The sequence below is a fragment of the Pelobates fuscus genome, chromosome 3 (assembly GCF_036172605.1).
Source record: "Pelobates fuscus isolate aPelFus1 chromosome 3, aPelFus1.pri, whole genome shotgun sequence".
Taxonomy (NCBI): domain Eukaryota; kingdom Metazoa; phylum Chordata; class Amphibia; order Anura; family Pelobatidae; genus Pelobates; species Pelobates fuscus.
The window spans coordinates 364084864-364156952 of NC_086319.1; the positions used below are offsets into that span (position 1 = coordinate 364084864).

The window sequence follows — 72089 nt, forward strand, 5'->3', positions numbered from 1 at the left end:
GTTAGCCAGTCTATGGGAAAGGCTTTGTCTCAGGAGCAAAGAAACATCATTTCAGTCTGAAAATTGTCACTTTGGACTAAAAATGTGACTGTTTCAGGGAGAATGTTTGTGTAACTGCCTGGGAACATCCAGCTGTTCTGCTAATACCTGGCGTATTTTACCCAATCAGCAGGTGCCTGGTCTGCCCCTTCTTATCTCTTACTCCGAGTGTCCCTCATAGAGTTTCAGTGTCCCATTTCAGAGAGACGCCATTCCCCACTAACACCTGCAAATGGCTTTCCCAAGCTGGCTACTTTTCTCCTTCGTCCTTCCCTCCTTTCTCCAGGCACAGGATCAGCCTGCTCACCGCAGGTTTGAGTACAAGTACAGCTTCAAGGGACCTCATGTCACTCTCCCCGATGGAACCGTGCCCTTCTGGGACTTATATGGAGGTAACGAACCCCCTGGTTCTCTTTAAATACCATATTGTAATATCCAAGTATCATGCTCCCTGCTTTACAACATATAGTGCCTGGATTACAACTCGCTTGTCTAAACAGCCTGGGATTCAGAGTCGTAGAAGGACGGCGGGCTGGAAAGTTCTTAATATATCATTTTCTTATCATGCTTTGTTTTAAAAGGGTTAATAGAAAATCAAGTGTTAAAAAAATGAAGATGTTGCTTTGCAATCGCCGTCATTTCTTTTAGCTTTGACTTTTCTTAAAAAACTGAAAATCCTAAATAAAAAGACATTCTTGTAATTACTATAAATCTTAAATTGTATACAGTTTGATCTATAAGTTGGAACATACATTTAAAAAAATAAGGAAGCTTTCAATGTCCAAAATCCTGAAATTCCGCTACAATATTTAGTTGTGATTTTTAAACCGATTACCAAAATTGGAGTGCGATGGGAATATTATATTTGTGGAATTTCCTACGTAATTTCGATGCTCTGGTTAGAAATGAACCCGAGCCTGTGACCTATACTTCATTTTACGGAAGAGAGAGTCTCGCAGAAACCTGCCTGCTTTGAATTGGTTCGTTTGTGGGGACATGTTTACAGCCGCTTCTTGCCAAACTGTGGAATGTGTAACAGCTGAATATCAAGCTGCAAATCTGAAAAAAATCAGCGATACGAGCAAAATGGGAATTCATAACTGCTGGGCGTAAAATTAAGGTCTATCAAAAATTTAACACAGACACCGTGATAGATTGCTGTCGGTGCCTTTTAACTTAACAAATACTAGCTCGATATTTCGATATTCTTCTGCTAAAACACCCTTTTAATATTTGAAAATTCCTAAATAAAATCTCAGAGGCCGCGTGGTGTGGTGTGGTGTGGTGTTGGACAAACTTTTATTTTCTTTATATTTTTCAAAAAACTTTATTTATAACCAAAAAGAAAGAGCAGGGAAAAAAAAAGGCATCTTCAAAAAATGCATAACGTAAAAAGGGAAACCAGCGAAGAATAAATCCAAAACATTCAGTAGTACATGAAAGAGAAAGTGTCACTCTCCCTTGTGCACATAATACATGATTAAATGAAAAAGAAATATTTAAGAACAATAAATCAGAATCAAATAAATTGTCAAGTAGGCCGGGAAGCAAAAACATATAATGAATTGAGCTAGTATAAATGGAAAAGATATACAGAAAACATATTTTTCTGACAAAAATCAAAACATAGAAACATAGAATGTGACGGCAGATAAGAACCATTCGGCCCATCTAGTCTGCCCAGTTTTCTAAATACTTTCATTAGTCCCTGGCCTTATCTTATAGTTAGGATAGCCTTATGCCTATCCCACGCATGCTTAAACTCCTTTACTGTGTTAACCTCTACCACTTCAGCTGGAAGGCTATTCCATGCATCCACTACCCTCTCAGTAAAGTAATACTTCCTGATATTATTTTTAAACCTTTTCCCCTCTAATTTAAGACTATGTCCTCTTGTTGTGGTAGTTTTTCTTCTTTTAAATATAGTCTCCTCCTTTACTGTGTTGATTCCCTTTATGTATTTAAATGTTTCTATCATATCCCCCCTGTCTCGTCTTTCCTCCAAGCTATACATGTTAAGATCCTTTAACCTTTCCTGGTAAGTTTTATCCTGCAATCCATGAACCAGTTTAGTAGCCCTTCTTTGAACTCTCTCTAAGGTATCAATATCCTTCTGAAGATAGGGTCTCCAGTACTGTGTACAGTACTCCAAGTGAGGTCTCACCAGTGTTCTGTACAATGGCATGAGCACTTCCCTCTTTCTACTGCTAATACCTCTCCCTATACAACCAAGCATTCTGCTAGCATTTCCTGCTGCTCTAATACACTGTCTGCCTACTTTTAGGTCATCTGAAATTATTAGACATGTACACCATTGAAATTTTTGTTTCATACGAATGATTTCGTACTAAATAAAAATCTTGTACGTCAATCCAGAACTTCGTCCGCAAAGAAAAAAATAATTATTTGTTTTCGTCCATTATGACGAAAACAGCACTGCGCATGCGCCCCCCCAAAAAAGGAGGGAGCAGGCACCGCGAGTAGGGGCATGTCCCCTAAACAAAGTTAAAACTACTAGTGACTGGGCAGCTAGTGTACATGTAACCAAAATTATAGTAAAAACGATAATGTTGCAATATGAAAACTTAGCTATTTAGATCTAAATAGCTACTTTTTACACATACTCTTACCGTACTCATTACACTTTCTACATTTATATCCACTTTTAAATGACAGCGAGCAGCCAGTGGCTGCTTGCTGTCGTAAAACTAAATATAAATCAGTATGGGGTTCACTATTACCCCAATATTGATAAAAGGGAGGTTAAATCCTCCAGCATGCTGTGAGTAGGGGCCGGTCTCCAAAACAGCGAGCAGCCAGTGGCTGCTTGCTGTCATTTAAAACTACTAGTGACTGGGCAGCTATTGCAAAATGTCATTTATCATGAAAAATTTATTTTATTGACGGATAGTGAATGCTTTATCATATGAAGCCATTTATTATCAGATAGTTGTTTGGCTCCTTTTTAAATAATAATTATAACAGAAATCACCCAAATTGCCTTAATCAAAAGTTTACATGTTTGGCCTTGTTACAGACACAGAAGGTGACATACAGGTTAAAATGACAATTAAATGTTAATTTCCCACACCTGTGGCTTTCTAAATTGCAATTGGTGTCTGTTAGTGATGTCCCGAACGGTTCGCCGGCGAATAGTTCCTGGCGAACATAGCTTGTTCGCGTTCGCCACGGACGGCGAACATATGCGATGTTCGGTCCGCCCCTATTCGTCATCATTGAGTAAACTTTGACCCTGTACCTCACAGTCAGCAGACACATTCCAGCCAATCAGCAGCAGACCCTCCCACCTCCTAGACAGCATACAATTTAGATTAATTCTAAAGCTGCATTCTTTTTTTTTTTTTTTTAGACAGAAGTGTGTTATATTTGAGCATGCTAGGCTAAACGTGCGTATATCATGGCTAGTTGCACTGAGGGTATGAGTATATAGCAGTACATTGTTGTGAAAGATGGCTGTCATGTTTAGGGTGTAGCTTGCACAATGCACGTTATCAACTGTGTATTTATATCAGCAGCTCCACCACTAGTTATAAATCAAGTGTGAGTCGCCCCATGAGATGAGACTAGTGAATAACATAATACATGAACAGTTAAGGTAAAGGTATGTAAGGAAGTACGACAATAAACTCTTTAGGAGGTGAAATAATGACATGTTTAAACGCTTGCTACTTTACGATTAGTTAATGTGCAGAGAGCAGTTCATGTGATCAAAGGCATGGTGTGGAAGATCGGCTATAGTGGGACATGCTTGGCAGGCTGCTGTTTACTGCTTGTGCTCATCCAATCCCTTCTGGGCGCCAGGTGCAGACCCTGGGAGTCCCTGATACCTGGAACAACAAAGGCAAGTCTCTGGCTGAGTGCCGGGTTCGCGGCTTGAGGTGGTGTAAGCTTGTTTTGTCAGGTGGTCGGATCTGTCCCGGTGGTGCTTCACGTCCGGTGCGGGATTGTGGTGGCTTAAGGTGGAGGCGAGTGCTTGACGTGGGGCAGGCTCTGCATTTCTGTTTGTGCCTCCGGTCCCGTCTTCGACGCCTTTTGCGTTGGTGGATTTTAATGGGGACTGCTTCGCTTAGCTGTGGTGGAGCTTGTTGGGGCTGTGGTGGAGCTTGTTGGGGCTTCCTGCTTGTTATTTGCTTCCAAAATTGATTAAAGAGTCTGTCCAGCTTAGACTCAATATCCTGTCATGCTTTGCTGGTACCAGGAGGACACACGGCTGCTGCCATATTGGGAGAGTCGCAGATGAGTATGTCAGCCTGGGCGGCTGTGCTCTGTGCGTCCATTAGCTCCAGACAGCCTCTCAGGGGTGGACCGGGATAACCCCCACTGGTTTGAGGGGGGGGGGGGGGGGTAACGGAGCTCCTGCCGGGAAGTCGCTGCTCCTGGGCATCCCAGGATCGGCTGCCTCTCCCGCCCGGTGAGCACCAGGCCACACTTGCCACGCGGAGGTAAGTAAGACTCTGTCGAGTTGCTGACCGCTATTAAGCATGTCGGGTCGGTCAGGTAGGAGCAACATTGCTGGGTCATCCCCTTCTGGGGTGAAATTTGCTTGTTGATAGCTGCTTAAAGTGAGATATTGAGGGAGCTCACACAAAGTGCGTCTTTCCCCCATGACAGCTAGGCCCCGCCCCCCGGAAGCTGCATTCTTAGTGAGAGGAGGGACACTGTAGCTGCTGCTGATTTAATAGGGAAATCGATAGCTAGGCTAGTGTATTCAGTGTCCACTACAGTCCTGAAGGACTCATTTGGTCTCTGCTGTAAGGACAGCACCCCAAAAAGCCCTTTCTAGGGCTAGAACATCAGTCTGCTTTTTTTTTTTTCCCCTGTGTAATCTAATTTCAGTTGCCTGCCTGCCAGCGTGTGTGTCAGGCTCACAGCATATACTGTGCCCACTTTCCCAGTGCCACCACTCATATCTGGTGTCACAATAGCTTGCATTTAAAAAAAAAACAAACCTTTTTTGACTGTAATATAATAGCAGTCAGTTTCCTTCACACGTGTGCGTTTCAGGGCCTGCCAGGGCACAGTCACACCAGTGCAACTCATATCTGGTGTAACAGTAGTGTACATAAAAAAAAAAAAATACAGGGGGCTTGTTGTCACCTTTAGGGGACCCTTAGTGTTGTATGTGGCTGGGTGGAGGAAGAGACCTTCACTGACATCAGTGAGGACAAGGAACGGGACATGGCTAGCTTGGTATCCAACCTTGTGCAAATGGAGTGTTTGCGGTTGTTTGCGGTGCGTTAAACGGGGAGTTTGGTCTGTCACTGTGAAGCGGGCCTAACCCTTACACTACCTGATCGATACAACATCATACCTGATGTTTTAAAGCACGTTATTCCAAACAATTTAGGAATGTTAGGTGATTTATGCCCTTTATGGATTAAAACCAGACTCTGCATCAACTATGTAATTTTCCATGGGAGTTTTGCCATGGATCCCCCTCCGGCATGCCACAGTCCAGGTGTTAGTCCCCTTGAAACAACTTTTCCATCACTATTGTGGCCAGAAAGAGTCCCTGTGGGTTTTAAAATTCGCCTGCCTATTGAAGTTTATGGCGGTTCGCCCGGTTCGCCCGTTCGCGAACATTTGCGGAAGTGGAGGCATTTTGCCAAGACCAATGGGCCGCTGTACCACCTGCAGGAATAAGGGGACTCACAGACAACTATTACAAATAGCTGCATGCTGTCATTGATTCTAAAGGGGACAATACACAGCATTAGGAACTAAGGGTATGCAGAATTTTGAACAGGGGTCATTTCATTTTTTTCTTTATTGCCATGTTTTGTTTTTTGATTGTTCCATTTTGTTATAGCCTACAGTTTCATATGAATCCCATAAGAAAAAAAAAGAAATGTGTTTTGCCTGCTCACTTATGTTTTCTTTAAAAATGGTACATATATTACAAATTCTCCAAGGGTATCCAAACTTTTGAGCACAGCTATATATATACAGCTATATATATATATATATATATATATATATGTTTACATACCTAACCCACTACTTTATTCTGTTGAAGTGAGGGGTAAAAGCTATAGTAATTCCCAAATGGAGCTTAGGAAACCAATAATTCCTTAAACAGATCATGGAATATTACTTTTGGAAATCCACACAAGTCCTTATCATGTAATATTTACCTGCAGATGCCATTCCTGGTCCAGATGAGGTCCGTCTTGTCCCATCTCTGAAACATCACAAAGGATCAATGTGGACCCAACTTAATGCGTCTTTTCCACACTGGGAGGTGGATGTGTCATTAAATATTGTGGGACGTACACGAGAGGGTGCAGACGGACTGGTGAGATATGAGGATATATCATTTTGGGTCATTAAATAAATCTTGTTAGTTTCATTTACCTGGACCTTTCTACATTTTTGCTTTTCCGCTGGAGTATAGTGGCTTCTTCCTCTTTGTCACATAATCTTTACTGTCCCTTATTACTTACATGGGTACACATTTAATTCTAAAACACTGCCCCTTTTTTAGACAACTTAAAGGAACACTCTGAGCACCATAATTACTTCATCTAAATTACGTTGTTATGGTGCCAGAAGGTCCCTGGCACTTCCTCACCGTAGGGGTTAAGCCATTCACATAAAGTAATTTTTTTATGAATGAACTAGTAATTGGCTATTGGCTTAGAGCAAATCAGCAGTGCCCCTGGCCAGCGGAAGTCTGTGATTCTTCTAGCAGAATTTCTAAAAAGTGGATGTGGAACAGAGCCAGAATGATAACTTTGAGGTCAAACTGTTCATTAAGGGACCTCCTGGCACCATAACAGTTTCATTATAATTAAGTTCCTATAATGATATGCAAGCTTTTAGGCAGATGAATTTATGATGTAAATTAAAATGTATCTTATTAAAAATTATGTCTAAATAGAATATATTTTTCAACATCTTAAACTTTCATCGTAAAATAATATGTTCCATAAAATGTATTTATTTAAAGAGCTGCAATTATTTTATTGATATTGTCATATTCTGCCTCCCCTAGGCCATTTGGTACACGAGGGAACCAGGACAGACAGGTACGGTTTATGGCTCCGCTGACCAATGGGATGGAGTAGGAGTTATATTTGATACCTTCGACAATGATTTTAAGGTGAGACTATGGATCTGTGACTACAAAGTCAGTTAAAGATAAAAAAAAAATGTCAAAATTTTGCTTCACACCCTAGCAAATATCAGAGAGCTGCATACCTGTACTTAACTCCTTGAGTACACCTAAAGGTATGTATACAAAATGACCAGATATATTACTAATTTCATGACGTAAAGTCATGATTTTATTCAGGGCCGTTTGAAGGAATTTGGGGGCCCCAAGCAAAATGGACATGGAGGCCCACCCCCAACTCCCCACCCCCCACACGCACGCAAAGCCTACAGGAACCACAGCATAGCCCTGACAGACATACTGACACGTACACAGACATACTGACACACAGACATAGTGACACACACAAACACCCTGACAGACATACTGACACACATACTAAGACACATATACTGACACACACAGATATACTGATACACACAGACATACATACTAAGACACACACACACAGACACCCTGTCACACGCACACAGACAACTTGACAGACATACTGACACCCTGACAGACATACTCACACACAGACAGACATACTCACACACAGACAGACAGAAATAGTGACACACACACAGACACCTTGACAGACATACTCACACACAGACACACTGACAGACATACTGACACACTGACAGACATACACACAGAAATAGTGACATACACACACAGAAACCCTGACAGACAGTCCAGCTGTGTAAAATGAGGAATAGATATAATGGGGCACAGGGCAGTGCTGAAATATAGCTGGAGGTTTTAATGACAGTAATTTCACCCATAACATAAAAATACATAATGTCATTGGAAGGCAATGCAAAATAATTACATCATGAAGCTATTGGATCATCTATAAAACCTTATGCAAACATAAAATGGACATTGGACATTTGTAAACGATCTATAAATATGTATAACAATTGGTCATTAAAGCCATATGTAAAGCCATCATCACATGCATATGCAATGCACTGTATATAACAAACACACAGAAAAGCAGATCACTGTATAAAAAAACAAAAAAAACCAATATCAATACATTGCAATATGAATTTTGTAGCCCAAGTCTTCACACCCTCCAAACTACTTAGCATTTACACTTTATAACTTTAACCAGGATGGGTAAAAATCTGTGCTCTAACCCTCCAGCCTACCTTATGGGTTCCCTGGGGTCCAGTGGCAGGCTGAGGAAGTTGGGAGTGTGAGGCTCCTGCACTCCATCTCCCTCCTGACGGCCTCCTCCTCCTCCATCCCACGCGGCTTCATTCCATCTGGGAGGAAGTGACTCACGGCAGTCACTTCCTCCCAGCCTGCTGCAGTAAAACAAGGGGGCCCGGTCGTGCTGTTAAAGGGCCACAGCGCCCGACCGGGCCCTCTTAGTATGTGGGCTCCCAATGCAGCTGCTGCACCGGCGGGCCCATGGGGAAAATAATTATTTTTATGGACAGCGGGCATCCCTCCTCCCCCCCACCCCCATCTTCTTCTCACCTCCCCTTCTCTGGCTGTGGCCGAGCTCCTCTTCCTCCTGTCAGTCCGGCCGGGTACCGCGCGGTACAGGAGATTCAGTTTCCTGTTCCTGGCCGGACTGAAAGGAAGTGAGCACTCAGTGTGCACTTCCTGTCAGTCCGGCCGGGAACAGGAAACTGAATCTCCTGTACCGCGCGGTACCCGGCCGGACTGACAGTGAGGAGGAAGAGGAGCTGAAGGGGAGGTGATGGCGAGGAGTGCTGCAGCTGCCTGAGGCTCTCTATAGAGCGCTCAGGCGGCTGCAGCCTTATAGGAAGCACCAGCTCTGCTTGGGGCCCCGGGCCAGCTCGGGGCCCCAAGCAGTTGCTTGGTTTGCTTGTCGGGTAGCGACGGGCCTGATTTTATTAAGGACACGGAGGCGAGTATTGTGCTTATCACTTTCTTTATTCCTCAGCAGCAAAGAAAGGATACTTAAACATTCAAAGAAAAATTATATAACATGTACTCCAAAGGGTTAACTACAGTAAAACATGGTATCCAATGAGATTGTTCCTAGCCCCATAATGTCCCATGTGACCTTAAGCCACTCCTCTTTCTTTGCTGCTGCCTCCTCAGCTAAGTACAATTTTACATGCCCTCTGTATAACTGTATTGCCATGGATGTAAAAAACAGATAAAATGTGAATCTTGTAATAGAATTGTAGAATTTTTTAATGACAAGTTTCGGGAGAACCTCCCTTTCTCAAGTCTCAAGCATTTCTGAGCAATACGACACATAGAATTCAAAGTTGAGTTTGATACAGAGGTTAAAGCGTCAAGAGTGCAGATAAGACACAGGTTTGACAGAGAATAGACACCATTCTTGCAGAGGGTCGTAAATATCTTGTGTGAAGATCACAGAGTGAGGGGGGAGAGAGAGAAAAAATACAACAAGCAAACAGTGCAAAAGATTGTGCTAGAAGGGGAGAGTTAAAAAACTAGGCTAGGAACAATCTCATTGGATACCATGTTTTACTGTAGTTAACCCTTTGGGGTACATGTTATATATTTTCTTTATAATATGAGCATCCATGTCCTTTAATAAAATCAGCACATTTCTGGGATAGTACACTCTAGTCTAAAAGATGACCATAGATCACTTTTTCCCGAGTTACTAATTGAAATTGTATACACCTAGTGTGCATCTTCTAAAAGTGCCCATTACGGAACTCTATTGTGTTAGGAATACAAAGCTGTATTCCTAACACTATAGTGTGCCTCTGGCCCCACAGCGCCCTCTCCCCCTCTCCCGTCCCCATGCCGCAGTCATCGATGGGGGAAAAGATGTTCTAATGAAGAGCCTTACAATAGCTTATTATACACAATCATACACAGTCATATTTTACCAGATATCAATGAAATCACGATATAAAAGAAATTACTGATGACTGTGATACTTACATCCGCCAGGAATGCAACCATCTCCTTACTGTTATGTGGCTCTGTAGAGGCTGCCTGTAAGCTGGTCAGTTTACATTAACACTAGCAGACCCTATATAAAGTTTTAAAACATGTATTTTTTTTACTTATATCAAAGAAGCTAATATGTATTTCATGTTGTTTTGTTTTTCAGGGGAATAACCCAGCAATATTAATTATAGGGAACAATGGAAAACTCAATTATGACTATTCACAGTATGTACCCAATACTTATGTAACTTGTTTGTATAGTATCTATGAAATAATTGATAGCTCTTTGCATACATACCGTATATACTCGAGTATAAGCCGACCCGAATATAAACCGAGGCCCCTAATTTTACCCCAAAAAACTGGGAAAACTTATTGACTTGAGTATAAGACTAGGGTGGGAAATGCAGCAGCTACTGGTAAATTTCTAAATAAAATTAGATCCTAAAAAAATTATATTAATTGAATATTTATTTACAGTGTGTGTATATAATGAATGCAGTGTGTGCGTATGAATGCAGTGTGTGCGTATGAGTGCAGTGTATGAGTGCAGTGTGTGTATGAATGCAGTACGTGTATGAATGCAGTGTATGTATATGAGTGCAGTGTGTGTGTATGAGTGCAGTGTGTGTGTATGAGTGCAGTGTGAGTGCAGTGTGTGTGTGTATATATTAATTGAATATTTATTTCCAGTGTGTGTATATAATGAATGCAGTGTGTGTGTATGAGTGCGTGTGCGTGTATGAGTGCAATGTGCGTGTATGAGTGCAGTGTGCGTGTATGAGTGCAGTGTGCGTGTATGAGTGCAGTGTGTGTGTGAGTGCAGTGTGTGTGAGTGCAGTGTGTGTTTATGAATGAAGTGTGAGTGTGTGTGATGCAGTGTGTGTTTGTGTATGTGTTGGTGGGGGTGGGCATTTTGATATATTATTAATTATTTTATTAATTATTTAATTTTTAATTTTTTAATATTATATATTTTTTATTATTATTATTATTTATTATTTAATGGAATGATTATTAATTTTTTTGTTTTATTATATTTTTTTTTTGACCCCCCTCCCTGGTTGATACAAAGCAGGGAGGGGGGCTCCTTCCCTGGTGGTCCAGTGTCATTGGCAGTTCAGTGGGGGGAGAGGGGGGCTGGCAGAGCTGTACTTACCTGTCCTGCAGCTCCTGTCAGCTCTCTCCTCCTCTGCGCGGTCTGTGCAGCTCACTCTGTCAGCTCCCAGTGTAAGTCTCGCGAGAGCCGTGGCTCTCGCGAGACTTACACTGGGAGCTGACCGAGGTGCTGAACGGACGGCTTGGAGGAGGAGAGAGCTGACAGGAGCTGCAGGACAGGTAAGTACAGCTCTGCCAGCACCCCTCTCCCCCGGTCTGTATTATGGCAATGTAAATTGCCATAATACAGACTCTGACTCGAGTATAAGCCGAGTTGTGGTTTTTCAGCACAAAAAATGTGCTGAAAAACTCGGCTTATACTCGAGTATATACGGTACTTGTCATCATACACTGATCAGCCACAACATTAAAACAATCTGCTAATATTATCTAGGTCCCCCCTGTGCTGCCCAAACAGCTCTGATGCGTCGAGGCATGGATTCCACAAGACCTCTGACCGTGTCCTGTGCTATCTGGCACCAAGACATTAGTAGCAGATCCTTTAAGTCCTGCAAGTTGCGAGGTGGGGCCTTCTTGGCTCAGATTTGTTTTTCCAGTAAATCCCACAAATGCTCAATCGGATTGAGATCTAGGAAATCTGAAGGCCAAGGCAACACCTTGAACTCTTTGTCTAGTTCAGGGGTAGGCAACCTTCGGCTCTACAGATGTTGTGGACTACATCTCCCTTGATGCTTTGCCAGCAATATGGCTGTAAAAGCATTATGGGAGATGTAGTCCAAAACATCTGTAGAGCCGAAGGTTGCCTACCCCTGGTCTAGTTCATCAAACCATCCCTGAGCATTATCTTGCTCAAATGCCATGAAGGGTTGTAGGTGATCTGCAACAATCTCTAGGTAGGTGGTACATGTTAAAGGGTCATCCACATGAATGCCAGGACCCAAGGTTTCCCAGCAGAACATTGCCCAGAGCACAACACTGCTTTGCTGGCCTACCTTCTTCTTATAGTGCATCCTGCTGTCATCTCTACCCCAGGTAAACAACTCTCACGCACTGGCCATCCACCTGATCTAAAAGAAAATGTGGTTCATCAGACCAGGCAACCTTCTTCCATTGCTCCATGGTCCAGTTCTGACAGTCTCATCCCAATTGAACGCAATTTCATGGGTGATATGGGTCATCATTGGCACTCTGGCCAGTGTGCGGCTATGCAGCAAACAGCGTTGCATTGTGTGTTATGACACCTTTCTACCATAACCAGCATTAAGTTTGTCAGCAATTTGAGACACAGTAGCTCTTCTGTATGATTGGACAAGACAGGCTAGCCTTCACTCCCCACCTTCATCCATGAGCCTTGGGTGCCCATGACCCTGACGCTGGCTCACCGGTTGTCCTTATTTGAACCACTTTAGTAGGATCAATACCCATAAGGTGGGTAGTGAGTAGAGGTCATTTATAAGTGCAATAACCTGGAAATCAAGCACACACAATTTGACACACGTTGTATGTCGGATTGTGTGTGTGATTTCGGGGATATTACACATGGTGTGTGGGTGTCTGGGAACCTTATTAAACATGCAGGAGTCTCCCGGGAGATCTACTGGGAGACTTGGGATGTCTCACTAACCACTGCATACCAGGAACATCCCACAAAACTTGTCGTGTTGGAGATGCTCTGACCCAGTGGTCTAGAATCACTATTTAACCTTGGCAAAGCCACTCAGACCTTTTGCTTGCCCATTTTCCCTGCTTCCAACACACGGAATTCAAGAACTGACTGTTCACTTGCTGCCTATATCCCACCCCTTGATATGTGCCACTGTAACAATATATTCAATGTTCTTTACTTCACCTGTCAGTGATTTTAATGTTGTTGCTAATCAGTGTAGAGCTGCACATTAATTTTATTTTTTCAGTTTGTGGGATGGGTGTTTTATTTATTGATCTCATTACCCTGTTGGCATGTATTAAAGGAATATGTTTATCCAGTGTAAACATTCCGCTCCCAAATGACATGACTAACTTACCTCGCTCCTGTAGGCCCTTGCTTTTGGATCTCCTTGCAGAAGAACCTAGTTAGTTTAGCTTTGTTAAGAAGGACCATGCCGGGCTGCTCTCATTGGCTGAGAGCATCACTTGAACGATCTCAGCCAATGAGTCCTGTATAGATATTGCTTAGCTTGCAGAGAGACATCCGGCTTTTTCTGCAGGAGAAGAATGAATGCAGCATGGGTACCTGATGGTGGCTAGCCACCATAACCATTAGGCTTATGGTTCTCAAAAATCTGTTTTTTTTTCAGATTTTAGTGTCCACTGAATTACAGGATTTTCCCTCCACATTTGGCAAGCTATTGTAGTAAGTTAGCAATGGTTTCTATACTAGTATACTACAGGACATGTGTTTATGGTGTATGATGGACTCTCTCATAGAATCCAATAGAATACTGTCCGGCATCTGTGCTCTACTGATCCATCCACTTATCTGACACCACAATGGGTTGCTTTAAGGTCTACTGCCAAGTGTAGGGCCCTGACCAATTGCAGATCACTTGAGACTGTGGTAGAGCTGAGATCAGCTGACAATATAGTGACCATTTATATCTCACTAAAGTCCATTCTCCTCCCTCCAAGGTCCATTCTCGTCCCTCCACCAACCTAGTCACTTTACATTCCGTCAGCATTCTAGAAAAAAAAAATTCTAGATAATCTACACTCACGGTCTACAAACTTTGTGCTAAATAGCGTCAATGTTTCAGTCCCCGGTCGGGACTCAAAGCAAAGCAATATATAAAGAAATGGGGGGTGTGGAGCCGAGCAAGCAAGCTGGCTGGTCACACTTCACATGGGCTCCAGCTATATGGACTCAAATACATTGAAAAAGCGAACCACAGCGACAAGAGTGGTGAATAACCAAGACCTTCAGACTGACATAATGCTGGTGCACACCCCGATACCGGTATCGACACCCGGCTTGCCTGGGAACCGCTGTGGCTGGCTTGGGCCTACCGGAGGAGGTGAGGGGGAAGGACGGCCGCCTTCTCACCCGACTCAAGGGCCCTCAAATGCATGAAAACCGCTTCCCCCCCCCCCCCTGTGGACCGGTGGGGGTTATCCCGGTCCCCACCAGAAGGGAGACCCCACACGCCGCACCAATCGTCGGTTCCCGCCAGCCTTTCAAGCAACGCGGTGGTGAGGGCCTCCAAGATGGCGGCACTGATAGAACCAGACACTCGAGACCAACAATGACCAAATCCCACCCCAAGCACCTATGACTCTACTGATGACCCCATCAATGCGCTGTTCGATCGCTTCTGGGCCAAGTGGATGAAGCGACTGCAAGCAGCGACAATCCATCCCACGCCGCCCTCACAGGCAAAAGTCCATGGCGGGAGGAGACCGGGGCCTCCACCTCAGGGCACAAAGAAAACAAAAAAAGCGACCTCCCACAAAAGAGGCCCTCCCGGGCTGGGAGCACCCAGGGGCATGCCCCACAAGCGTCGACCACACCGGCAGACAGATGCCACACGAAGACCCGTGCAACATTACGCAACTCACCGCCACCTCCTGACAGGGACGACCATGGGACACAGTGGATCCCAGGTCAGTGGTAAGAGGGCGCTAGCTCCAACACAGTCCCGGGGCAGAGGGGACCACCCACCACCACAACGCCACACGACCCCCAGCAAGTACCAACACCTGCACCAGATAAGAGGACCGGGGGTCCACTGCGACCAACGAGTGTACACAAGCAAGACGCCTGGGCCACAACGGGAGGGGAGCAACATGGCTGCTTCAAATCGCCCTACTGATCACGCCCACCTACCAGGCCTGTATCCAAGTGGTGGAAAAGCGGCAGAAGCTTCTAAACTGGACTGTAACATGCCACAGGCAGGAGTTGGCTGAATGGGACACTTGCCACCACAGATAAGAAATCCGCCCAATCCTTCATTCCTCCCATTGCCTCTGAGACTGCTTACAACCCACTGCTAATTATACCGCCATGCTATACCCCTAGTCAAAACACACCTAATTTTTGGCGATGAGACACACTTGCATACACCAGGGGTAGATAGCGAAACACATGTTGGCCTCAACCATATTGTAGTAATGTTTTAGCAGCTAAGCTACAGAAATATAATTCAAGTCCACACATATCCAGCCTGCGCATACCACACTTGTTTATGCCTAACACAGAGTGCACACTCACGACAATGCTTTTCCTAACCCAAGCTTAAATATTATTGCAAGTTGCATATACACTTCTCCTAATAGGCTTAGCATAACTGTTACACTCATGTTTATCCCTAATAACATAAAATTGTGCGTGTCTAACTTGATACCCCAAGTGTACGATATGATGCTTGTTTCGAGGATTACCGTTGGGGTACCTCGAAATTGTATGTTTTGATTTTTTATGCACGGCAAAAATATAAAATTAAAAAAATAAAAAAAATAAAATATATAAAGGAATGGGATGAGGTTGATTATCCAGCGCCAGCAAAAATGGTTTAACCCATCCATATGAGCGGCATTGCAATATATAAAGTTACTAACAAATCATTACATATTCGGACTGACCGGAACATGTAGACATGCTATGTAGTTGTATTATGGTAACAGTATGACTTCATGAGGTTTATAGAGTCAGGTAGATGGGCGCTGGGTGTTAATACAATGATTTTCAGGAATACATGGGGTAAAAAGTAACAGTTCTGAGCAGTAATCTGCAATAAGGCGACACAATTTAAGCAGGAAGCCTGCAGACTAGATAGACCAGGTGGTTCAATGTCCCATTAATTCTATCTTTTTATGTTTCCTATTCTCTCCCTAGAGAGAAACATGCGCCATATGGCTGGCCCCTCCCCTCTCCCCTCCACTCCTACTCACAATATCCCCACGCACATATGTGCAGAACAGACTCCCCGCTACTGGCTGCTATTAATGCTCGCTTAAAATCCCTGCATTAACCCTTGCACAGTATGTGAAAAGCAAGGATTATTCTGAAATTAAATCGTGAATCTGTCTCTCTCATAACTTCCTCACTGAAAACTGATATATACAAACCTAAATATGTGCATATATTAAATATATATATATAGAGAGAATTGATAAAGCCCTAATAACTCTTCCCTACTGGGGAATAACCCACGATAATAAATGGAAAAAGACAGAAAGTATGGAACCTAAGGTTCCTATGCGGAAGAGTTATAAATGTAAAGGGAGTCCCTACCTTTAATAATCCTAAGAGTATAGGTAAATAAAAAGACAGGAGGGAAAGATAAGGTAAGGGGACTAGCTGTGTAAAAACACATACAAATCCAAACAACCACTAAACAGAGAGATTCCAAACCTAATATGGTGAGGTCAAACACCTCTAAACTGAAGGGTTGTAAGAAGGGGTAGGAGGAAAATTGAGGAGGAGGAGGCAACAACACCTCCTTAGAGGGGAGAAAAGAAAATCCCCCAAAACCCAATAACAAAAGAGTAACCTCCTTAAAGGGGACGAAAGAAAATCCCCAGAACCAATTTACAAAAAAGTAACCCCCAATCTCTGAAAAAAGAGGGTACTAATACTGTTACCTCGGCACTGTGAAAAAACCACAGAGAAACACGGAGAAACTTTAGAGACACCCTGGTACAGAGTCATCTGGCACCCAGAAAAAGGAACCGTAATAACTATCTACCGAAGGGGTCGTACAAATGTGGGCATTGCAGCGCATGTGAATTCATGGAAAGGAATTCCAAAGAATTCAGTGACAGCAATAACACAGAGGTGTTCCCTGTTCGGTCTTTTTTCAACTGCAGAACAGAAGGGGTGATTTATTTACTCACCTGTTCGTGCGGCATTAAGTATGTGGGTAAAACATTTAGACCTTTTAAACTACGGATCAGGGAACACGTTAACTCAGTTAGGAGACCCTTAGAAACTCCTATATCCCGTCACCTAAGAATACATCACTCAAATTCCTCTAAAAAACTGAGGTTTATGGGAATTGAGCACATCCCTCAGACTCAAAGGAAAGGTGATTGGGACACAAAATTGCGACAACGTGAGTCCTACTGGATCTACAGACTGAAGACTCTCTCTCCCGCTGTATTGAATGAGGGTTTTTCATTCACTGCTTTTTTGTGATTACTCTCTTTTTTCAGATGCAATATATAATTAGGGACACTCCTTACAAGTCCTTTGTACATAGTAGGTTGAACACTTGTATATAGTCACTGTTTATTTAAATGTATGTTTTATCACTGTGGACTTTGGTGTGGGATTGTGTATGGGGAACCAGTAAATCTGACAGCCTCAGGATTTTATAGGGTTGCTACCCATCAGCCTGTAAGGCAAGGAGACTGATAAGCTGAGCCCTTACTATCAATATCTCCATCACCAAGTCTCTTTTTCTCTCTTTTTTTTCCCCTTCTTTATGCTAGGGTGCAATCTAATACTGCTTCGTGTCATACCAAAAGTGCATATTTTAGGATCTTCTGTATAATACCCTAGTTACCTGGGATACAGTAAGATTAATAATAAACTACTATAATAATCAGACCGGGCACAGGAAGGGGGTGTCGGGTTACTGACTGCCAAAATCCCCGGTAGAGGATTACGATAGATTAATCCAGCCGCAAAATGGGAAGACTTAAAATGATTGACAGCGGCGTCATTATATGACGCGATTAAACCACTCCCCCTGTATGCGACCGTCTGCCCCCCCCCCCCACGTATGCACTAATGGGAGGGTATGTGGGAGGTCTTATCGTGATGGATAAGCGTGTCACTACTTGACATGACTAGACCACTCCCCCATGCGCTCCCACGTGTGCACCCGTCAAATTTTCCGATCACGTGGTCTATAGACCAATCAACACGGGTATCCTCTGACCAATCAACGGATCGGGTGCGCACGCAGGAACTATACACAGCGGCAAATTGTTTCGAGATGATTGTAACAATCCCTATATAAACGAGCATAAAGACAGGTAGAGGTTTATCACTCCTGACGACGGCGTGTTAGCACGCTGAAACGCGCGTCGAGTTCTCATTTATTTAAACTATTTATTTTTTTGTGTTCACTTGGGTAGCACTTATGGATCTTATTTTAGTTTAATTTAATTTAATTCGTTTTTAGCTATCTTAGACAGGAAGGTAGTAGGGTAACAAGGTAGGCACTTGTGGTTTTTTCACAGTGCCGAGGTAACAGTATTAGTACCCTCTTTTTTCAGAGATTGGGGGTTACTTTTTTGTAAATTGGTTCTGGGGATTTTCTTTCGTCCCCTTTAAGGAGGTTACTCTTTTGTTATTGGGTTTTGGGGGATTTTCTTTTCTCCCCTCTAAGGAGGTGTTGTTGCCTCCTCCTCCTCAATTTTCCTCCTACCCCTTCTTACAACCCTTCAGTTTAGAGGTGTTTGACCTCGCCATATTAGGTTTGGAATCTCTCTGTTTAGTGGTTGTTTGGATTTGTATGTGTTTTTACACAGCTAGTCCCCTTACCTTATCTTTCCCTCCTGTCTTTTTATTTACCTATACCCTTAGGGTTATTAAAGGTAGGGACTCCCTTTACATTTATAACTCTTCCGCATAGGAACCTTAGGTTCCATACTTTCTGTCTTTTTCCATATATATATATAGAGCTATAATCACACAAATTGGGCCCTCCGAGGGTGGCTGTGTGAATTACCCCCAAGGCCTGTGTATCCAGACACCAGAGCAAAATGGCTCCACGAATCAGAATGTGCGAAATTAACTTAATGTTAACACACTATTCATTGCAGGTTTCGAGATCAGGGATTTCTATGCTGTGTCACTGTGTGTATATTTTGTCATGCAGTTGTATACTCTGTACAGCATTGTATAATTTATTATTGAGTCGCATACTCTGTACAGTATTGTATAATGTATTATTGATTTGTATAATCTGTACAGTATTGTATAATGTATTATTGAGTTGCATACTCTGTACAGCATTGTATAATTTATCATGGAGTTGTATACTCTGTACAGCATTGTATAATTTATCATGGAGTTGTATACTCTGTACAGCATTGTATAGTTCATTATTGAGTTGTATACTCTGTACAGCATTGTATAATGTATTATTGATTTGTATAATCTGTACAGCATTGTATAATCATTTTAGGGCCCCCACCCACCGCTCAGGGGTCGGGGCCGTGGGGAGGACAATAGGTCCACCCCCCCTTATTTTACTTTAGGGCCCCCACTCGCCGCTCAGGGCACGGGTGGGGGCTTGGGAGGGGCGGACACTTCAGTTGTGTTTTTTTTAACAGTGAGCAGCCACAGGCCACTTTTAAATTAAGTAAAGCCCAAGCTGACTGTAAGTGAGAGAGAGTGTGTGCTGTGTGTAACTGTGGCTGTGTCTGTCTGTGTGACTGTATTTGACTGGGTGTGTGACTGTCTACATGTGCCACAGGCTGCCCACTGTTTACTAAACAAGCTTATCTTTACTTAGTATTAGTAATTTTGACTGAAAGACCAATTTAGGTCTTTCAGCCTTTTGGTAGATAGCTCCCTAATACTGTGGGAATTAGGGAGTTATCTACTAAGCGGCTGCAAGAGAACATCCGAAGTTCCGAAGTCCCAAATTTCGGAATGCCGAGCCGAACTGAACCGAATATTTTCTCCATGCACATCCCTACTCTGTACAGCATTGTATAATGTATTATTGAGTTGCATACTCTGTGCAGTATTGTGCAATTTGTTATTATTTTATTTAATAAGCTTTCATCTGATATTTTAACCCTTCACAGCGATGGAGTAAGTCAGGCTCTAGGCTCCTGTGTGTTGAATTTCAGGAATACGATTCGTCCATTCAGAGCAAAAATCTCTTACTTTAAGAGGACATTACGAGTAAGTGACTCTGCTTTTTATTTTATTTTTCTTTCTTTAGAACAGACATTAAGACAGTACAATGTCAGCTGGTGTACATTAGTATTTATAGAGTTTCACATAGCACTTCAGGTAAGACATGCTAATCTGATATAACAATCAATCCTTGGACACTTTGAAATGCTTGCTGTTGGCTGAAGGAAGACGGGCAGCTTTGGGCTTTCCTTGTTTCTCCTAAACGGCAGTTTTTGAATTGGAAAATAAACAAAACAGGGGATATCAATGAGGGAGGCGGTGAGGATGGGGAGGGGAAGAGAGGGATATTTCCACCTTGAGTCGGTATGATATGTCTGATACAATTTATGCAGGCACTCTTGGAAGGTGGCCAGCGTCCTCTCCAGCCCGAGAACTATAGTAAAATCCCTGTGTCCCACCCGGATGGGACCCCCATCTGACCCCAGCTTCGGTCGTCGCAGTGCACCATGTAGCTCCCCCAAAGACCCCTAAAGACCGTAATAAGGTCTAAGACCAGAATGAGCAATGGTGTTTTTTTGACAATAGTTTAATACAGATCGAGTCTACACTGAAAGTGTGTACAATGTCTTCTCCCCAGGTTGCTGTACACACCGGCCTGACCCCAGGAGATGACACATATGAGCTGTGTGCTCAGGTTTCAAACATGGTAATTCCTTCCACTGGTTACTTTGGGCTCTCTGCGTCTACTGGATTCCTGGCTGGTAAATATAAGACTTTAAGGCATCTATATCTTCATTTACCCTTTTCCAGTCTTGAATAGGGTATATCTTATTGAATAGAGTAAAGATGAATGTGACCGCAGATAAGAACCATTTGACCCATCTAGTCTGCCCAATTTTCTAAATCCTTATCTTATTTCTAGGATAGCCTTATGCCTTTTATAACTTTTAGAATAAAGCAATCTCACTGGCTTCAAACATTGTGAATTCAGGATGTAAATAATACTCAATTTATATTTAATCTACATAAAATTAATGTTTGGCTTTCCTGATGTTGGAGCAGTATATTTTTATAGAAAGATAAGCAATCAGTGACCTGAATAAACAGCTTATGGTTCAAATTTTGGCTAATGAACACTGGTTGTGACTTTTCCAGTCAACTCTCAAAAACTATCTTCAAGAGACAACTAAAGTTCAGGAGATGAGTGCTTGTAGTGACACCTAGTGGTAAAAGAAAATATACCCGGCCGCACACAAATGATCACTCACTCTTGTCCATTCTGGGCAATTGATTTGTTTTCCAGTAAAACGATAGAGTGATCTGGCTCGATTCCAAATGTAGATGAGTTTTGTAAATTAAATAAACCTGTACAATGGATGGATGCAAGGCTAATTCATTCGATTAGACATCCACACAATCCACATGATTTATAACTCAATAATGTGAGTGACTTGAGTCTGCCTAGATATTATATTATATCATGTTGATAGACCAAGCAAGGACATTATAACATGGTTGAGTTGGCCCAGGCTTGGGGTTAATAAGTATGTTTCAAACAAACATTAAAATTCAAACAAACATTAAAATTCTTCTCTAGTATTATTTGGGTATTAATGCAACAGCAGCGAATATTGGGGTAATATGATTCTAAGTTCTTCTTAATATTTTTAGTTAATTTTTGGTTTCCATCCAATCAGAATACGGGGAGGGCTGGATACATTTTATCTGGATAATAAAATAATGTAATGATACAATACTTAAAATACCTTCTGTAGATTCAACATGTGATAAGCTATTTGATTACACATCTGCACAATTTATATCACCATGCCATCGGCAATAAAGACTACAACAAGTTGCACTGCCTACGGTGACTCTGGGACATCTTATGTCTAACATGTATAGATGTCTGAGTAGGTAGTCAAACTGCACATGCAATATATTGGCCTCCGATGGATCCATCAAAATTCCATGAACAATGAGCGAGACGTCACAGAGAGCTGTGTACATCTACTCGGTTCCTTGTGACTCTACTGCCACCAGGCTGTCATACCCATGGCTACTTGCAAATGCCTTCAGGGATACCATACATATTCATCATAGCCTGGAAGCCTGATCAACCTAGATACTGTAGCTCTTGAAGAGTTAGGACGACAGGCCACCAGTCCAAGACCAAAGTGGTTACAAGTTAACCCATGCTGTGCTGGACAGGCTGTTGGCCCTGCTTTTCTCCTCCATGTCACTTGTCTCCCACAGTACTTTGTTAATCAGCAAAAAAGTAGGCTGTGGGTCATCTGTCCACAATCCCTGATGTACTAATTGCAATTGCGTCTCTACTCCACCAAACCTTCCCTAGCTGGCTATTAAATCATGGTCTGCGAACAGTAAACTAATGGCAATTTTCGGTTTGAATAATAAATGTTAAAAAAGGCGAGTTCCGTACCTTTTTACATATATATATATATATATATATATGCAGAAAGATACGTCCTGTGTTCACTCCCATCACTACTGGGCGGCAGCAATGACCACAGTACACATCAGCCCCAATACATACAGTAAAAAACAAAGAAAAACAAGTTACCTGCGCTCTCTCCTTAATCCCTATGTATATTTAGACAAAATGGAGGTAATTTAGTTACTCCAATGGCCATGGAGGGAATGCCCGCCTGCCAACGTCAAGGCAGACCCCCCTAAGCGGGTCCTTCGCTGACCCTTCACCTTGCTTCTTTGAGCTTCTGGCAAAGATATCTCTAATGAGACAGAAAGGGGTATTTTTTATATACACCCCTATATATTTATTAACCCTTAATTGGGAACACATGGGATGGGCGGCAGCATTGTAACAAGGCTGAGTGATACAAAAATGGATACAAATGCAGAAAGATAAGTCCTGCGCTCACTCCCATCACTACTGGGCGGCAGCAATGACTACAGTACACATCAGCCCCAATATATAGTAAAAACCAAAGAAAAACAAGTTACCTGCGCTCTCTCCTTAATCCCTATGTATATTTAGACAAATGGAGGTCATTTAGTTACTCCAATGGCCATTGGAGGGAATGCCCGCCTGCCAACGTCAAGGCAAAGAAGTATCCATTTTTTGTATAACTCAGCCTTGTTACAATGCTCCCGCCCATCCCATGTGTTCCCTATTAAGGGTTAATAAATATATAGGGGTGTATATAAATACCCCTTTCTGTCTCATTAGAGATCTTTGCCAGAAGCTCAAAGAAGCAAGGGGTCTGTCTTGACGTTGGCAGGCGGGCATTCCCTCCAATGGCCATTGGAGTAACTAAATGACCTCCATTTGTCTAAATATACATAGGGATTAAGGAGAGAGCGCAGGTAACTTGTTTTTCTTTGGTTTTTACTATATATTGGGGCTGATGTGTACTGTAGTCATTGCTGCCGCCCAGTAGTGATGGGAGTGAGCGCAGGACTTATCTTTCTGTGTTTGTATCCATTTTTGTATCACTCAGCCTTGTTACAATGCTGCCGCCCATCCCATGTGTTCCCTATTAAGGGTTAATAAATATATAGGGTGTATATAAAAAAATACCCCTTTCACATATGTGTGTATATATATATATCATACTCAAGATTTACTTATCCACTAAACAGCAACTTCAATGTTGACAGATTTTATTAGTTTATTTTAAAACACCTATTCTAAGCAAAAATAATGGGGTTTTAGTTACATTATATGATCATACATTGCATAAGCCTGTCACAATGTCGGTGTACCCCATCTTTGGCAGCTTCTACTCTAACATCGTTCCTGTAAGTTTTCTTGTAATTGTCCTATTTATAGTTAAATCCCCCCTCTCATAATATTGTAAAGCGCTATGGAATCTGTTGGCGCTATATAAATGGCAATAATAATCTAATGTATGCTTTTGTGAGATTAACCCACCTACTTGGGGGGGGAATTCCATCTGGGGGCTCTTAAAGGTTAAATAGGACACTGAAATGAGGCACCTGTGACAGGGAGGGGTGCAAAACCAAGGAGTTGGCCTAGACTCCCAAATATATATATATATATATATATATATATATATATATATATATATATATATATATATGAAACCAGGGGGCTGCACTCACCTGAACATGCATAAATGGGGTGCTGCTGGGGGCCAAAACACCTAGTCTATGCAAAAATAATGGGGGTTTAGTTACATTTATATGATCATACATTGCATAAGCCTGTCACAACGTCAATGTACCCCATCTTTGGCAGGTTCTACTCTAACAGCCTAATGTTTGCTCTTACGAGATTAACCCACTTACCTGGGGGGAAATTCCATCTGGGGCTCTCTGCAGTGCAAGGCCTGTGACAGGGAGGGGTGCAAATCCAAGGAGTTGGCTAGACTCCCAAATATATATATATATATATATCCAAATGTTATTAATTAAATTAGACCACTTGGATGATATTTATCAAGGCAAAACTTCTGTTACTCTGGGTGCAAAGTGTCAAGTGTTGGTTTCCATAGTGACTGGTCCTTATTTAGCAATTTGCCTCAGAATAGCACTTTTTTACATTTATTATTGAGACAAATCTCAATCTTCTCTCCTCATATTCAAACGTTACCGTCCCTTGAAGCAATTTAACAGATAACTTTACTTTAAGGATATTCAGCGTAGGAGATGCATTCATACTGCTTTGAGTTCAATTTTAGTAGAAGCATTTTGTATTCTCTTAACTGAATTCTAACGATAGCTCAGAATTTACAAAAATCCTTGTTTCAGTAAAATTAATCTTCAATCAATCAATACCAGACGCTCTCAGACTATAAGTAGTCTTGAAGATTGCTTCAAGAATCAATTAAATACTCTGTAGCGTGATTGGATAAGTAATATTATGTCTGCATGAAGCAGGGTTAATCCCATTCTGTTGTGTCTTTCACAGATGACCATGACGTGTTTTCCTTCATGATATACAGTCTAAGCAGAACCTGGGAGGAGGTGATGTAGCGTGTCTTTATGTGTGTCTGGTTCTGTATGGTATGGTTCATACTATTTAGGTGTCAGGGATAGGCCACTTGTTTCCATTTGTTTAAATAGGTGTAGGTGTGTATAATATGAGAATCAGCTTACTCCATATACAATAAACTTTGCATCTGAATTACATAAATCCCCTATCTAAAACTCAAACTCACATAGTATTGTCATAAAAACATTTTTAAGTTGCAAACCATCAGAAAACCTTACATTGTTAGGTATAAATAAGCAAATGATTCAAGCCACCATCAACACCCATAAACCCATGTTTACAAAATACTTTACTTCACAAGCTACCTGCTTATGTTTTCTAAATAATGTTTTATTCTATGCTATAAATTACACCAATAAACATCACATTGTCATGTTGATTTGTTTGTTAAAAGGAACTGGTAGGGGATTATAAACGTGCAGCACAAAACAATGTGTAACAATACCTTAGACTCAAATTCCCCCTGCTGCTGTAGGATTGTAACAGTATGTTCTGCTACAAGAGGGTTCTCATTGCTGTACCCTCATTTTATTGGATTGTAACAGTAAGTTCTGCTACAAGAGGGTTCTCATTGCTGTACCCTCATTTTATAGGATTGTAACAGCATGTTCTGCTACAAGAGGGTTCTCATTGCTGTACCCTCATTTTATAGGATTGTAACAGCATGTTCTGCTACAAGAGGGTTCTCATTGCTGTACCCTCATTTTATAGGATTGTAACAGTATGTTCTGCTACAAGAGGGTTCTCATTGCTGTACTCTCATTGCTGTGCAAATGACTGACTGGACTCCTGCTTGGTAATATATGATGCCCATTGCTAAGCAGTACGTGCATTTAACACTATGTTATGTATCTGTTTCCTGTAAGTCTCCCTCAGCACAGATACCTGATGCTGAAAAAGATGGCTTTCTCCAGGAATTTGAAGAGTTTCAGAAAGAGCTTGAAAAGAACATGCGAGAATTTGAAAAGACTCACCCTAAACAAGGTTGGTTTCCATACCCAACCTGTTGTCACTTCCTACTAAAAATTCATGAGACACCCCTGTGTGTTGCCTAAAATATACAATAGGGTATGGGGTGTATTATTATTTGCCTGGAATGAATTTATGGCCTTCTTGGAGTCTTTGGACTCAGTGGTTTTAACCATAATGTGTCCTTTAGAAACTAATAGCACGTACATGTTTAAGGGTTAGTTACTGATTTTTGTTCAAAATGTTGTTCAAAGTCTGATGAAGCAAACTTTTTTCTCACTAAGGAACAAAGAATTTGAATCAAAAGGACTGGAAGACCACCGGTCTTTTTAACCCAGGGCCCTTTACTACCTGTGCACTTGATAATCTGGGGTACATGTACCTCTGAAGAACTTCTAAACCAGTTGAAATTATATGAGTAAGGTTTACAATATATAAAAGGACTTATAAAATAACAATATGCAAAATGAGTTTAGGAGTACTATGAATATTAGGGGGAATTTGTTAAATAATAACGTTTAGTGGTATGTGACTGGAGACATCATTTAGTACTGGTACATGGGCCTTGATTTAATTTGTTTGAATCAGCATCAGGAATTATTCCATATATATACATTTATATCTGTTATAAAAAATGTTTTCAAATGATTTATCTACAAAAAAGTCCCTTAGACATTTGTAGAGAATAATTTGAAATGTTTTTCACTGACAGATCAGAATCATTTCTGATGCTGATTCAAACAAATTAAATTGATGCCTTGGTTAGAAAAAGTTTGTGAAGTTATGCCACAGCTAGAGATGTCCCGAACGGTTCGCTGGCGAGTAGTTCCTGGCGAACATAGCTTGTTCGCGTTCACCACGGATGGCGAACATATGCGATGTTCGGTCCGCCCCCTATTTGTCATCATTGAGTAAACTTTGACCTTGTACCTCACAGTCAGCAGACACATTCCAGACAATGTTTTTTTTGTTTTTCCCTCCCAGACCCTCCCACCTCCTGGACAGCATCCATTTTAGATTCATTCGGAAGCTGCATTCTTTTTTTTTTTTTATCATTATTATTTTTTTAGACAGAAGTGTGTTATATTTGAGCATGCTAGGCTGAACGTGTGTATATCATGGCTAGTTGCACTGAGGGTATGAGTATATAGCAGTACATTGTTGTGAAAGATGGCTGTCATGTTTAGGGTGTAGCTTGCAAGTTATCAACTGTGTATTTATATCAGCAGCTCCACCACTAGTTATAAATCAAGTGTGAGTCGCCCCATGAGATGAGACTAGTGAATAACATAATACATGAACGGTTAAGGTAAAGGCATGTAAGCAACTACGACAATAAACTCTTTAGGAGGTGAAATAATGACATGTTTAAACGCTTGCTACTTTACGATTAGTTAATGTGCAGAGAGCAGTTCATGTGATCAAAGGCATGGTGTGGAGGATCGGCTATAGTGGGACATGCTTGGCAGACTGCTGTTTACTGCTTGTGCTCATCCGATCCCTTCTGGGCGCCAGGTGCAGACCCTGGGAGTCCCTGATACCTGGAACAACAAAGGCAAGTCTCTGGCTGAGTGCCGGGTTCGCGGCTTGAGGTGGTGGAAGCTTGTTTTGTCGGGTGGTCGGATCTGTCCCGGTGGTGCTTCACGTCCGGTGCGGGATTGTGGTGGCTTAAGGTGGAGGCGAGTGCTTGACGTGGGGCAGGCTCTGCATTTCTGTTTGTGCTTCCGGTCCCGTCTTCGACGCCTTTTGCGTTGGTGAATTTTAATGGGGACTGCTTCGCTTAGCTGTGGTGGAGCTTGTTGGGGCTGTGGTGGAGCTTGTTGGGGCTTCCTGCTTGTTATTTGCTTCCAAAATTGATTATAGAGTCTGTCCAGCTTAGACTCAATATCCTGCCATGCTTTGCTGGTACCAGGAGGACATGCGGCTGCCGACATATTGGGAGAGTCGCAGATGAGTATGTCAGCCTGGGTGGCTGTGCTTTGTGCGTCCATTAGCTCCAGACAGCCTCTCAGGGGTAGACCGGGATAACCCCCACCGGTCCGAGGGGGGGGGGTAACGGAGCTCCTGCCGGGAAGTAGCTGCTCCTGGGCATCCCAGGATCGGGAGATCGGCCGCCTCTCCCGCCCGGTGAGCAGCAGGCCACACTTGCCACGCGGAGGTAAGTAAGACTCTTGTCGAGTTGCTGACCGCTATTAAGCATGTTGGGTCGGTCAGGTAGGAGCAACATTGCTGGGTCATCCCCTTCTGGGGTGAAATTCGCTTGTTGATAGCTGCTTAAAGTGAGATATTGAGGGAGCTCACACGAAGTGCATCTTTCCTCCATGACAGCTAGGCCCAGCTCCCTGGAAACTGGATTCTTAGTGAGAGGAGGGACAGTGTAGCTGCTGCTGATTTACTAGGGAAATCGATAGCCAGGCTAGTGTATTCAGTGTCCACTACAGTCCTGAAGGACTCATCTGATCTCTGCTGTAAGGACAACACCCCAAAAAGCCCTTTTTAGGGCTAGAACGTCAGTCTGCTTTTTTTTTTTTTCTGTGTAATCTTATTGCAGTTGCCTGCCTGCTAGCGTGTGTGTCTGGCTCACAGCGTATACTGTGCCCACTTTCCCAGTGCCACCACTCATATCTGGTGTCACAATAGCTTGCATTTAAAAACAAAAAAAAACTTTTTTGACTGTAATATAATAGCAGTCAGTTTCCTTCACACGTGTGCATTTAAGGGCCTGCCAGGGAACAGTAGTGTACATTAAAAAAAAAAAAAAAAATACAGGGGGCTTGTTGTCACCTTTCGGGGACCCTTGGTGTTGTACGTGGCTGGAGGAAGAGACCTTCAATGACATCAGTGAGGACAAGGAACGGGACATGGCTAGCTTGGTATCCAACCTTGTGCAAATGGGGAGTTTGCGGTTGTGCAAATGGAGTGTTTGCGGTTGTTTGCGGTGCGTTAAACGGGGAGTTTGGTCTGTCACTGTGAAGCGGGCGTAACCCTTACACTACCTGATCGATACAACATCATACCTGATGTTTTTTTTTTTTTTTTTTTTTTTTTTTTTTTTTTTTTTTTTTTTGAATTCTTTATTTATAGCGTGCAGGGAATTACAATCGAGCATGGTGTGCCACGATAGCACGAACAAGAATACATATTATAGATTTCCATGGCTATTTGAAACAAGACTGCACATTTTATAGTTAAGATAGACAAGTTAAACTAAGCATTTATCATTTTTAAATGGTACATTAGCTGATGTTGAGTATGTCAGTTTACGTGAAGTCGTACATTGGTTGGGTCGTAGTGATAAGATGCATGAGGTATGCCTAGTCAGGATATGCACTTTAAACGATAAAAGAACAAGAATAAAAAACAGGCTTCCAACATTGTAGTAGGCTTGTGGTATGCACGTGAAGTTATGCTTCAGTGTTAAACTAAAGTGTGTACATATGTTTATATAAAACTACAGCTTGGTTAATAGAGTTGCTTAAATGAGTGATGTGCCACCAGGCGGGTTGTGGCATGCTGGGTTATCTTCTGCGCTAATCTGGGTGGTAGGTCTGTCTTGCGCTGTATCTTCAACTGTGGCTTCGGCTGCAGACATGTCCATTAATTGTCAACCACAGCCAAGGTGTCTGCTGTGAAGGCGGTCGGTATGCCTTGTATGCCGTCTGTCGTGTGGAGTTGGGGTACCTGTCGCTTTTGGTATCAGGAGTTGTTGGTGAGCGGCATCCCATTCTCCAGCAGAGAAATTACTCTTGGGGCATACCAGAGTCTATAAAGTCCCGAGGACCCACTGCTGGCCCAAGTGTCTGCGGGTCTCTGCGATCCCAGTACCCGTCCGGCATGTGAGTATGGGGGTATGGTGCTTTACCGGCCACAGTGACCAGGTGGGGGAACGTGGCGATGAAGTCATCGTTTGGAGGTGACCTTCCCGGGCACTTCTTCAGTGTTGGTCTGTGGGCTGAGAGGTAGGGGACCCCAGAGAGACATTCTCAGCTGAGGCAGGCGCTGGATCAGCTTCTGGGGTTCGCCCTGCAGTGTAAGTGAGCAGCAGAGCCGCTGTTTCCATGTATGGAAGGTGCTTCGCTGTCAGCCATCTTGTTGGAGCCGCATGGCAGTCGGTGACTTTAGGCTGTAAGTCCCCCAGGAGCGCTGCCAATGTGTTGGTTGCCTGGTGGGGACCGGGATAACCCCCGCCGGCCCAGAGGGGGGGGTGAACGGGGCCGGGGGCCCCCCGTGTTGCTGTGGTTCTCAGTGTTCGCCGGGCAGAGAGCGAGGCAGCGGCCGTCCGCCCCACTCGCCTCCCGGGTAGGCCTCAGTCCCCCAAGCCCCGGAGCATCTCACCAGGACCCAGTGCACCCGATATCAGGTGCCCCAGCTGCACCGGGACACTCCAGGGCCCTGTATCGCACGCTTCCAGGGGGTTCCAGGCTGATTGTGGTGGGTAAGTACCCATTTTTAGTTGATTTCCCCTGGAGCTGCAATGCCTTGCAGCCTGCTGGCATGGCCGCCCGGCCCCGCCCCCATACCTGATGTTTTAAAGCACGTTATTCCAAACAATTTAGGAATGTTAGGTGATTTATGCCCTTTATGGATTAAAACCAGACTCTGCATCAACTATGTAATTTTCCATGGGAGTTTTGCCATGGATCCCCCTCCGGCATGCCACAGTCCAGGTGTTAGTCCCCTTGAAACAACTTTTCCATTACTATTGTGGCCAGAAAGATTCCCTGTGGGTTTTAAAATTCGCTTGCCTATTGAAGTCTATGGCGGTTCGCCCGGTTCGCCCGTTCGCGAACATTTGCGGAAATTCGCGTTCGCCATTCGCGAACGGTAAATTTTATGTTCGCGACATCTCTAGCCACAGCCCATAAACAGAATTTGTGGAGGATATTAATAAGAGACTACTACTAAACAATTACTCTTTCTCCACTTGTAATTCTCACTATCCTCCAATAACGTCATGCTTTTTTCATCTCTCTTTCTAGGTGAGGACCTGTTTGAGTCTGACAGTCAACGGGAGTTGGATATGATCTTAGCTGGGCAGGCTCGAGTGCTAGAGGAGATATCTATACTGAACAAGAGATTAAACATGACTCTGGAAGAGCAAATAAGGCAGAGGGATATCCTAAGTCGATCTGCAGCTAATGAAACCACAACTGTGAAAAAAGACCACGTTAGTATACACTTTGTATAGTGCAGGTGACAGATTTGTCTATAGAGGGTTATTTGCTAACGTGAGAATTCAAAGTGAATTTCAAATTTAAGTCTAAAGAACTGAACTGAAACCATAGCTAACTTGGAGATTTTCCCATTTTGGCTTTTTTGACATTAACCCCTTAAGGAAACATGACGTGTGTGACACGTCATGATTCCCTTTTATTCCAGAAGTTTGGTCCTTAAGGGGTTAAAGAGACACTCAACTGCCCAAACAAAAAAACTGTTTAGTAGATATACCCCCAATGAAAACATGCATGCATTTAGTTATGCATTATTCATTCAGGGTATTGCTACAAACAACTTGTAAAAGATGCCGTTCTCATTTCTGCTGCCCTTGCAAGTCCTCCCCTTCTAACCTCACCCAGACTTTCTGTAACTGTCCAATCACAGACTTCCTAATGCAACTCAAGGATAAGTGTTTGCAAGGCAGGTGTTCTGGGAAATTGCTCCTCCTTGAGTTTAGCTCCACTGAGCTAAACAACCAGGAAGTAACAGGACCTGCTGTTTGATTGACAGCCAGTAGGGTGTAACCAGGTCTTCTCTTCACACATAAAACACTTCAGCAAGCTAGAGTGTCTCTTAAAATTTGAAATTTGCTTTGAATTCTCACTTTAGTGATTAACCCTGTATAGTTTTTACACAAAATAAAGAGTGATAAATTAAACAAAACTTGGATAAACAAGGTTGTTGTTGAAAATGATCACGTTGTCTGAACATCCATAGTAAATGTGTTTCATCAGCCAACCATGCATTGATCTTTGACATAATAACTGATGCTGCTGTGTGATTTGGTTTCCTACTAAGTCTTCCTACCTTAACTGGAAAAGTATAGCTTATCTAGGTCTGCATTCTAAACAATAAGGTATAGTTCGCTTTATTAGAATCTTCTGCCTTGGTTACTGCAACCTTCTTCTGATCACCAATCCTCCCCTGGAATGGTCAGCATTCTGCTTGTAGCTGCACTTCGGTGATGAGGTCATCAGAGGCTGAAGTAGTTGTCTAGGGTTGCTGTATCTCTTGTACCGAAGGAACTTTCCTAGCATTTTGGTCCGGGAGTGCCCTGTAGGTGGAATCTGTCTGACATACAACTAGTATAAGTTCACTATGTAATGGTGTAAATGAGCCATAATGTGTTTCGGACCTCAGTGGGCCATATCAATAGTGCAAGATACTGTGTATCCATCCATTCCAAGTGTTCTCTTACATTCTGTGTTGGTTAATTTGAATACTTTAACGTAAGACTCCCCTTCATTTTTGAGACCTGCTCTACTGACCTGATCAGACCATAAATCAAGAATTCTCTCCAAAGCAAGTTCTTAAGAACGTAAAATATTTAATCTCTAGGTAGAGAGAGTTCTGTCTTATAAAACAAAACGACCCTGCTTTCTTGTACTCTTTTACTCTTTCATAGTCTTCATCAGGGTAACTGAAAGTCCTTTTACTAAGATCTAAGCATAATGAAGTTGTGGACCTCGGCTCACTGTGCTAAAGAGCATCTCAACCATCTACTGTATTCTCTTAAGGTCGGACGAAATCTTCACCTAGTGCTTCTGGACCTCTCTTGCAGAGGACCTTTGCTTGAGATTTCACCTCTGGAATGCCTTTTCCATTGGGAGCAATCTTGATATCCTAATGAAAATGTTTCCCTTTTTATTTTTATTTTTTACATTCTTTATTTAATCGTGCAAGTAAGTATATACAGATACACTAGAGGCGCCACGACAGTGTATACTGGCAAGCAAATAACTAAGAGCAAGTCATACAGGCGTCTCATAAATGTCCATTGCACAATTTTATACGAAATACGAACAAGTTAGGCTAGCATGTCGAAGTGACAAGGCAAAGCATAGTGATAAATGATATGGTAGACATATGAATATCGGGAACTCCACTAACAACTACGGTTAGTACTGCATTTAGGTTAACCCTATTGCAGGGCTAAGAAGGTTGAAAATGTCTCCTTTTAATGGTTGATACTAAAACGACTCCATATAATGGTTGAGTGAGCTAAAACACATTTAGATAATCCTTTATGTGTATTATCCCATAAAACAACCTTTCATGCTTTGTTCCCCTGCGGCTTTATGCCTTGTGTACTTAGATTGTTTTACTTTATTCAACAATTCCAATAATTCTGAACAGAGAACCTTAAATAAAGAGTGATATATTGCTGTCAGAACGGTGTGTTTATGTATCGGGAAGCACTTAGAGGATGCAGGTGTCTAGATATGGCTTACGTGAGATACACCCCCTTCACTCCATCACTTCATTCATTACTTAGTGTACTGTGGTCCTAAACCGCTTAGGATTTAAAGGATTAAAGGCTTAATGAGGTTTTTGTTTCCTGTTACTATTTTCCAGTATAGGATAAAGTATTTTATAAAATGCAATCTTTTTTTTTTTTTTTCGGCAATGATTTGAAGATAAATACTGCTTACGTCAATCTCGTACCATGTTTAGGATATTATTAAAACAGAAATAAAATAAAATAGACCGGTCACTATTGGAAAAAGTTTATTTATTTATTTATTTATTTACAGCCTAGTACATAAAAGATATCTAGACTCCTCAAAGGAAAGGATTGAAGTTCAAAGTGAGAGTGATGAGTGGGTGTATTTACTAAACAATACATTGTAGAGAATGGAAATTTGGAACAATTTAGTCTAAAATAACAGAGCCATGGCTATTGCTGAAATGGAAACCTAGAATTTGTAATTAGTTTTAAATTCACAAAAATTTGGTATTTAGCGAATAAACCCCTAAGAATCAGTATAAAGAAATGTTGCTGGTGCTCCGAGTGAAATTAGCATAGAATGTGTTCAAAAACAAATGAAAACAAAAATAAATTATACAAAATATGAAATTAACACATAGAATAAATGTAATCAGAGTTTCATGTTAAAAAAAAAAAAATAGAAGCTGTGAAGTTTCTCATCACAATCTGTTCTGTCATCGTGCTTCCCACAGTACATAATAATATATTTAATAATGCTTCATTAATGGAGCAAATGCATTAACAAATGGCAGAGCTCTTAGCCAGAGAAGGAAATTCTTTCCTGTTTGAATTTATTTCAAATAGCAGTCAGTAGATTTTTATAACAATGCTAGATTTTTGCATCTAAATCTGCATGAGAGCTCAGATGGTTAATGCACCACCCAGAGAAGTTGTATAGGCATAATAAAACGAATTCCATTGAGTTGGGTAATACTTTCAAAGGAGAAATATTGTGTAAGACCCCTTCCTGTTAAAGGACCACTCTAGGCACCCAGACGACTTCAGCTTAATGAGGTGGTCTGGGTGCCAGGTACCTCTAGGATTAACCCTTTTTTTTTATAAACATAGCAGTTTATACTGAGGGTTAATCCAGCCTCCAAATCCTCTAGTGGCTGTCTCATTGACAGCCGCTAGAGGCGCTTGCGTGATTCTCACTGTGATGAAAATCACAGTGAGAGCACGCAAGCGTCCATAGGAAAGCATTGTAAATGCTTTCCTATGCGACCGGCTGAATGCGAGCGCGGCTCCTGCCGCGCATGCGCATTCAGCCGATGACGTCGTGATCAAGATGGAGAGGAGGAGGAAAGCTCCCCGCCCGGCGCTGGAAAAAGAGGTAAGTTTAACCCCTTCCTCTCTCCAGAGCCCGGCGGGAGGGGGTCCCTGAGGGTGGGGGCACCCTCAGGGTACTCTAGTGCCAGGAAAACGAGTATGCTTTCCTGGCACTAGAGTGGTCCTTTAAAACTTTGATTATTATTGGTTATTATATAAACATTGAAGGGGGGGCACAAGATTTTATAAAGAGTATCACTATGTTCTCAATAAAATCGATTAAGAGCATTAATTATTTAAAATATTAATCCACAGAGAGTTGCAGGTGGTAGTACTAGCCTTAATTCCTCAAGCCACTCTGCAACTAGTTTGCTACCATTGTAGGACCACCACAGTCTGAATCTCTATCTAAAGATACAACTCTGCACGGCAACTTCATAACGCAACTTCATAACGCATGACGCAACTTCATAACGCAACTTCATAACACATAGCGCAACGCAACTTCATAATGCATAACGCAACTTCATAATGCATAACGCATGACGCAACTTCATAACGCATAACGCAACTTCATAACGCAACTTCATAATGCATGACGCAACTTCATAATGCATAACGCATGACGCAACTTCATAACGCATAACGCAACTTCATAACGCAACTTCATAATGCATGACGCAACTTCATAATGCAACTTCATAATACATAACGCAACTTCATAATGCATAACGCAACTTCATAATGCATGACGCAACTTCATAACGCAACTTCATAATACATAACGCAACTTCATAATGCATGACGCAACTTCATAATGCATGACGCAACTTCATAACGCAACTTCATAATGCATGACGCAACTTCATAATGCATGACGCAACTTCATAATGCAACTACAGTTTATAATCTTTGCTTATAAACCTTAGGTACTGTGTGCGATATAGTACTAACGGTTAACTTCTTGTTGTTCTTCATAATACATAACGCAACTTCATAATGCATGACGCAACTTCATAACGCAACTTCATAATGCATAACGCAACTTCATAACGCAACTTCATAACACATAACGCAACGCAACTTCATAACGCATTACGCAACTTCATAATGCATAACGCAACTTCATAACGCAACTTCATAACACATAACGCAACGCAACTTCATAATGCATAACGCAACTTCATAACGCATTACGCAACTTCATAACGCATAACGCAACTTCATAATACGTGACTATAGAAAATGGTAAATAGCTGATGCCATTTGGTGTCATTTATCACTAATTTAATAGAGAAACATATTACTCCATAACTCCTACAGCTTATTGTAAATGATGGCCTGTGAGTCTGTAGGTACAGATACTTCTACAATAAGCCATCATAGTGGTTATGGTACTTGGATTGCTTTATATAATATCAATATACTTAGTCACAATTAACTTTTTTACTCAAAAGATGTAGAAATAACAATATCAAATGATAACCAATTGACACTGATCCTACTATTCTTCAGGCCCACGGTGCCCTGGAAACCGTAATGAATGGGATCCCGGATCTTCTAGCCATGACGCGGGATCTGAAGTAAGTAGGAATAACTCTGGAATGTTGACGTTGTTTTATGGATTATGTGCTCTGTGGGCTAACTTTTTTTTTAATGACTTTCGAGGCAGACCATTACTAGTGGAGCAAATCTAGGAGAAATGCGACTAAAGTATATTAAAGCTGCCTAAGTAGACTCTCAGTAGGGCTGCCGGTTGACAAAAGTAATATTGACAGACGGACTGTCAAGGGGATGCGGCTAGTACGAACGTATCAGATATGGTCAATGGAGAGATGGAAAGTGACATTTTTGTGGGATTATCAAACAAACTGGGAATAATGGAGATCTGATAAGGAAATTTTAAATTTTAGGCCAAGATGAACAACAGAAGGCTAAAACAAAAGAAAGTGGCTGACCGAGTTTGTGGTGGGGCACGTAGGGCTTCTATACAAGAGAAAGGGACATAACTAAACTAAAAATAAATGGACAATACACATTTTTTTTTTATATTTTAAATAATATAGACTAACTTTCCCAGTTTCAGTGTCAGTTCACCACAAATAAATCTTTCATGAAGAGACCCTGGAGCTTTTCGAGGGCTAAAAGAGAAAAAAAAAAAAACACTGTTTTAAAAAAAATAAAAAAAAATTCTGTACATTGTAAACATGTATCCATGACTTTCTGTTTCTGACAAATAAAATGCTGCATTTTTCTGCATGGTCTGTACTAATCTTCATATCCGTGCAGCAGTGATCGTCAGATATTCCACTCTTTAATTATCTTGTCATGAATCACAAAGTATTCCTTTTTTATTTTGTTGATCTGGGCATGTTTTAACCCAAAGGCCCAGTTCCGTTTCGTTGTGAGCTGGAATGACTTGGGCAGCTCTGTCTTTCTTCCTCATTAGCAATGCTTCTCTCCAGAGCTCGGGGGGAGGAATGCATCCAAGCCACATCTGACCTTCATAACGACCTTGAAGGAAAATACCCTATTTAAAGCATTTTTAATGTATAAGTACCACTGAATTCCCTGATTATCCTTTAACTGTAATACGATTCTGCTACCTAGTATGTACTGTATTCAATTTCTCTTCCCTAATATCATACAAAGCCTGTCTAAAGTCATTAGATGTGAACAGTGCATAAACATCAGTTAGTTTTTAATTCATAAAATCACAAAGTCAGCGAATGTTACAGTATAAAATAGTCTCTAAATTGTGCAAGGAGAATTTTTTTCAAATAGTAGTCAGTAGAGAAATCTGCTAGATGTATCACTCTTACTCAGTTCTGGCCTCGTTAGTGCTGTGATGGGGACTGCTTCATCTATTATTATTATTCTCGCCATTTATATAGCGCCAACAGATTCCGTAGCGCTTTACAATATTATAAGAGGGGGGGATGTAACTATAAATAGGACAATTACAAGAAAACTTAAGGAAAAAGGAAGGGTCGAAGAGGACCCTGCTGAAACGAGCTTACAGTCTATAGGGGGTGGGGTATAATAACCTGTTTGTGTTTGCCGTGTGATTAAAGGTACATTCCAATCCAATTTTGGGGTGAATAGTGTCCCCTCTTTCACATTCGAAAGAAGTGCAGATTTAAAGAGAAATCATCACTTTTACAAAGTTCCGGTTGCATTTTCCTGGCTGTCAATTTGACAGCTGAAAGTGTGCTCTTCCTCATTGGTTTGTGCTCCAGCAGAGAGCCGGTGATTGCTGCACGTGCACCGTGCCTCAGATTGGCTGGAAGAACACCAATATTATTGATTCCCTGGAGGCAGAGACTGTCTTGCTGATGGAACAGAGGTAAGTTAACTTTTTTTTTTCTTCAGGTAAGGGTTGGGAACGGGGGCCCAGCAGGCACACCAACACTCCAGTGTTATAAATACATTTATTTATTTGTAACGTTTGTGTTTTCTCTGACAACGCAGCGTTTACATTAAAAAGACATTAAGCTGTGGTTGTTCTGGTGAGTATAGTGTTCCTTTAATGTTGTGGCTGGTCAGTGTATGTTATATATGTATTCATTAAGATTGAGTGTATGTTTTCATGTTTGTTCATTGAGATTGAATATATCGTATGTCTATTCATTGCTTGAGAAAGGCTCATTTTGAGCCAAAACTTTTGCTTTTTTTGTTTTTTTTTGAGTTACAATCAAAACCCTTTGACAAGTCTAAAAAAAAGTACCAGTCAACAGATTTGTATATTCTTGTAATGTAGAGGTCAATTTCTCTGCAGATGTCACAATCAGCGCTACAATTGTACTATATTAGAAAAGTGAACCAATTTTTATTTTGGAACTTTTGGTAAATAATTTATAAGATATATCGAGGAACACTTAAATAGTGTATTTATGGAATCACACATTACAACATGTGTGAAGTTATCCGTAATGTCGTAATCGAAAAGTGCTAATTAAATGTAAGTATAAATATGCCAGTCAAACGCCGAAATCTAGTAGAATATATTTCATATATTTATACTAACACATAAGTTGCCGGTTCTCCAAACTACATGCTATCAGTGCTCTTGTACAGCCACAATTGCCCTGTAATAATTTCTTGTGCTGTGCTTTTAATGGTGGAATAACTGATGATGAGGCGCGATTCTAAAATCACGAATGTTAAAATTCATCAAGGACACATTTTCCAGGATCTATTTCTTCAGAGACAACTCTGCATTTGAATTTAATAGGATGAGTACCATTGAATTAAGAACCAGTAAAAGGTATTATTAAAGGATCACTATAGTGTCAGGAAAACAAACTTGTTTTCCTGACACTAGATCATCCTTAGGACCCCCCCTCCCCCCCACCCTCAGGGTCCCCCTCCCTTGGTGCTGAAGGGGTTAAAATCCTTCCAGTTACTTATCTTAATCCAGCTCCGGGCTTTCTCGGCACTGGTGACCTCAGCTCCCGAGTGGAGCGGAATGCGCATGCTTTCTCAATGCTTTCCTATGGACGTTCTGCACACTGGATGCGATTTTCGCATTAAGTGTTGCAGAAGCGCCTCTAGCGGCTGTCAGGAAGACAGCCACTAGAGGTTGGATTAACCCTGCAATGTAAACATAGCAGATTCTCTTCATTGAGCAGAAGTGGTCTGGGTGACTATAGTGTCCCTTTAATATGATTTAATTTGACAACATATGGTAAACACTTTGAGTTCCTCTGATGAGAAAAGTGGTTTATTAAAAAGTAATTGTAAATTGTATTATGGTTGTAGTGCTTGCTTTAGTTGTTAAACTAATTAAGGTTTCGAATGTGTGGGGAGCTTAGAAGAGATAAACACATATCTGTTGAATCCACAGAAGTGACATTTTAAAGATGGCAGCCAAGGCCAAACATCCGACTTCGTCATCAGGAAAAGATAGTGGCTCCCTCAGTGCAAGTAACGTTAGTGATTTCCAGCAGGACTTCCTGAAAATTAAGAGAAATCTGCAGAGTTTGGTCAAAAATTCGGTGAGTAGGTTTGGCCGTAGCAAGAATAAGTGGCATAATCTAAAACAGTATATGTGATGAAACTGTGAATATTGTATCAATAAATGTATGCGCCTGAAATTTTTTTATGAATGACTTTTGGTTTTATCAGCAGAAGTGCCAAATGAGTACAACCTAGAGAAAAAGGGAATTTTAGCTAAAATCCTTTGAAACCTGTTGGCAATATAATTTCCGCGAGTCAGATAATTATTTGAGCAAGTCCTTTGCTTTCGTCAAAACTGTGTCAAAAGTGTCAATTAAAAAAAAAAATTATTTATTTATATTACTAGTGTCAAATTTAATTAGTTGATCCTGAAGGACTATGTATTTAAAAAAAATAAAAAAAAAATTAAATTATTTGTTTATACTCAACCCATCAGCAAGAGTGAGCAGTGATGGAACAAACAAGTCTGCGTACAGTTAACAACAGCGACACGATGCATAGGTAGACAACTGCATTCAATGTACAATAGTGGACTGGGCAATATTTTTATATTTTTGTAGCCTGTTTGCAAACTAGGTGGTCACTTCGATTTTTAGCCCAACTAATGGTAGGATCCAGCCTATCTCGGTTGCGCTTTCCCCTTACCGCTATTTTCTCACATAAATGACCCTGCTAATGCCCATGTGCTGGAAAGAACCTTCAAAGGTTCTCAAAACTCTTACTGCAACTCCCATGATTCTCTATTTCCATGGCTATCTATTTAATTCAAAGAATCATGGGAGTTTTAGTTCAGCAACATCTGTAGGGCCAGAGTTTGCAGAACCCTGAGTATATATACTATATATACAGAGGTAAAATGAGGGACCCTTGGGGTATGTGAATCTTAATTACTACTATAAAACAGTGAATGACAATTAGGTTGGAGTTATAGAAGCAGAATAGAAAAATGGTCAGTGCTTATCCTCCAAGAACCACATCTGATTATTTTTGGCATGCTAAGAATTATGTTACCAAATATAGGAATTAACATTTCCACCAGTTCTCAGAGTTCCTTTAATTTAGAATTCTTATTATGTAAACAACCACATGTTCATATAAAAAAAATAAGTGAACATCAAGGTCATGCAACATCCAGAGGACTGAGATGATGACATCATGGAGGTGAGCATACCATGATATACCAAATCAATATGTGTGGCTGGGGAACTCAAGGTCAGGTGGGGGGAACACAAGACATAACCCCTACTGTAAATTTGCAGGTATATGTAATTATCTTCATTGTTTATTTTAAAGTTATTTCTTTTATTAAGACAACTGGTTTTTTTTATATATTTTTTTTTGGAATGTCAAGTAAGGACATGTATTTATACTACATGTAGTATAGCGTAAGATAAGGCAGTCGTAGACAATGGGACCAAGCGTTGGATAGTTTAAAAAAACTTAGACCATCTCTCATTTTACATGGTTACATAGGCTGAACAAAGACTTGTGTCCAAGTTCAGCCTATTCTCACATCCTTTTTTTTTATGTTGATCCAAAAAAGGTTAAAAAAAAATCCTAGTTTAAAGCGCTTTCCAATTTTGCAACAAATTAAGAAAAATTCCTTCTTTACCCCAGAATAGCAGTCAAGTTGTTACCCTACATATTAAAAACGACATCCCTAAATGTTATGTTTTTGCACGTATTCATCCAGTTGGAGTTTACACAGCTGTCAGACTCTAATAAAAACATCTCTTCAGGCAGAGAATTCCACAACCTTGTTGTTCTTAATATAAAAACCAAAAAGTTTCCTTTGTCTTGCACTAAATCTCCTTTCTTCCAGTCTAAACACATGACCTTGTGTCCTGTGTATAGTCCTGTTTACGAATAGATTTTAACCATTTTATATATATTTTTTTTTTTGGTCTGGTAGCTCAGTTGGATGATAATAACAGGCATGTTGCCAATCCAATGACAAAAGATCAATAATTAGTTTGTAACTTTAAGAAAAATCTTTCTAAATCCTACTGTGTCAGTTTAGTAATGTTTGTCAAAGTCTGTTTTATTCAACCCTCTATGAAGTGCTGTGGAATGCGTTGGGGCTATATAAATGATTATATCAATAATAATCATGTCATTTGTTCTTGCAGGACAGCACACAGAAATCCCCCTGTCCTACGGACATCGTACAATCATCTTGTTTGTCTAGTGGTGTTTTTCTGACATTTCTGTTTCTGCAGACAGTGTGCAGTGTGATATACATGTTATTCAGGTGAGTGATTTCTCATTGGAACTGGTAAATAAAAAACATTCCTTAGAAGATAGGTTACTCCGTTCTTTTACTGTGATGATTCAGTTATCTTATGGCTCTATCCATATGACTGAGCAGGCTGTGGGTGGATGTTAGTTAAAGGAACAATCTGGTCACCATAACAACTTTATCTAAATTATGTTGTTATGGTGTCAGGAGGCCTCCGACCGCTCTTTGACTAGAGCGGTCAGCCGACGCTCTAAGCCAATCATTGATAAAAAAAAAGGTGCTCCTGCCCGGCGTCACTCTGCGCTTCCTGTAACTCAGATTCAGAAGCCGGATATCGCATGGGGAACCTGGAACTGGAAGTAACCTTCCGGGTTTTACCCTTAAGCTAAGAGTGCATCTGGTTGCTTCCTGGCACCATAACAACTTTATTTAGATGAAGTTGTTATAGTGTTCGGAGTGTCCCTTTACTGTGGGAGGAGGAATGTTTGAACACTTGGTATAGTGCATGTTTGTTTGCTCTCTACCACATAGAATATGCACTTCTCTAATGGCTTAGCTGTCTCCATTATACCTGGACATACCAAAGAAAGACAACTTTACAAAAAAAAAAAGATTCTGTAGCAACTCACTATGAATTTAGATGTTCTAAAATGTTTAACCCTCTAAAGACCACAATGTGGTCCCTATAAGCCCTTCACTAGTATATATCCTGCATTTGTTTAATGAGACAAATTCCATTTTCATTTATGATCTTTGTCACTCCCTTTTCTGACCTTCCCTAAGACAGGTGATAGTGTGATTCTGTGTACCTGTTTCTTTTATGAGACCCAAGCACCCGTAGAGTGGAAGTCATGGGATTGAAATCAAACTCCAAAGGGATACCGGTTTGACACAGTGCCTCCACCTATAGAGACAATTATTAGGGTGTTGGATCCTATAAGATTCTAGTGCTGAAAATGCAATTAACCACAAATTTAAATCTTCAAATATAATGTTGAATTGCTCATTAGAATTGTGTATAACCAAATAACATACAGCAGAACATAAACATTTATATATTATCATATATTGCTCATGGTCCCCTTCTATTTTCTACTTATACTGCCTCTCTTGGCAAACTTATTACCTTATTACCTTATTCTGTAGCAACTCACTATGAATTTAGATGTTCTAAAATGTTTAACCCTCTAAAGACCACAATGTGGTCCCTATAAGCCCTTCACTAGTATATATCCTGCATTTGTTTAATGAGTCAAATTCCATTTTCATTTATGATCTTTGTCACTCCCTTTTCTGACCTTCCCTAAGACAGGTGATAGTGTGATTCTGTGTACCTGTTTCTTTTATGAGACCCAAGCACCCGTAGAGTGGAAGTCATGGGATTGAAATCAGACTCCAAAGGGATACCGGTTTGACACAGTGCCTCCACCTATAGAGACAATTATTAGGGTGTTGGATCCTATAAGATTCTAGTGCTGAAAATGCAATTAACCACAAATTTAAATCTTCAAATATAATGTTGAATTGCTCATTAGAATTGTGTATAACCAAATAACATACAGCATAACATAAACATTTATATATTATCACATATTGCTCATGGTCCCCTTCTATTTTCTACTTATACTGCCTCTCTTGGCAAACTTATTACCTTATTTGGATTCCACTACCACCTGTACGCTGATGAAACCCAGATATCTCTCTCCTCCCCGGACCTCTCCCCCTGCCGTCCTGCAATGTGTCACTGCTTGCCTTTCTTCCATCTCTGACTGGATGTCCTCCCGCTTTCTTAACTTCTTGTCTTTCCTCCAACTAATATTGATCCTGCTCTCTCGCTCTCCCTTCAACTTGGAGGTACTCACATCAGTCCATCCATACAAGCGAGCTGTCTTGGTGTTACATTTTTTATTCTGGTCTCACCTTTAAAAAAACATAGCCCGCATCCGCCCCTTTCTTGCAAAAGATGCTACTAAAGAGCTTGTTCATGCTCTAATAATCTCTCGCATGGACTATTGTAACCCTCTCCCAGAAGCTGCATTGCCCCACTACAGTCTGTAATGAATGCTGCCGCCAGACTGGTTTTCCTCTCTAGTCTGTCTGTGAGCAGTTATCTCTCGTGGCTTTTACAATGTAATGTGTTGGGAATAGTTGGGAACTTTGTTATATATGGGTTAAACAATTAGGGTATTATTATATTCCTGAGATATGGATTAACTTTCATCTCCCCCCAATCTTTCTGTAGGGATTAGCATGGCCTGTATGAATTAAAATAAGTTATCTGGCATATTAACATGCAGTCCAGTGAATCCCCCCCCCTCCCATAGTGTCCCCTAGTGCACTTTCCCTTGTCCCTTGCTAATATTTAGCAATGATGGGGGTAGGATTCCAAATTTCCTAATTTCTCACACTTTTTTTTATTTTATCCATTTTAAATTGTATTCCTTATAACTAATCCAATATACGGTAACTATTTCATGAGAAATTAAAGCCCTGTTTCTCCAGAACATAATGATATATAATAAATTTTGATGCACTTAATATGAAAGAGGTAAATTATATTTGAACAGACATATAGCGCAAATTGTAGGGGTTCAAACAGATGGAATCCATTTTGGGGGGCTGTAAGGCTATAGTAACATTTTCAAGACAATAAGCAAAATAAATAAACAAATCCAAACCTTACTGCTAGTTTTACACCAGCTAATTCTCCCTGGACACAAAATCTTATTATTCTATTAAATGCTTTCTAATGGTAAATGACGGCGCCAGCTAAGGTCTGTATGTGATAAATAAACCTGTCAGCGTGGGTGGTGTGTTTGCCGTGCGATGCTGCCTCTTTGGCACTCAAAGCCGTACATACATCTGCCATGTTTCACTGCTATGATGGTAGCTCAAAGGAGAGTGGAATAAACAAGAAGAATGCTGGAAAGAAAACATACCTTAAATGTGCACCATACAACCCAAAAAAAGAAAGTAAAAATAGAAATAACTTTTGGTTACATGGCCAAGAATTTGGGTAACCTGGGCCAGCCATGGGGCTTGAATGTGTGGGAGGCAGGGCCGCCATCAGGGCATGACAACCGTGACAATTGTCACGGGCCCGGCGGCCCTGGGGGGCCCGGCCGCCCGGGCCCCACGTGTATTAGCTTAACTGCCGCCGGTGCATCTGCACCGGGGCCCATACGCTGATGGGGCCCATCAGGTGGCCCAAGCATTTAGGGCCACCCAATGGGCTCTATTATCTTCAGGGGCCCGGTCAGCACTATAATAGCGCGACCGGGCCCCTTTAAAAAGAAAATGCAGCCGGAAAGCAAGTGCTGCTGGGAGGGAGTGACGTCCGGTCACTTCCTCCCTGTTTACTCCGCGCGGGGGAAGGAGAAGAGAAAGGCCGCAAGGAGAGGAAGCCGACGCACATCATCCCCAGCCACCCTCCTGCGACGAAATGGTAAGGAAGAGAGGAGGGTGGCTGAAAATGAGGTGTGTGTATGTATGCCAGTGTGCCAGTGTATATATGTGTGTATGCCAGTGTATGTATGCCAGTGTGTATGCCAGTGTATGTATGCCAGTTTGCCAGTGAATGCCAGTGTATGTATGTGTGTATGTATCTGTGTATGCCAGTGTATGTATCTGTGTAGGCCAGTGTATGTATCTGTGTATGCCAGTGTATGTATGTGTGTATGCCAGTGTATGTATGTATGCCAGTGTGCCAGTGTATGTGTGCCAGTGAATGCCAGTGTATGTATGCCAGTGTGCCAGTGTATGTATGTGTGTATGCCAGTGTGCCAGTGTATGTATGTGTGTATGCCAGTGTGCCAGTGTATGTATCTGCGTATGCCAGTGTATGTATGCCAGTGTGCCAGTGTATGTATGTGTGTATGCCAGTGTGCCAGTGTATGTATCTGCGTATGCCAGTGTATGTATGTGTGTATGCCAGTGTATGTGTGTATGTATGTGGGTATGCCAGTTTGCCAGTGTATGTATGCCAGTGTGCCAGTGTATGTATGTGTGTATGCCAGTGTATGTATGTGTGTATGCCAGTGTATGTATGTGTGTATGCCAGTGTGCCAGTGTATGTATGTATGCCAGTGTGCCAGTGTATGTATGCCAGTGTGCCTGTGTATGTATGTATGTATGCCAGTGTGCCAGTGTATGTGTGTATGCCAGTGTATGTATGTGTTTATGTCAGTGTTTGTGTGCCAGTGTATGTATGTGTTTATGTCAGTGTTTGTGTGCCAGTGTATGTATGTGTGTATGCCAGTGTATGTATGTATGCCAGTGTATGTATGCCAGTGTATGTATGTATGCCAGTGTATGTATGTATGCCAGTGTATGTATGCCAGCATATGTATGTATGTATGCCAGTGTATGTATGTGTGTATGCGTGTGTATGCCAGTGTATGTATGTGTGTGTGCCAGTGTATGTATGTGTGTATGCCAGTGTATGTATGTGTGTATGTCTGCATGAATATGTGTGTGTGTGTGTGTCAGTATCTCCCTATGCATGTGTGTATTCCTGTGGGCGGGATTTGGAGGCGGGCTTGAAGGGGGGCCCAGACCTTGAGCTGTGTTAGGGGCCCCAAAATTTCTGATGGCGGCCCTGGTGGGAGGTCATGTTTAACAAGGCTATTTACTAATGTTTACAAAATAAACCGAATGGTTATAGCTATACCGCCAGTGTATAAAGTGGAGCGCTTAAAGAAACACTTACATTACAGGAAAACTAGACAAAAAGGAAATTTATATAGTGTAGTATATTAAGCAACATGGAGTGTATGTAAAAATATATGTTACACACTCAGATGGAGGAGATCCAGTTTAGGATAGACTCAGATCTCATAAACAGGTGTGTTCTCAAGTGACACTTGCCCTCTCCAATCTGTATAGAGCCAGTAGTGCCTGGCTCTAGGTGTATACACTAGTGTGCCCCTATAGGAAGGTACAACTCTTCTTGTAGAGCAGATCGAAGATTGAGTTCACAAGATGCCATGTGCAATTTGGCAAATTTTAAATTTATTAAAATATACTAAAATTAAAGCAATTCAAATTGAGATATGATACACAAAAGTACGCAGGTGCTCCTTCCTTCCGAGACACGTTTTGCCACTCTCTGTAGCTTTTCTCAATCGATGTAACCTGCTTCTGAGTCAAAGTTCTTTAAAACCGAGATGTTGCAATCCCATTGGTTAATGCGCTCGTAATTCAGCCATTCACAAGCGCTATCTGTGAGTGGAGTTCCTTCCTTGGCTATTTCCAATCAGCCAAATTCAGTTGAATTTAAAATTCATTTTGAATTCACTTTCAATGTAATTACCCTGTAACTTGTGACAAGGGGACTGTGTATTCCCTGGTCCCCTATTGAATGATTAAAGTCAAAGGGTTTGGAGACCTTCTGGCCCTATTCCTATTAGGGGAGTGGGCAACTAATTAAAAAGGCTCCCAGCAATGAAGCTTCATCCATTTTAACCCAATGTTATTTCACTATCACTCTAATAGAGATAGCCTGATATTTAAAACACCATGTATTCACAACAACAATTTACATGTATTCCTCTTCAATTATGTGCTATATAAATTTATAGACCGATACTAGGTAGGTAGATATGCTAAATGATATATGACAGCAATGTAAAAAGAGCGACTACTAAAAATTATTGGTGCGCAAAGCAATATTCAATGCAGAAAACTTATACAACTTCAAGATATCTCCCATTGATAGACAAACCCTTAAAAACACAAGAATATATAGTGATAATTAATATATTAAGTACAAATGATTTCCCTACCCCCCTCCTTCCAGACGAATGCAAGTCACAAAATAATACTGGGTAGTTTCGGGTCCACCAGGACAGACAGAAGAACCTTCAGAATGGAACTTGACACATTTATTAAAGCGGCCATATTAAAACCATTAGTAGTAAGTACGTATTGGAAGTAGAGTTTGTATGCGGTGATAAGTTCTATATAGAGAGTAATTTACTACAGTGTAGCCCTCTCACAGTCTTCCTGTTTCTCTGTGTCTCTACCCAGCAGTCCTTTGTGATTCCAGTATATGTAACAGCACCCAAGACGTGTTTTGCTCCACCCACATTGTATTTTTCTTCATATGTAGCCAGTGTAAAGCAACGTTTTGAAGCAGAAGAAAGATACAATGTGTATATCAAAATTATTCAACCCCAATGAAGATCAGGTTTATTGTCAAATTTTAGACTTGCATCTGTTTGCAATTAACAAATCAAGCAAAAGCAATTGAATTAGCTCAACAAAACGAACGCTTCAGGTGGTTTTCCCCAATTCAACTGAAAATAAAATAATTTAACCCCCTGAATAGAATCCCTCACAACAGCACAAATATGCAAAACATGTGTTGTCTCAAGCACACCTGATGCAACTAATCAAGGGCCTCATTAGTTGCAGCAGGTGTGCTTGAGCTGGAACACTTGAAATACCTGAATTTGCTAGGGGTTTGTTGAGTGTCACAGTTGACTGCATGTTGGAAATATGGCTAAGTCAAAAGAATGGTCCCAAAAGTTGAGAAGAGATCATTGCCCTTCACAAACAAGGAGCAGGATACAAAAAGATAGCAAAGGCACTGAATGTTCCTAGAGACACCGTTGGAAGTATAGATTGCAAGTTCAAAGTTGAAGGAACAGTGGTTACACTATCTGGACGGGGCAGTAAAGAAAGCTATCAATGGCTGAAACCAAATTTCTCAGAAGGCAGGTTGTGAAAAACCCTTGAGTGACTGCAAAAGACCTGCAGCAAGACTTGGTGGCAACAGGCACTGAGGTTTCAGTGAGCACAGTAAGGCGCGCATTAAATACAGAAAGTACACCACTACTCACCCAAAAGCACAAGAAAAGTCAGCTCCAATCTGCTCAAAATCATATAAACAAGCCACAGACCCTATTACATATCTTAGTATCATCCGCAAAAAGACACACCTTACCATCAAGACCTTCTGCAATATCACTAATAAAAATATTAAAGAGAATGGGTCCAAGTACAGATCCCTGAGGTACCCCACTGGTGACAAGCCCCTGCTTCGAATATACTCCATTGACTACAACCCTCTGTTGCCTGTCACTCAGCCACTGCCTTACCCATTCAACAATATTGGAATCCAAACTCAAAGATTGTAGTTTATTGATAAGCCTTCTATGTGCAACAGTGTCAAAAGCCTTACTGAAATCTAGGTAAGCAATGTCTACTGCACCACCCTGATCTATAATTTTAGTTACCCAATCAAAAAAAATCAATAAGATTAGTTTGGCATGATCTCCCTGAAGTAAACCCATGTTGTCTCTGATCTTGAAATCCATGTGTTTTTAGATGTTCAACAATCCTATCCTTTAACATGGTTTCCATCACTTTCCCCACTACTGAAGTAAGGCTTACTGGCCTATAGTTGCCCGACTCCTCCCTATTACCTTTCTTGTGAATGGGCACAACATTCGCTAACTTCCAATCTTCTGGGACTACTCCTGTTATCAATGATTGGTTAAATAAATCTGTTAATGGTTTTGCTAGTACACCACTAAGCTCTTTTAATAGCTTTGGGTGTATTCCATCAGGTCCCATTGACTTATTTGTCTTTACTTTTGACAGTGGAAATAGAACCTCTTCCTCTGTAAACTCACGTGTAATAAATGACTCATTTATCCTTTTGCTTAACTGAGGTCCCTTTCCTTCATTTTCATCTGTAAATACCGAACAAAAATATTCATTGAGGCAGTCAGCTAGACCTTTATCCTCATCTACATAGCTTCCTTCTTTTGTTTTTAATCTAACTAATCCTTGTTTTACTTTTCTTTTCTCATTTATGTATCTAAAAAAAGTTTTGTCCCCCTTTTTTACTGACTGTGCTATTTTCTCTTCTGTGTGTGATTTGGAAGCTCTTATAACTTGCTTAGCCTCTTTCTGCCTAATCTTATAGGTCATTCTGTCTTCCTCACTCTGGGTTTTTTTATAATTACTAAATGCTAACTTTTTGTTTTTTACTATTTTGGCCACAACTGCGGAGTACCACAGTGGTTTCTTGAATTTTTTGCTTTTACTGACAAGCCTAATGCAATTTTCTGTTGCCTTCAGTAGTGCAACTTTTAAATAATCCCATTTCTTTTGGACTCCATTTAAATTGCTCCAGTCTGATAATGACTCCTTTACACATATTCTAATTTTAGAAAAGTCTGTTTTTCTACAGTCTAAAACTTTTGTTTTTGTGTGGTGTGACTCAGTCACTGTTCTTATATTAAACCACACTGACTGATGATCACTGGATCCTAAACTTTCACCTACAGTAATATCTGATACCAAATCTCCATTTGTTTACACTAAATCTAGTATGGCCTCTTTACGAGTTGGCTCCTCAACGACTTGTTTTAGAGACAATCCCAGTAGGGAGTTTAGAATATGTGTGCTCCTGGCACAAGTAGCTATTTTTGTTTTCCAATTCACATCAGGAAGATTAAAGTCACCCATGATGATAACTTCCCCCTTCATTGTCATTTTTGCTATTTCTTCAACTAGTAGATTATCTAACTCTTCAATTTGTCCTGGGGGCCTATAAATCACACCTACACGAGTTACTGTGTGATTACCAAATTCTAACGTAACCCAAACGGACTCTATGTTTGCCTCACTAACCTTTATTAGGCTAGATTTTATGCTATCCTTTACATACAGGGCCACCCCTCCCCCTTTCTTGCCTTCCCTGTCTTTTCTATATAAAGAGTACCCTGGTATTGCTATGTCCCAGTCATTTTTCTCATTATACCATGTCTCAGTAACAGCGACTAAATCTACACTATCAGTTGCCATTATTGCCACAAGTTCATGGATCTTATTCCCTAAACTGCGAGCATTTGTAGACATGACTCTAAGCTTATAATTTTTTAACACACTTGCTACAGGCACCTTCTGTCCTTGTTTTGGGGGACAATTGGATTGATGTTTTATCACCCTTTTGCCCCCCCTCCTAGTTTAAATACATCCTAGCAAAACATCTGAACTGCTCACTGAGAACATTTGTTCCCTTTTGAGAAAGATGCAAACCATCTTTTTTGTACAGTTTATTTCCATTCCAAACAGAGCTACCATGAGCAATAAAGCCAAATCCTTGCTCCCGACACCATTCACCAAGCCACAAGTTAAAGTCCCTAATACGCATCCGCCTGTCGTTCTGAGTGTTATGCACAGGCAGAACTTCAGAGAATGACAGTGTGGAAGCAACCTGCCGTATATCATTGGCAAAAACACTAAAAACTTCCTTAACCTCTGAAACCTCATTGCAAGCCAAGTCATTTGTCCCTAAATGGACAAGTACATCCAATTCCTCTTCCTGCTTTGCTTGCTTAACAATATTACAGATACGTCTCCTGTCTCTGTGAGCAGTAGCTCCGGGAAGACACCTCACAAGACCACCATTGTCCATCTCCACACCTCTTATGATGGAATCCCCCAACAACAACTGCTTTCTATTAGGCCTCACCAAGCCTCTCTGCACAACACCACTAGCCTCAGTGCCTCTCTGCACAACACCACTAGCCTCAGTGCCTCTCTGCACAACACCACTAGCCTCAGTGCCTCTCTGCACAACACCACTAGCCTCAGTGCCTCTCTGCACAACACCACTAGCCTCAGTGCCTCTCTGCATTAGTATCTTCTTTCTTCTCCAAGCCAGCAGTACCTGTTTTTTCCTCATATACCCAACATCCAATTTGCTTTGGCAATCCAGGGAAACTGCAAGTTCGTAAGGTTTTCTAAATACCGCAGAGCTATGAGCCTGTCATATACAGTGATACTGAGCATTGTTTCAACATTCTAACATTATCACACATCTCTTTTTGGTTTACTGAACAAACTGTACCAAGTGAAAAGAAAGAGGCTGCTCAGCGGAGACACCTGCCAGAGCTCATTTTAATATATTCTGGTCACAGATGGTGTTATATTTAAGGGTTCAATCTGTAGAGAGAAAATCACCCCCTCCCTCTCTTCCCATCCAATCTACAAAAAGTCTCAGCTCTGCATCCGTTGCTTCGACAAAGACCAAAAAGCCAAGGATGAGAAGGAATTTGGAAGAAAGGCATTTTCCTCCACCTAACTCCTCATTTTATTGAGGTTAATGCTACAGAATAATTGTACTGGATATTCAAATAATATTTTACAGGAACAGTATAAGCACTATGGTCACAATAACATATTGTATCAGTTATAATTCAAGGAAGATGTCCCTGAAAACGTACCTTTCGTGTCCCCAGCATCATATTCAGCATCTGATTCCTCCCTCACTCACTCACAATAACATGATGATGAGAATTCTGGCTCACCCATTAGAGTTGGAGTTATAGAATTAGGGTTATAGGTTTATCTATCTCCTACTTGGGCCTTTCCTGTTCTAACCCTGACATTCTTTCTAACTCAACTCCTAACATTAATTATAAGCCTAATTCTTTACCTTCCGGCCCTAAAGGGGGAGCTAGAATCCTCATCATATTAGTGGGTATGAGGGTGGAATCAGGTGCAAGATATGAAGCTGGGAACACAAAAGGTAAGTTTCAGACACAGCTTCCTGGAATTATAACCGATACAATATGCTGTTGCGACCATGGGTGCAAGGGGGTTTGATAAGGCAAGAAGAACATAACGGTACATGAGAGGGTGAGAGATGTTGGAGAGAAGCAAATAAGAGGTGAGTGAAAATGTTTGACAAACGTTTTTTTTTTTTTTAAATGCCCCTAGGTAAATACCATGGACAAGGGGGTCTTCTTTCGACAAATATATACTTTTGCGTAGTGGTTTTAGATTTGATGACCATTGTAATGCTTAAAGTGAACCTGTAGTAAAAAAAAAATCTTACCTGAAATGCTCCCATTTACAATGAATATACCATATTTAATGTAAAATATTATTTTATTCACCTTTCCATTCCAGCCCCACTTTGTTAGTGTTACTCTTCGTGTAACAACCACCCCCAGGCTGTCCTGATCGTCTGCTCTCTTCTTTGATTTGCCCTGCTTAGGGATCACACAGGACAAACCTCCTTAGTGATGCATGTGCGCCAGATGACCTCCCCATAGGAAGAATCTGAAAACCTGTTGGACAGCCACTGAGGGCAGACTTACTGCTGCAATTTGAACATTGCAGTTTTTCTGGAACTGCAAAGTTTTACATTGCAGCACCACTGGCGGATCCAGGGTGAAGTAATGGGGCAATTGTCCCCCCCCCAAAAAAAAACAAGGGTCTCCCTCTCTCCCACCAGCACATGCAGGCGCCAGCCCTGCAATGTGCCTTCATGGCCCGGAGGGGAGATCAGAGATCTCCCTCCCCGGTCCGCAGGCACTGTGCTGGCAGCTGGCGGGGGGAGGGAGAGAGAGAGGACCCTGGAGCTTGGCCTGAAGCTCCTCTGGGTCCTACTCTCGCGAGCATGGAGCATTGCCGCGGTTACCGCAGCAATGCTCCAAATCTCGCGAGAGTGAACTCTAGCCCTGGAGCTACGGGCTAGAGTTCACTCTCACCATTGGGCCACCAGGGAATCCCAGGGAATCCCCACCAGACCACCAGGGATCGAGAAATGTCCCCCCTCCTCCCATTAAAGGTAAGAAGGGAGGGGGGACATAATGTATATTTATTTTAATTAAATTTAAAAAAAAAACACACATATTATAAAAAAGCCCCCCTACCCTTCTTATCTCACACACACACACACACACACACACTCTACACACACACTGCCCTCCATACACATACACTGCCCCCATACACACATTGCCCTACACATACACTGCCCCCCCATACACACACATTGCCCACACTCACACATACACTGCAATCCTCACACAAACACAGTGCAACTGTCCCACACATACACTGCATCCCTGACATACACTGCCGCCCTCACTCACACACTACAACCTTCACACACTGCTCACACACTGTCCCCCTCACACACACACACACTGCACCCCTTACACATTGCACCACTCACACACACCACTGCTCCTATGCCCTACTACAGCCTCATTTCCCAGCAGACCTCGGGTAAGTTGCCAAACTGTTCTTAAACGGTTTGAGTACTTACTCTGGGAGGGGGTCCCGGCACTATTGCCACTATAACCACTACACTGAGCTGTATTGGTTATTGTGTCTGGATTATTTCTTTAAATAATCTACAAGTGCCCCTCCCGAGATCAGGCTTTGGATCCGCCACTGTGCAGCACTAAGTACAAAAGGGTCACTGCACCCAGACCACTTCAATGAGTTGAAGTGGTCTGGGTGCCTATAGTGTCCCTTTTACCTTTGTATGTTATCAAGGTAAATTTAAAAAAGGCTCTTTTATGACAAATCTCGGTTGCACTGTGGGATCAGGTTGTCGTGTTTTTCTGCTGTATTAACCCAAAATGTCTTTGCCATTATAAGTCTCCATTCTAGTATGGAACAGCCTCTTCATTTAAAGAAAGCTAAAAATAAAAATAGGTCTAGCTGTGCTTTCCTTTTTATTTATTTTTTACATCCATTCGTTTTTAAGAGGTTAGATCTTATGGATGTAAAATGTGTTGGGAATACATTAAAGGGACACTATAGTCACCTGAACAACTTTAGCTTAATGAAGCAGTTTTGGTGTATAGAACATGCCCCTGCAGCCTCACTGCTCAATCCTCTGCCATTTAGGAGTTAAATCCCTTTGTTTATGAACCCTAGTCACACCTCCCTGCATGTGACTTGCACAGCCTCCCATAAACACTTCCTTTAAAGAGAGCCCTATTTAGGCTTTCTTTATGGCAAGTTCTGTTTAATTAAGATTTTCTTATCCCCTGCTATGTTAATAGCTTGCTAGACCCTGCAAGAGCCTCCTGTATGTGATTAAAGTTCAATTTAGAGATTGAGATACAATTATTTAAGGTAAATTACATCTGTTTGAAAGTGAAACCAGTTGTTTTTTTTTCATGCAGGCTCTGTCAATCATAGCCAGGGGAGGTGTGGCTAGGGCTGCATAAGCAGAAACAAAGTGATGACAGTGAATTGAGCAGTGAAATTGCAGGGGAATGATCTATACACTAAAACTGCTTTATTTAGCTAAAGTAATTTAGGTGACTATAGTGTTCCTTTAATCCACAAAACATTCAAAAAATCCAGCAAAATTAATCTCCAGAAGCAGTATACTCACCTACCTGCTGTAAGTAGGTATGCTTTATTTAATTAAAAAGACTATTCTATTAAGTAAAACATCATGTTTTTCCTCTTTAGTTACTGTTGTCCTGAAGACCTGCACAACTTCTGGAGTTAGAAAACCAAAAGCCTTCTTTTTTTTTTAACCTTTCTCTACATGCCCTCTATCCACCATAGCTCTCAGACTGCCTGCTTTTCTGTAATGTGATCCTCAAGGTGTGGAAAAATTCTGCAGAGGGTGCGTTGGTGAGACCATCTTAATTTAGCAGGTGTTAAGAATCCAAGGTGTGATAGAAAAAGGTGAAATAACTCGGATGTGAAAAATTGTCACATTGTTGCATTGCGTGGGATGGGATATGAAGACATCATGCTTTGTACAATGACAGAAAGAGAGAGGCATGCTTTCTATGCTCTAATATATACAAGGTAAATAGAAATCTACATTTAGTATCTTAGACCAGGTCACTTTCTTAATTCTCAACATTATAGGAGTTTGATTCTCTTACAATAATATTAGTATTTATATGATAAACAGGAGAACAAGTACAATTTTATTTGACATTTCCTTATTTAGGTGTGCAAGGTAATTGCCTATTTAATAATTAGGCAATGTTCATTAAAGGCACACTATAGTCACCAGAACTACAGCTTCATGTAGTTGTTCTGGTGAGTATAATCATTGCCTTCAGGCATTTTCATGCAAACACTGACTTTCAGAGAAAACATTGCCCCTAGGGACACCTCCAAGTGACCACTCCTCAGATGGCCACTGGTTATGCTTTCTGGCTCAGTGCTGCACTGTAGGCATCTCCACACTCTGCATTGGGGACGCTGAATTTTTCTCATAGAGATGCATTGATTCAATGCATCTCTATGAGAAGGTGCTGATTGTCCAAAATGGCATTTGGCCCGCCCCCTTGCCGATTTCACTCCATGGTGAAAAGCATTCGATTGGCTAAAATGCATTGGATCGGCAATTCTGATGATTTCACCAAGGGGGCGGAGCTAGCGCCGTCGCACCCGCGTGGCGCTTGAAATAAGGTGAGTTTTAATTGATTTTAAGGGGGCTAATGGGGGCAAGCCACCAAAATTGTGGGTTTAGCACTATAGGGTCAGGAACACATTTGTGTTCCTGACCCTGTTGTGTTCCTTTAAGGCAAATGTGGAGCAATTCTGGTGCAAAGTGCTAAATATGGATTAATCATTAGATTAGATTGAGCATCTAATCTACTCCAGGGCTATAACAAGGCAATTTTATTCTACAATTTACTTGTATCTATGGTTACCAATGAGTTCTGAAAATTATTTTGCTCAAAAAAACTGTAAAATTGAAATATTGTTTTCTCTATTTCTTCATTAGCAAGACTGATTCAACCACTAAAAAGTTCTACTGAAAATGAGAAGGTTATGTATCGGAATTCCGTCATCCAGCTGCATGGAAGCAAGATTCCAAAACCACAACTGAAACAGATTGTCTGCCACGAATGGGTGAAGGGATTCTTCACCATAATTCAATAGTTATGTTTGATGTAGAAACTAAATAACTATGTTTATATATACATTTTAAATGACTTTAGTAAAATATTAACCTTATTTGTGTGTCATTAATGCTCATTTAATTAAATGCTACATTATTCTGTTGTTCCATGTGCATTGCCTACAAATCATCTTACTGATCCCTATAACTCCTCCTATTACTCTATATAAAATCTCTATAACTCCTCCTATTACTCTATATAACCTCTCTCTATAACTCCTCCTATTACTCCATATAACCTCTCTCTATAACTCCTCCTATTACTCCATATAACCTCTCCCTATAACTCCTCCTATTACTCCATATAACCTCTCTCTATAACTCCTCCTATTACTCCATATATCCTCTCTCTATAACTCCTCCTATTACTCCATATAACCTCTCCCTATAACTCCTCCTATTATTCCATATAACCTCTCCCTATAACTCCTCCTATTACTCCATATAACCTCTCCCTATAACTCCTCCTATTACTCCATATAACCTCTCTCTATAACTCCTCCTATTACTCCATATAACCTCTCCCTATAACTCCTCCTATTACTCCATATAACCTCTCTCTATAACTCCTCCTATTACTCCATATAACCTCTCTCTATAACTCCTCCTATTACTCCATATAACCTCTATCTATAGCTCCTCCTATTACTCCATATAACCTCTCTCTATAACTCCTCCTATTACTCCATATAACCTCTATCTATAACTCTTCCTACTACTCCATATAACCTCTATCTATAGCTCCTCCTATTACTCCATATAAGCTCTCCTTATATCTCCTCCTATTACTCCATTTAACCTCTTACTATAACTCCTCCTATTACTCAATTTATCCTCTTACTATAACTGTGGCAAATTAGCCACTTGTTACTGTATTTTCATAAAGATGTGTGTACCACTTTAAGAACCAAGTATATGTATGCTTAATGGGTTCCATGCGAACAATAGCGTTCGTATGCTGGCGGCATGAAAAACCGCCAGCATTCATAAAATAGTTTCATGAACAGTGAATTTCAACACTGTTCGTGAAACGAACAAAATACCGAAGGGAGACCACACACAGGAGGTCGTGTGGCTCCCATTAAGGATTGCAACATTGTTGCAATTGGTAATTAGAAGGATTCAGGGTGGCCGCCGTTCGGCTACCGACCACGCGGCAGTCGCCCATCTTGGATCCTTTGTTAGCCCAGCGGTATTTTGTTGTCGAGCGCCTGGAACTAAAATCGGCTACTCGACGGCACGAATACCGCTGGACTTCCAAGCCGTTCGGGAGCCCTGGTCCTTCGGTAAAGTGGTTCCCTAAAGTCAATCAGTAGTTTGAAAGTAACTTATATATATTGTTGGTTTCGTGCGGCGTTCGGTTATTTATGCTGGGATCTGTGCGGTACTTTCACGAAATGTGCGCTCAGACCCCAGCTATCTACCGAACGTCCATTCGTTTAAATAAAGTGAATATTATAAAAGTTATGTGTTTTAATGTAAACTGCCGGTTCTGCTGCACGGAGGGATAATCCACGGAGGGATAATCCACTTATTCCAGTGGGAGTATCCCTCTCGTCCAGCAGTGCCTGATGGGAGAAATGCTCAGAATGTTAAGTCCCCCATGTAGTCCCCTACTGTATTACCCCTGCTATGTCAGTATGGAAACCCCTTGCATGGGGACTTGCATAAATACTGGAACTGTGAATAAAGACCTCAGTTGACTCCCAGCCTATGTGTCGTCTAGTTCTTGGGAAGGAAGGATTCTTACAACGCTACCAGGATTATTGTCTGCTGTATTTATTTGCCTGGATTATGTATTCTGTTCCTGTTACCCAGCGGAGATACTGTGGATTATACTACCTCTCCGCTACAATAACTCCTCCCATTACTCCATATAACCTCTCCCTATAACTTCTCCTGTTACTCCATATAACATCTCTCTATAACTCCTCCTATTACTCCATATAACCTCTCCCTATAACTTCTCCTATTACTCCATATAACCTCTCCCTATAACTTCTCCTATTACTCCATATAACCTCTCTCTATAACTCCTCCTATTACTCCATATAACCTCTCCCTATAACTCCTCCTATTACTCCATATAGCCTCTCTCTATAACTCATCCTATTACTCCATATAACCTCTCTCTATAACTCCTCCTATTACTCCATATAGCCTCTCTCTATAACTCATCCTATTACTCCATATAACCTCTCTCTATAACTCCTCATATTACTCCATATATCCTCTCCCTATATCTCCTCCTATTACTCCATTTAACCTCTTACTATAACTCCTCCTATTACTCAATTTATCCTCTTACTATAACTGTGGCAAATTAGCCACTTGTTACTGTATTTTCATAAAGATGTGTGTACCACTTTAAGAACCAAGTATATGTATGCTTAATGGGTTCCATGCGAACAATAGCGTTCGTATGCTGGCGGCATGAAAAACCGCCAGCATTCATAAAATAGTTTCACGAACAGTGAATTTCAACACTGTTCGTGAAACGAACAAAATACCGAAGGGAGACCACACACAGGAGGTCGTGTGGCTCCCATTAAGGATTGCAACATTGTTGCAATCGGTAATTAGAAGGATTCAGGGTGGCCGCCGTTCGGCTACCGACCACGCGGCAGTCGCCCATCTTGGATCCTTTGTTAGCCCAGCGGTATTTTGTTGTCGAGCGCCTGGAACTAAAATCGGCTACTCGACGGCACGAATACCGCTGGACTTCCAAGCCGTTCGGGAGCCCTGGTCCTTCGGTAAAGTGGTTCCCTAAAGTCAATCAGTAGTTTGAAAGTAACTTATATATATTGTTGGTTTCGTGCGGCGTTCGGTTATTTATGCTGGGATCTGTGCGGTACTTTCACGAAATGTGCGCTCAGACCCCAGCTATCTACCGAACGTCCATTCGTTTAAATAAAGTGAATATTATAAAAGTTATGTGTTTTAATGTAAACTGCCGGTTCTGCTGCACGGAGGGATAATCCACGGAGGGATAATCCACTTATTCCAGTGGGAGTATCCCTCTCGTCCAGCAGTGCCTGATGGGAGAAATGCTCAGAATGTTAAGTCCCCCATGTAGTCCCCTACTGTATTACCCCTGCTATGTCAGTATGGAAACCCCTTGCATGGGGACTTGCATAAATACTGGAACTGTGAATAAAGACCTCAGTTGACTCCCAGCCTATGTGTCGTCTAGTTCTTGGGAAGGAAGGATTCTTACAACGCTACCAGGATTATTGTCTGCTGTATTTATTTGCCTGGATTATGTATTCTGTTCCTGTTACCCAGCGGAGATACTGTGGATTATACTACCTCTCCGCTACAATAACTCCTCCCATTACTCCATATAACCTCTCCCTATAACTTCTCCTGTTACTCCATATAACATCTCTCTATAACTCCTCCTATTACTCCATATAACCTCTCCCTATAACTTCTTCTATTACTCCATATAACCTCTCTCTATAACTCCTCCTATTACTCCATATAACCTCTCCCTATAACTCCTCCTATTACTCCATATAGCCTCTCTCTATAACTCATCCTATTACTCCATATAACCTCTCTCTATAACTCCTCCTATTACTCCATATAGCCTCTCTCTATAACTCATCCTATTACTCCATATAACCTCTCTCTATAACTCCTCATATTACTCCATATATCCTCTCCCTATATCTCCTCCTTTTACTCCATATAACCTCTCCCTATAACTCCTCCTATTACTCCATATAACCTCTCCCTATATCTCCTCCTATTACTCCATATAACCTCTCTCTATAACTCCTCCTATTACTCCATATAACCTCTCCCTATAACTCCTTCTATTACTCCATATAACCTCTCTATAACTCCTACTATTACTCTAACCTCTCCCTATAACTCATCCTATTATTCCATATAATTCCTCCCTTTAACTCCTCTTATTACTCATATAACATCTCATAGAAACATAGAATGTGACGGCAGATAAGAACCATTCGGCCCATCTAGTCTGCCCAATTTTCTAAATACTTTCATTAGTCCCTGGCTTTATCTTATAGTTAGGATAGCCTTATGCCTACCTCTACCACTTCAGCTGGAAGGCTATTCCAAGGCTATTCCATGCGTCCACTTCCCTCTTCCCACTTCCCTCTCAGTAAAGTAATACTTCCTGATATTGTTTTTAAACCTTTGCCCCTCTAATTTAAGACTATGTTCTCTTGTTGTGGCAGTTTATATATAGTCTCCTTCTTGACTGTGTCGATTCCCTTTATGTATTTAAATGTTTCTATCAAATCCCCCCTGTCTCGCCCTTTCCTCCAAACTATACATGTTAAGTTCCTTTAACCTTTCCTTGTAAGTTTTATCCTGCAATCCATGAACCAGTTTAGTAGCCCTTCTCTGAACTCTCTCTAAAGTATCAATATCCTTCTGAAGATACAGTCTCCAGTACTGCCTACAATACTCCAAGTGAGGTCTCACCAGTGTTCTGTACAATAGCATGAGCACTTCCCTCTTTCTACTGCTAATACCTCTCCCTATACAACCAAGCATTCTGCTAGCATTTCCTGCTGCTCTCAGGGCCGGACTGGCCCACCGCGATACTGGAAAATTTCCCGGTGGGCCGTCGGCACCTGGGGCCGGCAGGCAGCTGGCTCACCTGCAGAGCTCACCTGCTCTTCTGGCAGCCGCAGAGGGAGCTCTTTTGGCGGCCGCAGGGGGAGCTGGCTGTTCTGTCTCTGCTCCCCCGCCCTCGCGCGCTAGAAAGAGACCGGGGCCGGGATATGACGTCATATTCCGGCCCCAGTCTCATTAAGCTGCGCGCTGGGGCGGGGGAGCAGAGACAGAACAGCCAGCTCCCCCTGCGGCCACCAAAAGAGCTCCCTCTGCAGCTGCCAGAAGAGCCAGCTCCCCCATGCGGCCGCCAGCACACAGGTAGAAATTATGTGTGTCAGTGTGAGTGTATGTGTGTGTGTCTGAGTCATGGTGTGTGTGTGTCTGTCTGTGTCATTGTGTGTGTGTGTCTCTGTCTGTCATGGTGTGTGTGTCTGTCTGTGTCATGGTGTGTGTGTGTCTGTCTGTGTCATTGTGTGTGTGTGTCTCTGTCTGTCATGGTGTGTGTGTGTCTGTCTGTGTCATTGTGTGTGTCTCTGTGTCATTGTGTGTGTGTGTGTGTGTTTGTGTCTCTGTCTGTCATGGTGTGTGTGTCTGTCTGTGTCATGGTGTGTTTCTGTCTGTGTCATGGTGTGTGTGTGTCTGTCTGTGTCATTATATGTGTCTGTCTGTGTCATTGTGTGTGTGTCTCTGTCTGTCATGGTGTGTCTGTCTGTGTCATGGTGTGTGTGTCTCTGTCATGGTGTGTGTGTGTCTGTCTGTGTCATGCAATGTGTGTCTGTGTCATTGTGTGTGTCTGTCTGTGTCATGGTGTGTGTCTGTCTGTGTCATGCAATGTGTGTCTGTGTCATTGTGTGTGTCTGTCATGTAATGTGTGTCTTTCTGTGTCACGGTCTGTCTGTGTCATGGTGTGTGTGTTTGTCATGGTGTGTGTGTCTGTCTGTGTCATGTAATGTGTGCCTGTCTCTGTCACAGTGTGTGTGTGTCTGTGTCACAGTCTCTCTGTGTCGTGGTGTGTGTGTGTGTCTGTGTGTCATGGTGTGTGTGTCTGACTGTCTGTGTCATGTAATGTGTGTCTGTGTCACAGTGTGTGTGTGTTTGTGTCACGGCCTGTCTGTGTTATGGTGTGTGTGTGTGTGTGTCAAGGTGTGTGTGTGTCTTTTTTAATTTGTGTGTCTGTCATGGTATGTGTGTGTCTCTGTCATGGTGTGTCTGTGTTTCTGTCTGTGTTACGGTGTGTGTGTGTTTCTGTCTGTGTCATGGTGTGTGTGTTTGTCTGTGTCACGGTCTGTCTGTGTCATGGTGTGTGTCTGTCATGGTATGTGTGTGTGTATGCGTGTTTTTACTCACCTTTTTTTCTCCCCACGTCATGCTGGTCTCCCCTCGACTGGCCCTGCCTCTATGGCTGAGATCATCAAGCTTGATGATCTCAGCCAATCCGCACTGACACAGGAAGCACCTCTAGTGACCGTCTGAGTGTCTGTCACTAGGAAGCAATGTAAACACTGCCTTTTCTCTAAAAAGTCAGTGTTTACATTGAAAAGCCTGCAGGGACACGCTATGGACACCAGAACCACTACATTAAGCTGTGTGTGTGTGCGCGCCTGCTAGTGAGTGGGCTAGCTTGTGTGTGTGTGTGTGTGTGTGTGTGCCTGCTACTGAGTAATCTCGTGTTTTTATGTCAATGACCTTATGTATATCAGTGAGATTGTTTGTCTATGAGGTTGTGTATCAATCAGCTTGTGTCAGTGAGATTGTCTGTGTCTGCATGTGAGTATGCTTACTGTATAATTAAAATTTTTACTCTGAAAGGACCAATATTTTATATTGGAACAAGCAATATATATATATATATATATATATATATATCATCTAGGGTGGCAAGACATAGCCTTACATATTACATGCGACAATATATGGCGCAATGACTTATGGGGCTGGCATAGATTTTTTTTCCAGGGCTGCTTTGGAATACCCACCCTGGCCCTGGCTGCTCTATTATACTGTCTGCTGACCTTTAAGTCATCTGAAATGTTAACCCCTAAATCCCTTTCCTCAGATGTTGAGGTTAGGACTCTATCAAATATTCTGTACTCTGCCCTTGGGTTTTTACGTCCAAGATGCATTATCTTGCACTTATCCACATTAAATGTCAGTTGCCACAACTCTGACCATTTTTCTAGTTTACCTAAATCATTTGCCATTTGACTTATCCCTCCTGGAACATCAACCGTGTTACGTATCTTAGTATCATCAGCAAAAAGACATACCTTACCATCAAGACCTTCTGCAATATCACTAATAAAATATTAAAGAGAATGGGTCCAAGTACAGATCGATGACGTACCACACTGGTGACAAGCCAATGCTTCGAATATACTCCATTGACTACAACCCTCTCATGCCTGTCATTCTACCACTGTCTAACCCAGTGGTTCTCAAACTGTGTGCCACAGCTCCATGGGGAACCTCGACCAGGCACACAGGGGAGCCACAAGATATTTTCCCGGTGCTATGATTATATTATCCGCCACTGCCCGGCCTTCCTATAGTAACGCATTGGATTCTGATGATATATTAATATTTTTTGATAAATTTATATTTTTATATATAGATGATATATTTTGATAATTTAATATTTTGAAAAAATAAATACTTGAAAAGTTTACCCGAAAATATTAAATAATTTGGAAAGCTTATCCAAACTTCTTAAATCAAGGTCAATGTTTGCCCACCCATGAGTCTCATTTGGGAAGTTAATGATACCCCCATATAAATTCTAGGGGACTACAGGATGTCCTAGGTTTCTTGGTAGTTTGTATTAACGTTCCCTTAGAGGTGTATGTTGCTAGTCAAGAATTCAAAGTGAATTTTAAGCCAAAGTAGCCAAGCTGAGTTGTTGATTTTTTTCCAATTCTGCTATTTACAATTTACTCTGAATTTACTTTGAATTTCTTAGAATTCACATTTTGTCTAACAGGCAGAGAGTTAATAATCTCTAGCCAAATTGTCCTTGTGCTTTGTGGTAATATGGAGAGACACAGCATTCCAAGAACATGGTAATATGACATTAACAAGTGAACTTTAAATAAAACCATGTCTAGCCTTGGGTTATATTAAATGTTTTTTTTGGGGGGGGGGGGGGTAAAACTATATTTTTCAAATGTCGACATGTGAGTTTACCCTGAGGAGTAGAGATTTATTTTGCTAATACAATAAAAAGTGACAGTTCTTAATATATGGAAAAGAAATTCCTATTGCATGTTTTCTCCTGTATTTAGTGTACCTCTAATGTAAAATATCGTAGTTGCAATAAACGATAATACAGGTACATATACAAATAGTATTAGCCATTTGCTGATCTTGTTCTACGTGGCCAAAATTTTAGAGTATGCAATTGATATTGAGTTACTAACTGCCGAGGTTATGTAGCTAGATCCCTTTTTAATATGATTTTTCAGAACATTTCCATATTTGACCAATCAAGAAGAAGGGAAATGGAAATACAAAACTTAAAAATAAAATAAAAAATAAACTGAGCTGTACAAATAATGACCATGTCAAGGTTAACTATACCAAATTACGTAGGTATAGTGAGCAAAGCAGTCCAATACAAGGGAAGACGGAGAAATAAGGAAAGGTCTTGGGAAGCAATTTACAGAAATGATTTTAGTTTACATACTATATGACATTCGGAGACTGGTTCACTGAGCTAATGATGCAAGTGAGGAATGAGTCACCAAGCTACAGCCATGCACATAATTTGTGCATAATTTGGGTCCCTATCAAAGAACAAGTGCCCTAAAACAATCTGAACTTTTAAACCATTCCATCAGGCACACAAGTTCAATATGTTAATTAGAGCAATCTCGGTGGCCAACCCCTAGCTCTCTAGCTCTGTCCTGCATGCTTGATTGAAAGCAGATTTATTCCATCAATTTTCAAAAAGAAGACACAAAAAACGTTATTGTCACAAAGCACACGTATTTATAGGGACAATGATAACAGGGAGTCATCGACATTGACAATTGGTTCCCTCCTGGTGAACAATGTGTTGACTGTGCTTATGGGTGGGATCAGTCTGATGTGCAATGGTGTAGGTTCATAGTAGGTTCATAAAGTTCTGTAATGGCAGACGTGAGCAAAAAGCATTTTGAGACCTGAGCAGGGATTTACTGAAGGGCAAGCTATTGGGGTTCTCTAAGCTTTTGTCTCTTATCAGAGTCCTCATATTTTCTGTTTTTTGTTGCAATAAAGTGGTTAGGACCTACCAAAATTGGTGCAAGGAAAGACAACTGGTAAACCGGCTTAAGTGCCATGGGCGCCCAAGGCTCATTGATGCATGTGGGGAGCGAAGTATGGCCCGTCTGGTCTGATCACACAGAAGATTTAATTTAGCTCAAATTGCTGAAAAACAGAATGCTGGCCGTGATAGAAAAGTTTCACAATGGAGCTTAAATAAATGGATTAAATTGCTGTGATCAACCCTGATTTTGCAGTTTAGCAACTACTTAAACTGCAAGGTGGGGGGATCCCTCGCTCTGTTATTGAACTTTCCCTCGATCTCCATAACATGGAGCTCCAGATGCACCCTGAGAGACCTGGTGGGACCTTTAGGTGGGAGATACAGTCTGGAGCCACTGATTTTACTGAAGATTCTTGTTTGTGCTTCATTTCTCCCACCCCCTGGACTGGGAGGTTATCCCGGTCCACACTTGATACTGAGCCCTACGTAGGCTGCATGTGTTCAAAGTGTCAACCTACCTAAGATTGCTACGGACATCCCTGAAGCGAAGCCCTCAATGGAGGTAAAGCAGCAGCAGTGGGAAGCAGCTTTTAATGCCATATGCCCCTAAAATAGTAAAAATAAAAAACAGCATAATTAACTGTAAACTGAGAAAAACACACTTCACTAATCTATGGAGAACGTAAGGGAGATGGTGAGGATAATGAACAAATACATTTGCATATATTGTAACACCATGTTGTTTCTGCACGAAATGTAGCTTTTAAGTTGGACACAACAAAAAAAAATTTAACCAGAAAAAATAAATAAAAAACAGGTAGCATGTATGCTAGGTGGTGGAGCATCTAATTTTGTTTTCTTCAGTGCAGCCATATTTTTTCAATTCATGGCATATAGGACTACCAGAACCTGCGTCACATTTATATTTCTGTGAATGGATTTTAAATCCCTTTCACTAAATACTGATGTATTTGGCTGTAACAGAAAAAAAAATAGGAGAGGAACAACTACAGTACTGATCACAGGGGAGAATAGAGCTGCACACCTGAGGGGATGTCATGCCTTAAACCCTCCCGGTATCTCCTCGTACTTCCGGGTTTGACGGAGCTTAGCCACACCCCCTTTTGACGCGGTCTTCCTACTTAATGCGACCGCACCAGCTGATAGACGCTGGATTATTGAAATGCGTACCACACTTACTAACCGGCTCAAGACTCTCTGCGAACACCATATGTTACCGGACCGGACTGGAAGACTATTCAAATCCCCTTCATCTCTCCTCGTCCTCGACTATTGCCTGAACTCTCTTCAACCTCTCTCAGGAAACAAACTCCTCGGAGGAGAGCTTGGGAACCTGTTTTCCTACTTCTGGAAGCTAAGTAACATATAGCCTCTGTGATAAGAGTTACCATCTCTTAAGCCTTTATTTCTTTTACCAAAGTCTGCTATCAAGTTATCAAACAATCCAGTTACAGCGTTCCTCAATTCACATTATTATTCAAGTTCAGCCGCACCTGTCTTGCTACTGATAACTTTGAATTGAACAATCTCTTATAACTGCTTTCCATTTAACCTGTTAACTAATATGACAGACTCTAATTGATTCAGAACCTGCTCACTGCAAACTGAATGCAACCGTTTATTATTTAAAGATACAGTACCTGTAATTCTGGAACTGAAGTCTCAGTACCTTCTAAGTGTCCTAATAAAATATCGAAGTCCTAAGAAATCTGCAGTTGTGTTCCTTATCAATTAATGTAGACGTGACAGGGGAAGGGTAACCCTCAAACCCTTCAAATAATGGAGAGAACAAGATACAACAAATACAGGGTTTTTCCTCCTTTTATGTATTTTATATGCTGACGCTTATCTGGAATGCTGTAAGAAGTCTTGAGGATACACCTCCAAGTGCCCAGTTATATCCTACATGTGGGGAGTATTAAATACCACTGTATACTGTTTTATCTAGAGCTGGGCATAGCTCTTTAAATTGTGAGTTGGCACTTCTCTACTTCTATGTTGTTCGTGATCCAGCTTTCCTAAAACGGTTTTGCACTATTGGCAGGGGCGTATTTGCCGCGAGGCAAACAAGGCATTTGCCTTGGGCGGCATTTTCCAGGGGGCGGCAAAAAAAGCCGCCCCCAAACGCCCAGGGCAAATGCCTTGTTAGCCTTGCGGCTAACAGACATCCTGGGCTGGTGGCTGCTGGGCTGGTTGCTGGGCTGGTTGCTGGGCGGGCGGACGGGCGGCTGGCGAGGGAGCACTTCCTCTGAGCTGTCTGCTCAGCTCCCTCGCGCGCCGCAGAGTGAGGCTGGGAGCTGGAATATGACGTCATATTCCGGCTCCGCCTCCCAGCCTCACTCTGCGGCGCGCGAGGGAGCTGAGCAGACAGCTCAGAGGAAGTGCTCCCTCGCCAGCCGCCCGCCCAGCAACCAGCCCAGCAGCCCGACCGGCAGCCCCACTAGACCCCAGGGAGAGGGAGAACCCCCCCAGCATTCCCAAAGGTAAGGAGGCTGGGGGGGTAAATTAAAAAAAAAATGAGTTAATGTGAGTGAGTGTGTCTGTTAGTGTGTGTCTGTTAGTGAGTGTGTCTGTTAGTGTGTGTGTGTGTCTGTTAGTGTGTGTGAGTGTGTCTGACTGTGTGTGTCTGTTAGTGTGTGTGAGTGTGTCTGTTAGTGAGTGTGTCTGTTAGTGTGTGTGTGTGTGTCTGTTAGTGAGTGTGAGAGTGTGTGTGAGTGTGTCTGACTGTGTGTGTCTGTTAGTGTGTGTGAGTGTGTCTGTTAGTGTGTGTCTGTTAGTGAGTGTGAGTGTGTCTGTTTGTCTGTTAGAGTGTGTGTGTGAGAGTGTGTCTGTTAGAGTGTGTGTGTCTGACTGTGTGTGTCTGACTGTGTGTGTGTGAGTGTGTCTGTTAGTGAGTGTGTGAGTGTGTCTGTTAGCAGCTAACAGACACACTCACACACTCACTAACAGACACTCACACACACTGACATACACACACTAACAGACACACACACTAACAGACACACTCACTAACAGACACACTCACTAACAGACACACTCACACTCACTAACAGACACACTCACACACAGACACACTCATACACTCACACACACACACTGACAGATACGCATCCATTAGCTAACAGTTAGCTAATGGATGCGTATCTGTCAGTGTGTGTGTATTTAGAAGGCGGGGGAAGGGTTGGGTGGGGGTGGCGGGGGGGGGAAGGGGTGAGAGTGGGGGTGAGGGGGGCGCCTGAGTTTTGTCCTGCCTAGGGCAGCACAAAACCAGGATACACCCCTGACTATTGGTCTCTATTTTTGCCTTTGTATTTCATATTTACCACTGAGGATTCAAAGCAAGAACTGAAGAACATACACCCCAGGTCTTCGCTGTACTTTAAGAGACTCTTTATATTATTTTTGTTTATTATCTCTCATTGTCCTACTTAGCGCAACCTGTATTTGATATATTTGGCTGCCTCTTTAGACAAATCACTTTGCGCAGATTAGATGGAGCTGTGTGCCAGCTGATTCGCTCTATATTCACTATACGATGGTCTTGTTGGGGGTGCATTCTCTCAGCCGAGATCAGCATGTTTTTGTCTTCAATAACAAAAAATCTAAACATCCAAATCTGCACCTTTCACGTTAATGAATTAATGTTTGGTGGGCACGTGAAACATTGCCCCAAAACTTCAATTCAGTGCATGAATATTTCACCTAGTAACGGCCACAATGCACCTTTAGGAAGTAGATGGAACGTTCCGTACCGATGTGGATGTTTTGTAACAGAAGATAACGCATTCTCTCACGGATTTTTATTTTTTTAACAAAATTTGGGGAAATTCTCTTTCCATGTACGATACCTATAATAATAATTTTTGCAGACATTTTCCCTTGAACAGTTGGTCGATCTGTCTGTTTGTGTTGGGGTTGGATCATTACTGCATATTATTAAGGCTTCGTGAAGCTCTCGTCGCTAGATCATAGGCTCCCAGCTGTGAGTCCGGCTTGGCTGCCAGGCCTTGGGGACATATAGAAGCTCCTAGGACACAAATGCTGCTCTTTGGTGCATGCAATTAGCAGCCCTCTTAACCCCCGCCATTCTCAGATCATAAACAGAGAACGATTGGGGGGGCGGTCTGCCCCGGGTGTCACCAGGTAGGGGGGTGACATGACCCTCACCCTGGTTCAGGGCCAGCCTTAGGGGTGTGCGAGCTGTGCAGCCGACACAGCTCACACATGGCCAGGTGACAGGAGTGCAGGGGGGAGCAAGAGCAGGTACCCGGGTGGAGGATTTCATTATTCTCCACCTGGGTCTATGAAAATAAAATAGCGAGGCGGACTGCTGAGGAGCTTATCGAGTGGCGGGGATAAAATGTCAGTGGAGGCGGGGCTAATACCTACCAGAAACCCCTGGTAACTGCTGCACAGGATGTGGGAAGTAGGAAGGGGTCCCTGCTTCCCCACCAACTTGACTACAGGAGCTGCACTGCCTCCACTCCCCCCTTCCAGCCATAATGGAAAGAGGTAATTGTCTGTCTGTGCACCCGTCTGTCTGCGTGCCCGTCTGTCTGCCCGTCTGTCTGTCTGACTCTGTCTATGTGACTGACTGTCTGTGTGACTGTCTGCCTGTGTGTGTGTGGCTGTCTGCCTGCCTGTGTGCGACTGTAACTGTGTGTGTGACTGTCTGTCTGTTAGTGTGTGTGTGTGTGTGCCTGTCTGCCTGTTCCTGTGTGTGTGCCTTTCTGCCTGTTACTGAGTGTGTGTGACTGTGTGCCTGTAACTGTGTATGAGTGTCTGCCTGTAACTGAGCATGTGTGACTGTCTGCCTGTAACTGCGTATGTGAGGTGCAGGGATTTTGTAGAAGGGGGCAGGGGTTTTGTATTGGGATAGGGGTCTTGTATAAGGGCGGCTGAGCAGGGGATTTGTGGAAGGGAAATGTAGGGGTTTTGTAGAAGGGGCACTACATGGGTTTGTGGAAGGGAGGCAGGACAGGGATTTTTGTAGGAAAGGGTCAGGACAGGGATTTTGTAGAAGGGGGCTGACAGGGGCTTTACAAAGTTTACAAATTTGTGCAATACATTTAAAAAAAAGAAAGAAAACATTTTTAAAATGTTGCAGGTGGGGGGCGGAGCTTGACCGCCATGCGGAGCGGTCGCATGCACCCAGAGCTCCCACCAAGCAGCCGACTTGAAGCCTTGCTTACCCCGACCCAGACAAGTCCAATGGGCCCGACACTCACCCACACCACAAAGCCATCGGTGGGAACGGGACAGAGGCACTACCGGTGCTCCGGAGGCGCTAGCCGAGGCAGGTCCGACTTGCGGCCTAGCAGTTGATGTGGGGCTGGGGACGCGGCCGGTCCTCCAGTCCCGAAGTCCTGCAGATGCAGGACCTCTCCCCCCCCCCCTGGACCGTTGGGGGTCATCACGGTCCACCATGGCACCCCCGCAAGCCCGAACAGCTGCACGCAAGCACCGCTGGGCGGGAGCGAGGGAACAGCAGCATCCTGCTCACCTAAGATGGCGGCGGGCAGCGCCGGGAAGACCCTTGTCAGCAACGCGGCCCCGCACTCCGCTGCCTCAGGCTTCTAGGGTGCCGAGACAGACCCTGAACAACGGTGGTAGCTCGAAAGATGTTTTGCCTGACATAAAAACAAACAAGGTGCTACCCACGCTGCAGCGGCACCCCCTTGACACAGACGCAAGGCCTACTCTGGCTGAGCACAACTCAACTGACACGTTGATTTCACTCCTGATGAAACTACGCTTTATACATTTACAAAATGTGCACTGTTTAGTTTTGCCCGATGTGGATGTTTTGTAACAGAAGATAACGCATTCTCTCACGGATTTTTATTTTTTTAACAAAATTTGGGGAAATTCTCTTTCCATGTACGATACCTATAATAATAATTTTTGCAGACATTTTCCCTTGAACAGTTGGTCGATCTGTCTGTTTGTGTTGGGGTTGGATCATTACTGCATATTATTAAGGCTTGGTGAAGCTCTCGTCGCTAGATCATAGGCTCCCAGCTGTGAGTCCGGCTTGGCTGCCAGGCCTTGGGGACATATAGAAGCTCCTAGGACACAAATGCTGCTCTTTGGTGCATGCAATTAGCAGCCCTCTTAACCCCCGCCATTCTCAGATCATAAACAGAGAACGATAGACTGGATGTAACTATTCCTAGCGTTTAGTGCAACTAAAAATGAAAAATGTTTTAATTTGGAATACATAACCATATACACACACAGATATGTGAACTATTGAATGTAATGTCGCACTAAAAATAGATTACTTTCACAAAACAGAAGCGGAAGACAACTCTGCAGAACGACTATCAAGAAAAAGGTCAAACTAAATATAGGAGTGGTGGTATTCTAGAATCTATAAAGTAGAATATGGTAAACAAAACTAGGTTCTATGCTCAGTGAGGATTCTCGGATAGCCCAACTCTAAGACATACATTACAAACACTTCTTATTTAGCTGCATTAGGAAGTCTGTGATTGGACAGCCACAGAAAGTCTGGGCGGGGTTAGAAGGGGAGGGCTTGCAAAGAATGCAGACAAAGATTGACAGCATTTGCATGCTGTTTTTAGATATATCC

General features: G+C 42.0%; 1 protein-coding gene across 1 annotated transcript; it reads left to right on the plus strand.

Annotated features, from left to right (window-relative positions):
- The first annotated feature begins 211 nt into the window (after nt 1-211).
- On the plus strand, nt 212-56690 carry LMAN1L (lectin, mannose binding 1 like). Its single transcript, XM_063445889.1, has 13 exons — nt 212-431; nt 6201-6355; nt 7055-7162; nt 10242-10303; nt 19958-20057; nt 20650-20773; nt 24928-24983; nt 25878-25995; nt 30960-31147; nt 36251-36318; nt 39582-39732; nt 41824-41945; nt 56458-56690. The coding sequence occupies exons 1-13, from the start codon at nt 272-274 to the stop codon at nt 56489-56491; spliced, it is 1446 nt and encodes a 481-aa protein (XP_063301959.1). The 5' UTR covers nt 212-271; the 3' UTR covers nt 56492-56690.
- Nucleotides 56691-72089: the final 15399 nt, after the last annotated feature.

Bases quoted from the DNA above. Each gene is read 5' to 3' on its own strand.
- LMAN1L (XM_063445889.1), top strand. From the start codon at position 272: ATGGCTTTCCCAAGCTGGCTACTTTTCTCCTTCGTCCTTCCCTCCTTT. The intron at 24,984-25,877 runs GTGATGTAGCGT...GTTTCCTGTAAG, and splicing joins TAAGCAGAACCTGGGAGGAG to TCTCCCTCAGCACAGATACC. The intron at 25,996-30,959 runs GTTGGTTTCCAT...CTCTCTTTCTAG, and splicing joins AAAGACTCACCCTAAACAAG to GTGAGGACCTGTTTGAGTCT.